At 40.4% G+C, this 72,089-nt stretch overlaps 3 protein-coding genes across 7 annotated transcripts in view; 2 read left to right on the forward strand and 1 right to left on the reverse strand.

The window, feature by feature from the left end:
* The first annotated feature begins 446 nt into the window (after positions 1–446).
* LOC115141223 (thyroid hormone receptor-associated protein 3-like) lies at positions 447–28,714 on the forward strand. Of its 4 annotated transcripts, none has more exons than XM_029679969.2 (11): positions 447–947; positions 7,477–7,598; positions 18,600–19,535; positions 20,262–20,990; positions 21,364–21,536; positions 22,094–22,205; positions 22,614–22,698; positions 24,828–25,006; positions 25,375–25,567; positions 25,858–26,011; positions 26,221–26,308. In XM_029679969.2, the coding sequence occupies exons 2-11, from the start codon at positions 7,507–7,509 to the stop codon at positions 26,223–26,225; spliced, it is 2,658 nt and encodes an 885-aa protein (XP_029535829.1). In that variant the 5' UTR covers positions 447–947; positions 7,477–7,506; the 3' UTR covers positions 26,226–26,308. The 4 variants fall into 4 exon arrangements, with proteins under 4 accessions (XP_029535829.1, XP_029535826.1, XP_029535827.1 ...); XM_029679966.2 differs by having other exon boundaries at positions 462–947; positions 25,858–26,007; positions 26,221–28,714; XM_029679967.2 differs by having other exon boundaries at positions 465–947; positions 25,387–25,567; positions 25,858–26,007; positions 26,221–28,714.
* Positions 28,715–30,231: 1,517 nt separating this feature from the next.
* Positions 30,232–51,126, forward strand: sh3d21 (SH3 domain containing 21). 2 transcript variants are annotated; one of them, XM_029679971.2, is made up of 17 exons: positions 30,233–30,339; positions 31,504–31,661; positions 31,952–32,009; positions 32,560–32,669; positions 33,633–33,723; positions 33,838–33,899; positions 34,011–34,056; positions 35,146–35,240; positions 36,736–36,837; positions 37,374–37,425; positions 45,716–45,766; positions 45,975–46,098; positions 47,438–47,603; positions 48,491–48,544; positions 48,793–48,983; positions 49,386–49,449; positions 49,761–51,126. In XM_029679971.2, the coding sequence occupies exons 1-17, from the start codon at positions 30,336–30,338 to the stop codon at positions 49,791–49,793; spliced, it is 1,461 nt and encodes a 486-aa protein (XP_029535831.2). In that variant the 5' UTR covers positions 30,233–30,335; the 3' UTR covers positions 49,794–51,126. The 2 variants fall into 2 exon arrangements, with proteins under 2 accessions (XP_029535832.2, XP_029535831.2); XM_029679972.2 differs by lacking the exon at positions 48,491–48,544 and having other exon boundaries at positions 30,232–30,339.
* Positions 51,127–61,454: 10,328 nt separating this feature from the next.
* Positions 61,455–72,089, reverse strand: part of LOC115141225 (protein eva-1 homolog B-like) — an 18,827-nt gene continuing 8,192 nt past the window's right edge. Inside the window, exons 2-4 of the mRNA XM_029679973.2 lie at positions 64,410–64,561; positions 62,185–62,284; positions 61,455–61,986 (exon numbers count right to left, since the gene is read on the reverse strand). Of these exons, the coding sequence (XP_029535833.2) occupies positions 61,550–61,986; positions 62,185–62,251 (504 nt within the window). The 5' untranslated portion in view covers positions 62,252–62,284; positions 64,410–64,561 and the 3' untranslated portion in view covers positions 61,455–61,549. The remainder of the gene's footprint in view (positions 61,987–62,184; positions 62,285–64,409; positions 64,562–72,089) is intronic.

Genomic DNA, 72,089 nt, shown 5'->3' on the forward strand with positions numbered 1-72,089 from the left:
GTAGTCTGCGGTTGTGAGGCCGGTTGGACGTACTGCCAAATTCTCTAAAACAACGTTGGAGGCGTCTTATGGTAGAGAAATTAACATTCAATTATCTGGTAACAGCTCTAGTGGACATTCCTGCAGTCAGCGTGCCAATTGCACACTCCCTCAAAACTTGAGACATCTGTGGCATTGCGTTGTGTGCCAAAACTGCACATTTTAGTGGCCTTTTATTGTCCCCAGCAAGAGGTGCACCTGTTTAATGATCATGCTGTTTCATCGGCTTCTTGATATGCCACACCTGTCAAGTGGATGGATTATTTTGGCCAAGGAGAAATGCTGATTTACAGGGATGTCAACACATTTGTGCACAATATTTGAGAGAAAATAAGCTTTTTTTGCATATGGACATTTTCTGTAATATTTTATTTCAGCTCATGCAACATGGGTCCAACACTTTACATGTTTCGTATATATTTTTGTTCCGTGTATGTTTGACGAGGGAATACCAGGAAGGAAATTTGACCTGCGTGCACTGACAGCACTAACACCCCCTGCTGCGCTGCGAAGGAAGGTTCTACTGTAGCCAGTACCATAGCTTCGTATTGTATGCGTTCTCGGATAATTTCTCCACTTTGAATTCATTCCTCGTGAGCGCACAGCGCAGTGTCGCATTACAACTGCTGTAGTTATTTAATGTGACATGAATACAAAACGGACCTGATAAAAGGCTTGTTGAACGAGCTGATAAACGTCATTCCCGCACATTTTTCGGTCAATAAGATGCTTGACACACAGTAACCAAAGTTAGCTCAACTGGCCTGTTTGTTCGGACTGCAACCTATCATCGAAAATTACTTGGTTGACAGTGTGACAGCAACGGATCCTCCGCCGACTGTCAACCAAGAAGCTGTACGACCCGGACCCGCCAGAGGAGCGTGAAAACAAAAACAGAAATATCAGAGGTAAGCTATAGCCTGTCTATCCCTGCTTGTAGTATGTCCTTTTATCCCCACCAGCTACTATATATGCTATAATGTATTACTTGTGCGGTTATTCTCATGGCATGATACAGTGTAATGTTATGTTTGTATTTCTAATTTCTTCGACACCATTGTCAAGCTACTAGCGATGGGTCGTTCGCGAACGAGTCAGCTCTAAGAGCCGGCTCTTGTTGGTGAACGTTGGGAGCCGGCTCATATATCAGAAGAGCCGAATCTATTTATAAAAATGTTTTTAAAATAAGATATGAATGATCAAAAGATTTAAATGAATAAAATGAACTAATTCAAAGAACGAATAAATAAATAAAATAATGTAGTCCTAAATACTCAAGTGCACACATTCGTTCTGAAAGATCTGCAGATCTTCTGAACAAGGCCTCTGTCTACCCACGGCTTACTAAAGTCATGACAGGGAGACTCTGCATAGTTGCCACATCCGTTACCTCAGAGGGTCTTCTTGAAACAAATAATTACTGAGAGAAGCAACCGCATCAGCCCCCGAAAGTGAGGCAGCTTGAATTTCTGAATGCAAATCTCTCATAAAAGCAAATTATGGTCAGCATTGCTGTGTGCTGCTGGTTATAGCATGGCAATAAAGAAGAGAGAGAAAAGAGGGACCAGTTTAATGTTTTAAGTGGGATGCTACAGTTTTGCACATTGTTATTTATTTTTCTTTGATATGGTGCAGTATTATATTATGCTGTTCAGATTGTATTAGTTTTGAATGGTTAGATTTGTATCACTTTGTTTATATACATTAAAAAGTTATACTTTAAATGCAAATGTTTAATAGCATTTTTTTTCATAACAAACCAATGCATTTTTAAATACATTGTGGTTAAGGTAGAGATGGTTTCATTTAAAAATTTAATTAGAATTGTTTTAACACCAATCATAGTCAAACTATCGCAAACTATTTTGACTTGAAACAATACAAAACATATTTTTTTAAGAGCCGTTTGGGAGCCAAAAGAGCCTGCTCTTTTTGGTGAGCTGAGCCGAACGAGCCGGCTCACTGAAAAGAACCGGAATGACCATCACGTCAAGCCCCAGAAAGTCAACAGCTCGATGTCACTTTAAATGCATTTCATGTTGTCAATTGATTGATCAGCAATGATAGAGCTCAGTCAGCCAGTGAGGTATCCAGCTTTCTTCATAAATGCATCAGTTGCATAGAGCAAAACCCAGTCATAGTTCATAGTTCACCCCCCAATTATAATTTCTAATTATTTATGAGTAAAAAATGGGACATGTTTAATTGTGCCGCCCTTTGTGTAAATAATCGCTACATCATAGCATATCCTGTTGCAGTTTGCTCTAAGATCCTGGTTTATTGTTCTCTTAATGCAAATAATATCTGTTCAAATGTACACAGATTAGAAAGGTGTAACCACATTCCCGACCGGTATCCTGACACAGGTCCTTATAACAAAGAGGCTGTGCTGTACTTGCTGTACTTCTATTTGCTGTTAATGGGGATCATTGTAAAAGCAATAGGATTTACAGTAATCGGCCTTGTGGTCTTTTACAGTTTATATGCTCTGTTGTTGACTAGTCTACAGTTGATGCTGTGAATGCATGGGTGACGCCTTCTATTCTGTGTGGTGTACATTTGAGGACACCCCTGTAACGGGCACTCTCCAGTGTCAAGGTGTTGTATCTACAGGATGTTGTGTCAACACTTGTCTTTTCACAGGATTCACAACTTACGTGACATTTCTTTTCAGACAGTCGCAAAATGTGATGAGAAAAGGTGGAGTTCACAGGAGAAGTCGACAATTTGATATGGCGTTTTTGACTCTGTCAACTCTGGGGTAACATCACTTGTGTGTGAATGTAACGACTCTGGCCCTGGTAGAATGGCTGACACTGAAAGTTGACCAAATACATTAGATATCTACAGCTTTAGACTACATTTGAATGAAGATGTCTGTCAATGGGCAATACCTAACATATACATCATCTAATCACATTGCTGATATAAGGAACGATAGCTGGCCACTTGCCATGCTGTTCACAACGGACCAAAATAGAGAGGACCTTTAGCTGTTGAGTTCCATCTTGATAGCAGCAAGTTGAGAAGCATGTCCTCGCAATTTGAGGATGCCTCAGTAATGTTCTGCTATGTATTTTCAGGACAACAGTTGTGTAAATCAAAAGCTCACACAGATATGATCTTTCCACCTATTTACAGCAATAAATAAACATACTGATTATAGTGCTGACTGAGGAGGTTTTTAAGAAATCTCAAGTAGGAACAAAGAGTGATTATATGTACTGCACATGGATCCGACTCCATTGGTGGGAGTGGGTGTGAATTCGCTGTGGCGGTTTGCATCCAATAGAGGGACTGCCTCACGTAGACAGACACTGCACTTTCAGTGAGGACACTGCTATGGGGCCCTGTATTTTCTCAGTCTGAGAAAATAAACCACATAACTTTCTCAGGCTTTCAGTTATTACGTGATTTTATTTGTTTGTTTGGTATTAATGATTATTGTTGCATTGTCCAATTCAATGTTGGTTTGTCAGCTTCGGTCAGTGTTGAGTTTGCCTCAGAAAATCACAATGACGCAGTCGTTGGTTGAGTTAATTCTTATCTGAGAGTTCCATCATCAATAGGCCTAAATCAAGTTACAATGAGCCTATTTGGTAATAACGCAACTTTAAGAAACATAATAATTATCCTCTGATGTCAATGGAACTGTATGGAAGGAAGCTAACACAGTGTATCTTGACTCCAGCAGCAGAGTCCACTTGGCAATCCATGAACCGCCTCTACAAAGCCACGTCTTGAGGGAAAACTCTGACACTCTGACAATGATGCCCACATTTCAGTGACAGTTGCTGTTGAGAGAGTTGTCTCAGTGGTCCATATAGTTGCCAAATGTGATTCCAGCTGCTTCTGAGGCATTCAGGTCTTAATGATAGAGTAGTTGATTGAGCGGGGTGTGTCTGCTTATATTCTTGCTGCTGTATCGAGTTGCCCAACCATTGTTCGCCACAACTTCTGCCCTTAAATAAAACGAACAGGTGACCGGGCTTGAGCAGCTGTCACTCTTTGCACCAGGGTGGGTGTTTTTGTGTGTCTGCCAGTAGAGGGTACATAATTAGTGTAGATGCTTGTTACAGCCTTTTGGATGTTTAAATCCTAGTGATTAGGCTGGGAAGCACACTCTGTGAGGAGGAGACAGGCAGCTGCCTCTGGTTATCAGTTGGAAGTGGGTCACTGTGCTCTGACTGAAATGGACCCATGATTCATCCCACTTTACTGACACTTATTATTTATTAAGTTACAGTTAACTACACCTGGAATGGGCTACACATATCCTTGCCATTTTACCAGTAAGATAAACCAGTCACACACAATTCAGGGGAGCATCTATTTAAGTTAAAAATGATGATACATGATACAAGAGTTACCTAGTGAATGCCCAGTTTGCCCAGTTTTGGCCCTGGCAATGCGCTACATGGTTTTACCTGTAAGATAAACCAGTCACACAAAATTAAGTGAAGGAAGTGATTATACTGTAGTTACCTAGTGGATGAATGCACAGTTATGGCCCCTATCTTGTTTCGTTTCATTTGACAGGCATTTGAGAGCTTTCAGAAAGGTTTATTCTCAGCCATATGAAACCTGTCCCGAGAGAACCCTTAAAATATATGTTTTTCTTGATTGTTTAATGAGTTTTAAACAAATTCTTGGTATTACAGTAAATGCACTTACACAGCCATAGGCTACGTGTATTAAGTCAACTGTGTATGACTAGGAGAAAAAGGTCTTCTGCGGAGAGTACTTTGCAAAATGTCTCATTTCATAATATGCCATACCATCTGTTGACCAGGGTTTAGGTTCCCTTTATTTTCCAAATGTGGATGCGGGAGCACGCTCTGAATGCTGGTCATGAAATGTGCCCGGTAAGAATAAAAGTATATTCCAGTGCCTTCAGGAAATTAGCCCTGGAAGCCAAAAATAACAAGCGCAGTCTGCAATGAAGAAAAGCGAGGGAAGGAGCACCATAGAGGAGTAGCAGGAGGAGGGATCCATTTCAGTACTCACCAAAATAGTAGCAGGGATAACAGAGTATGTTACATTCCCTGATGTCTCTCTGGAAGGAGATCCTCGCCCTGAACTTGTTTACTTTATTGTCCAGGGATGGTATACACTGTAGAGGTCGACCGATTATGATTTTTCAACGCCGATACCGATACTGATTATTGGAGGGCCAAAAAAAGCCGATACCGATTAATCGGCCGATTTAAAAAAAAAAAATTAAAAAAAAAAAAAACATATTTGTAATAATGACAATTACAGCAATACTGAATGAACACTTATTTTAACTTAATATAATACATCAATAAAAATCAAATAAATAATGAAACATGTTCAATTTGGTTTAAATAATGCAAAAACAAAGTGTTGGAAAAGTAAAAGTGCAATATGTGCCATGTAAAAAAGCTGTTCCTTGCTCAGAACATGATAACATATGAAAGTTGGTGGTTCCTTTTCACATGAGACTTCAATATTCCAAGGTAGGAGTTTTTAGGTTGTAGTTAATATAGTATTTATAGGACTATTTCTCTCCATACCATTTGTATTTCATATACCTTTGACTATTCAATGTTCTTATAGGCACTATAGTATTGCCAGTGTAGCAGTATAGCTTCTGTCCCTCTCCTCTCCCCTACCTGGGCTCGAACAAGGAACACATCGACAACAGCCGCCCTTGAAGCAGCGTTACCCATGCAGAGCAAGGGGAATAACTACTCCAAGTCTCAGAGCGAGTGATGTTTGAAATGCTATTAGCGCACACCCCACTAACTAGCTAGCCATTTCACATCGGTTACACCAGCCATTAGGCTGATCGGCTTGAAGTCATAAACAGCGCTGTGCTTGCGAAGAGCTGCTGGAACTACGCACGAAAGTGCTGTTTGAATGAATGCTTACGAGTCTGCTGCTGCCTACCATCGCTCTGTCAGACTGCTCTATCAAATCATAGACTTAATTGTAACATAACACACAGAAATACGAGCCTTTAGTCATTAATATGGTCGAATCCGGAAACTATAATTTCGAAAGCAAAACGTTATTATTTCAGTGAAATACGGAACCGTTCAGTATTTTATCTAACGGGTGGCATCCCTAAGTCTAAATATTCTTGTTGCATTGCACAACCTTCAATGTTATGTCATAGTTACATAAAATTCTGGCAAATTAGTTTGCAATGAGCCAGGCTGCCCAAACTGTTGCATATACCCTGACTCTGCGTGCAATGAGCACAAGAAAAGTGACAATGTCACCTGGTTAATATTGCCTGCTAACCTGGATTTCTTTTAGCTAGATATGCAGGTTTAAAAATATATACTTTTGTGTATTGATAGTAATCATCAACCATGTGAAGTTATAACTAGTGATTATGATTGAGTGATTATTTTTTATAAGATAAGTATAATGCTAGCTAGCAACTTACCTTGGCTTCTACTGCATTCGCGTAACAGACAGGCTCCTCGTGGAGTGCAATGAGAGGCAGGTGGTTAGAGCGTTGGACTAGTTAACTGTAAGGGTGCAAGATGGGATCCCCCGAGCTGACAATGTTAAAATCTGTCGTTCTGCCCCTGAACAAGGCAGTTAACCCACCTTTCCTAGGCCGTCATTGAAAATAAGAATGTGTTCTTAACTGACTTGCCTAGTTAAATAAAGGTATAAAAAAATATTTTTTTTAAATCGGCAAAATCGGCTCCCCAAAATACCGATTGTTAACCGATTAATCGGTTGACTTCTAATATGCGCCGCTTGAGTCTGAGTCAAATGTTTAGTCTCATCACTGGAATGAAACAGATTCCTTAATGCAAATGGCTGACTACATGAAACTGGTTTGACTGACTACATGAAACTGGTTATGTTACTTGCTGCAGTATCCACACTGTTCTCCAACAGTTTTTTGGCAGTAATAGTTAGTAGCTTTTTTGCACTTCTTTTAAAGTTGCTTCACTGTACATTTTTGCGCAAAAGCTTTGTCTCTTGGAGGTATCGTTGTCATGGTTTTCTGGAGTCACAGCTCTTTATCTTAATCCCTCTGTTTCTGCAGTGACTGTAGATAATCATTCAGCGGCCTAGCCGTCTGGTTGTAGTTTGCCACCTGACACTTCGGTCACAGTAATTTACAGATTTGCCCACTTTTACTCGTTGACAGCCATTTTGCTCTAAATCTTCAAATATGTTGTGAAGAATCCTTGATCTTGTTAAGTTGTATTAAATCGTGGGTATCTCCTATGTAGTAGGCCTCATTGAAGAATATCAGTTTTTGTACGCAAAAATGAAATCATAGTCAATCATGTTTATTAATCCTATGCCCAGCACATTAGCTGATTAAATTTTTCCTTGTTCTACTTATTCAATGTTGCCTATGTGGGCCTATTAAAAGGTGGGTGAAATGTTGAAATTGTGTAGATGTTCATGATCACTGACTCCCCTCTGTTTGTCTGACAGGCTGTTGTCTCAAAGAGGAAGCTTGCAGTGATGTCCAAGGCAATGAAGTCAGCCTCTAAGTCTCGATCCCACTCCCGCTCCAGAAGCAGCTCACTATCCAGATCTCGGAAGCATCGCTACAGGTGGCTAACAACGTAACTTACTGTAACTGATCTAACTTGCTTACCTGCAAATTACGGACCACCTCAAACTAGGACCACCTCAAACTAGGGCATTGTTATGAATTCATATTATTTTGTCTATAAATTGTCAGGTTAAGAGGGACGAGGCAACATATTCCACCTTATAAGGACATATGAAGTATTTATTTTCTGTCAATAAATTTCACAAAAGGTTATCACATGCGTAGAGAGCTTGAAGAAGATTTTGAAACAGAAACAAGAGGGGAGGGAACACTTTTTCTGAGAAAGATTGTTTCCGTCTTGTTGTCTACCTGGAAAGCAACGAGTGATAAATCGAAACGAGATAAGAGTTGCTGACAGCGTCTTGACAGATATGCTACACATAGATTGTAAGAAATGCTTTTGACCCGACAACGGTTGTTGCTATGTTGATTAGTCAATGTTTTAAATGCTCCTGATTGGTTGCTGACCTCCAACAGTTATGTGTGGACTATGCATGCTATGTTTGGGCCTCAATGCATGACCTGTTTCATTTGTCATCACCAACATGTGAAGTTGATTTGAGCATGTCAAATTGTGTGCATGGCATGTTGAATTTGTCATCACCAACATGTGAAGTTCATAGGAGTATGTCTAATTGGGTGTCAAATGAAAGCTGAGTCATAAATGTGTTACAAAGTATCTATTACCTTATATCATGCTTTATAAAGGGTCCATAAATGTGGCATGACTGTGTGACATAATCACCAATGTCAAAAGTAACATAAATCACTATGTCGAATGTGATATAACCATGTGCTTTATGAAGGGTGTTGGGTTGAAGGATTTGATTACGATCTAAAATAAAGTCATGTTAGTCACAAGACCCCTAATCTCATTCGTAGACCCTTCCACCCAAATGTGCGGAAGTTCTGGAGGACCAACGCATCAAACGTGGCTTTTATTAGTTATGGTTAGATTTAAAATCTAATCAATTTTTTTTGTTTGTTAGCTAGTGACAATGACAAATAGTTTACTCAGTAAGGTCACTCCTTTAGAATGAAATGGTCAGTCTTATCCCACTTTGAATGGTTGATATCCCAGGCTTATATGTGCTGTGTGTGCAGTAGCCTGGAGACGATGTTACACCAAGAAACACTTATCTTGATGAAAGCTCCCAACCTAAAGAAATTGAAAGTGTCTTTCTTCTGGAGCCAAGTTACATGTTCCTCAGTGCACAAACACGCACACAATAAAAACGAGCCATACCGTGCGGTGTTGGGTCCATCAGGTCTTTGACACATTCACCCACTCCCCCTCTGAAAGATCAGCCACAAAAAGTTGGCACCATTGTAACAGGTTGTAATCAAGCCCTGGTCTCCAGCATGGGAACAGAAGAGGAATGCCTGTTGCGATGGTCTCAGGTTGGGCTACTCCAAATCATTTTGACTCTGACACACACAAAAGCTTTGCAGGTCCATTAACCCATTTAAATACCTTACAGTAACTTGTGGATCATGAGAGAACCTTCATAAATCAGCAGAACGTTAATAACTTATTGATTGACACTATGTAGTGTCCTGTAATACTTTGTTTGATGTGAGACATCTTCGGTCATTCATAGCACATCCATTAAGACTACATCACATGATGCTTTACTTAATTTAAAGTCAGAAACATTTTGTAACTGAAAGGTTGCTAGATCGAATCCCCGAGCTGTCAAGGCAGTTAACCCACTGTTCCTAGGCCATCATTATAAATAATAATTTGTTCTTAACTGACTTGCATAGTTAAATAAAAATAAAGTCATATGATGCTGTACTTACTATAAAGTCAGACACCTTTGGTCAGTCCTAACACATACATCAAGGCTTAATGATGTAAACACAAATGAATTATCACTAACAAATAAACATCAAAGACATGTTTAACACATACGTGTCCATTCATATGCATATTTTTTAAACAATACAAATTCTTTAAGTTTCAAGTCCAGCAATGCAATTACATTGAACATTACACAGAACTGTGAATAGTGCAGCTTGTCCCTGAGATGGCGGACAAATGGTTCTTGCCTCTCTGCCTCATGGAGGTACTGGATGTTGGTTCCAACCTTAAAAGTAACAACAAAGAAAGTTAGCATGTCTGTTAGGAAATGTCTTTGTCACACCATCTGGATAAGGGCATTTCTGTGCAGAGCCAGACACTAAATGGGGAGATGGGAAATTCCATTCGATTCATATTATTATATTCCTCTTTCATTTACACATTTCATGACGTAACTATGAGATGTGGATGTATCTAAGGGGATTTTTATTTAGCTGAGCCTGCTAGCTAGCTTCCTAAATTTAATCTAGCTAGCAATTGCCGTAAAGTACCCAAAATTATTTTAAATAACGACTGAGGTAGCTACAGTATATAATCTAATTCAACCCTTTAACTACTTTAAATTACAGTAAATAAAGGTTTATTTGCTTATTTTTTGCTGTCCGGTTGGCACCACAATTGGGCATTTGATTTGCAAACTCATCACATGACCAGCGTCTCATCAGCAACACTAAAAAAGTACTTCAGAGTAACTGAATTTCAAAAAGTTTAAAAATAAAAGTCCCCCGACATAACAGTATAAAAGTGTCAACAACATGCATTTTATTAATGATATTAATGATATATGAAAAATGATTGTCTAAACATTAACAATAGTTGTTCATATTTAAGTGAAATATGCATTAAATTTGGGTTTTAAAACATGTTCCAAGGTCAAATAAATGCCCCCAATGCAAATCACTGTTTATGGAATTCATATTGGCTTATAGAGCAAGAACTATTCTGGGTGCCGCAGTATTGTAGGGAGTACTCTGTAGGGTCTATAGAATGTACAGTACCAGTAAAACATTTGGACACAGCTACTCATTCAAGGGTATTTCTTCATTTTTACTATGTTCTATATTGTTGAATTGTAGTGCATACATCAAAACTATGAAATAGCACGTGTTAAACAGCTTTGCACACTCTTGGCGTTCTCTCAACCAGTTTCATGAGAAATGCTTTTCTAACAGTCTTGAAGGAGTTCCCACATATGCTGAGCACTTGTTGGCTGTTTTTCCTTCACTCCTTGGTCCCACTCATCCCAAACCATCTCAATTGGGTTGAGGTCGGGTGATTTTGGAGGCCAGGTCATCTGATGCAGCACTCCATCACTCTCCTTCTTGGTCAAATAGCCCTTACACAGCCTGGAGGTGTGTTTTGGTTCATTGTCCTGTTGAAATACAAATAAAAATCTAATTGTATTTGTCACATGCACTGAATACAACAGTGAAATGCTTACTTACAAGCTTTTAACTAACAATGCAGTTTTAAGAAAAATATGTGTCAAGTAAAAAATAGATAAGTAAAAAATAAGATATAAAAATTAACAAATAATTAAAGAGCAGCAGTAAAATAACAGTAGCGATGCTATATACAATGCAAATAGTCTGGGTAGCCATTTGATTAGTTGTTCAGGAATCTTATGGCTTGGGGGTAGAAGCTGTTGAGAAACCTTTTGGACCTAGACTTGGCACTCCGGTACCTCTTGCCGTGCGGTAGCAGAGAGAAGAGTATGACTAGGGTGTATGGAGTCTTTTACAATTTCTAGGGCCTTCCCACTAAGCGCAAACCAGATGGGATAGCATATCACTGCAAGATGCTGTGGTAGCCATGCTGGTTAAGTGTGCCTTGAATTGTCACCAGCAAAGCACCCCCACAGCATCACACCTCCTCTATGCTTTATGGTCGGAACAACACATGGAGGGATTATCAGTTCACCTACTCTGTCTCACAAAGAAACGGTGGTTGGAGCCAAAAATCTCAAATTTGTACTCATCAGGCCAAAAGACAGATTTCCACCGGTCTAATGTTCATTCATGTCTTAAAGTAATGAATGACTGTCGTTTTCCTTTGCTTATTTGAGCTAACATAATATGGACTTGGTCTTTTACCAAATAGGGCTATCTTCTGTATATCACCCATACCTTGTCACAACACAACTGATTGGCTCAGACGCATTAAAACCTGTTGGGGCAACCAGGGAACTCCATCCCCCCGTTCAGCTGAAAAGGTGGCGCAGGTAATTCAAAAATATTATTTAGAAATATTTAACTTTCACACATTAACAAGTCCAATACCTCAAATGAAAGATAAACACCTTGTTCATCTACCCATCATGTCAGATTTTTAAAATGTTTTACAGCGAAAACACAACATATATATATATGTTAGACCACCATCAAACCAAGGAAAAAACACTGCCATTTTTTCCAGCCAAAGATAAAATCACAAAAGCAGGATTAGAAATAAAATGAATCACTAACCTCTTGAAAATCTTCATCAGATGACAATCATATAACATGTTACACAATACATTTATGTTTTGTTCGATAATATGCATTTTTATATCCACAAATCTCGGTTTACATTGACGCCATGTTCAGAACTGTCTCCAAAATATCCGGAGGAATTATAGAAAGCTACGCCAGATAACAGAAATACTCATCATAAACTTTGACTAAAGATACATGTTCTACATATAATTAAAGATACACTGGTTCTTAATGCAACCGCTGTGTCAGATTTTTTTTAAACGTTACGGAAAAAGCCTAACGTTGCAATAATCTGAGACGCCGCTCAGACATAACCGCCATGTTGGAGTCAACAGAAATACGAAATTACAACATAAATATTCCCTTACCTTTGATGATCTTTCATCAGAATGTAGTGCAAGGAGTCCTAGTTCCACAATAAATCGTTGTTTTGTTCCATAATGTCCAATACTAGTGTCCAAGTAGCTGCATTTGCTATCACTTTCAGCTCACGTGCCCAAAAACTGACTGCTGGTCCAAGATAACTCACACGAAAACTTCCAAAATATATATTCCAGGTCGAATAAACTGCTCAAACTAAGTAGAGAATCAATCTTCAGGATGTTATTATCATATATATCCAATAACGTTCCAACCGGATCATACGTTTTCATCTGGGGCCGAATGGAACAGCCGTAGCACTCACAGAGAAATGCGCCACAGCAAAATGGCATTCTGTTGCGACTCTGACTACTTTCCCTACCATTAGGTCAAAGTTCCCAGCAAATGCTCCATTACACTTTCTACTGAATGAGGACATCTAGTGGAAGGCGTAGGAAGTGCTTCCAGATCCATATCTTGTTGTGAAAGGAGGGGACGATGACGTCAAAGTTGCTCCAACTTTCAGAATTTCACTCCTTGTTTGGAAGATTGCCTGCCCTATGAGTTCTGTTATACTCACAGACATAATTCAAATAGTTTTAGAAACTTCAGAGTGTTTTCTAACCAATAGTAACTATGGGCACGCAATAATCCAAAGTGAAAATACTGCCCCCTATCCTCATGAAGGAAAGAAATTCCACAAATGAACTTTTAACAAGGCACACCTGTTAACTGAAATGCATTCCATGTGACTACCTCATGAAGCTGGTTGAGAGAATGTCAAGAGTGTGCAAAGCTGTCATCAAGGCAAAAAGTGGCTACATTGAAGAATCTCAAATATAAAATGTATTTTGATTTGGTTACCACACTTTTTTGGTTACCACATGATGTTATTTTATAATTTTGATGTCTTCACTATTATTCTACAATTTAGAAAATAGTAAATATAAAGAAAAACCCTTGAATGAGTTGGTGACCGGTACTGTATATATGGTGTCATTTCTTGGGGTTCTGAATAAATTGAAGTGTTGCTGGCCATTTACTCCACCCATTCCATTGGCGGTCACAATACAAATCATTGTATATGGAATACATAATCATCACATGTGAGATTACTGCACTACGGAAAACCCTCTAACCAAACAACAGTGCAGGGCATGAGCACTGAATTAAAGGGCAACTACACAAAAAAAAATAAGTTTCTTAGATTTTTCACAGACCTCAAAACTCATCCCCTGATGTGGTTTGAGCATTGTTGTGGACACAGAAAATCTAAAGTTGTTGTTTTTCTATTAAAAAAGTGGGGAAAAACTGAGGAAAAACTTGAAAATATTGGGGAAATCTGAATCCTGGAAAAAACTAAACTGAGAAAATGGAATTAGGTGAAAATTCTAACTGATTTTAAAAGGCCACACCAATGTTTTTTGGCTGTGCGTGACTGCATTTTGTGGGAAGTTGAGGTCAGGTCCAATATAGGGAAATAAGTTGGGCCATCCTAGAAATGTTTTAGAATAATGTAATATATCAAGTTTTGCCGATGCTTTTAATCAAAGCGACTTACAGTCATGCTTGAATACATTTTTATGTATGGGTGGCCCCGGGAATCGAAACCAATGTCCTGGCATTGCAATGCTCTACCAAGATGCTTGACAGGGTTATAAATGCTTTGCGAAGCCTCAATTTAATATGATATATAAGGCGTTTATTAGGCTGTGCTTATGCCACCTTTTATAATGTACAGGTTTATGTCACATTTGACATAGTGGGTTATGTCACATTTGACATTGGGGGTTATGTCACACAGCTATGCCACATTTATGAACCCTTCATAAGGCATGACATATAGTTATTGGGGGTGGCAGGGTAGCCTAGTGGTTAGAGCGTTGGACCGGAAGGTTGCAAGTTCAAACCCCCGAGCTGACAAGGTACAAATCTGTCGTTCTGACCCTGAACAAGGCAGTTGACCCACTGTTCCTAGGCCGTCATTGAAAATAAGAATTTGTTCTTAACTGACTTGCCTAGTTAAATAAAGGTAAAAAAAAAAATATATATATATATATAGATTATTTGTAACACATTTATGTAGTGTTTATGAAGGCTTTATGAAGCCTTTATAAGCTGCACATTATTTAAAGCTGGAATAAGCAAAGGCTTTGATTTCTTGTCAAACATGGAAAAGGGGTCTTATAAAACGTCTACCAGAAAAAGTCATAAAAGGTATTAGAAATACATAAAAACACAATAATGTTGAAGTAAAGACCCCTGCCAACTAATATCAACACTTAACATGTTTTCTGCCTTCAGTAAGTTTAAGAAACATTGCCTTGTGCCTTTAAATTCTGTTACCAATATCCCACATACTCTATCTTTAAGATATTTTCTCATTTCTAATAAGAGGAGAGAGGATAATTCAAATTCACAGAAATAACAAGTAAAGGTAGACCTATCCATTAGTCATAGTGTTTTTACTAATATACACTTTGTTTCTGAATTATTAAGTGGATAAAACTTGTAATTCTGCGACCAAATCGGTAACAGAATTTCAGAAAGATCGGTAACAGAATTTCTGCTATTTTAATAGGCAAAAATGGGAAATCATAGTAGTCACAAACCACAGTTGGGTCACCTGCTACTGTCCTTCCTTCCACTGGAATATGGTTATGTTCAGCTGATAACGGTTTCCTTTCTATTTCTGTCGTCAGGTGGTGGCAAGAGTGTGAAGAGTCGGACAACCCCCCCCTCTCTCTCCTTCTCTACCTCCAATTAATGTCACCTCTCACAGCTCTTACTGACATCTACCCATAAGCCACCTCTCTTTCCATTTACTGTAACCAGCAGCATCCTCATCCTTCATTTGGCCCAGATCGGACCAAATCTGAACCAATCATAGATATCTATGTTACACAAAATTGGAAGGCATTACAGTACAGTAGAACACAGTAGAGTACAGTAAAGTAAAGAAAAGCAGTGTATTGTTAGGTACTCGAGAATAGAGTGGAGTAGAGTTCAGTACAGTAACACAGTAGACCACACTAGAGTGGAGTACACTATAATGTATTGTACTGAACTGTACAGTTCCGAATAATGTTCTGAACTGAATTATACTTTACTTTACTAAATTCTACTCTACTTTAATATACTCTACTCTACTGAACTCGACTGTACTGCACTGAATTCTACTCTGCTGTACTCTACTATACTCTACTGAGCACTACTGTGCTGTGCTGTACTTTACTATACTCTACTGAGCTCTACTGTGCTGTACTTTGATGTCCAAACGTGTGAAACATAGACGTCAATGACTGGTTCAGATTTGGTCCGGTCCGGACCGACCAAATAGGGTCTTGTTTGGTGGCGGTGCTCATTAAAAATAATATCCAAATATGCAAAGGAGGATACTGCATATTTCCACCTTTGTGTACCTATTCAGGATACATCACCATGAAGAGAATGACATTCATATCCATAGTTATGCATTTATGTGTAGGTCAGATCAGAGACCCATGATGAAATTCCTTTAAGGCAATTCGTTTAACGGGTGTAAATCCACTTCACTTAGTGTAGTTCAATAACCAAAATAGATTTTTTCAAAGTCAATGTCACGTATACTCCCTCTCCAGCCTCTAGGTCATCAGGCTGCTGATTATCCTGCACACCTGTCACCATCGCCAAGCGCACCAGTGCCTCATGACACTCACCTGGACTCCATCACCTCCTTGATTATCTTCCCGATATCTGTCACTCCCCTTGGTTCTTTCCTCAGGTGTTATTGACTCTGTTTCATGTCGGTGCGTTGTTTGTGTTTCGTGTTGGTTGGTTGGTTTATTAATGAATTAAAACACTCACTCACTCACTCACTCCCTGAACTTGCTTCCCGACTCTCAGCGGACTCGTTACAGTCAAGGTGTCATGTCATAGCTGACACCCCAGTCTTTCTGCAGCTGTCCATGGTGTTATATTTGAGTGTGCTTGGAAGGGGTTGCAGTGGTGCTGAAGCATACACTTTCTGATTTCCTGCCTCAACCCATGCATTTCCTGTGCTTTATGTTGAGTTGGCACTCATATTAACTGCAGAGCGACAACAGCTATCTGATGGACTTACCCAGGGTCCAGTGCACTTTATACAAAGGAAATGGATGTGTCTGGGAAAGAGCTCTGGTGCTGTGATGGCACACTTGCCTCAGTGAGACTTGGTTCTTGGCTATTGTAACGAGTTCTCCCACTACTACACAGGCCTTTGACTTGCACCAGAAACATTTCAGAATGATTTGCATTACCCGCACCTCTCTGATTCGGGAGGGGTTGGGTAAAATGCGGAAGACACATTTCAGTTGAATGCATTCAGTACAACTTGACTAGGTATCCCCTTTTCCCTTACTACGATATTGGCATTCCTTAATAGGCTACATGTTCAACATCTACCTAGTGCTTTTACTAATGATGTGTAGCCCTGAATGGAAATGAATCTGTCATTCGGCTACAATGTTAATTTGCAAGGGAAACTAGTTTGAGTGTGACACCACTCTTGCTGCTGGCAGAATTGTTTTGTGGAGTCTGAAATGCATATGGCAGCTCTTCTCCGTGGAGTGGCACTGCATGGCACTATTAAGCCATGGTCTTGAGTTCTATGAGTTCAGAAAAGAGATGGCTTGAACCTGCAAGTCAATGCTGGACCTGGATCGGCCTATCGCTGTTTACAGTGTATGAAATGTAACCCTCTCGCAGTACAAGACGGCACACGCACAAACATTACTTATTTTAGATGTAAGCATTCCCATGAAATGTTCCTTCATCAAAAGTACTGCATTTACCCAGAAATCTTTAGCATTTCAAGTGAAATTTAAATCCAATGTAAAGATAGCCTACATTGTTTGGTTTGAAAATGCTGTATTATGTAATATTAGGCCATTTCCATCACAAAACTGTGATTTTAGCTGTCCTAAATCCCTGTATATAGTAGCTGGCTGACTGAATTTCTCCTTTTAGCCTATGTTTCTGGGCAGACTGGCCAGCCAGAGTAATTGGCAAGCCGAGCCCCGTCTTTTTGCTTTGAAGGATTAGACTAGACATTTTTCCCATATGGCCCATGTGACTGCCTCTTTCCACTAGTGCTCAGCATAAGAGATGCAGAGTGTCTTGCTTTCAATGTGAGTGTGCAATGCTGCTCGGTGCACTACCTTCTCTACTCACTCTTTATTCCAATGAAAAAACACACTGGGTGAGTAGTACCGCAGGGCTTTGTTGTTTACTTCAAAGGTTTCCAGATGGCTCTTACTTAGGAGTACTAGATTGTTCTGTCAATGGTGGTTTTCTTTTTCAATTTTGTGTGCTTTTAGTCTAAGTGATGTAATTGTAGGTATTTTTCTGTAATGCTGACTGTAGTTTGAATTTCTCCTTGATATTTGTGCAAGTTATCCATCTTTGCCTGTGTAGGGATATTGACTGCAGTGCAAAGCTGCTGAGCAGTTTGAGATTTTTAATGACTTTTAACTCATGTTATCAAAGGATTCGGACTATTTACCAGGCTATGTATTGTTGGATCGTGCTGATATATGAGTAGTCTCCGATGTATCCTCTTTAAATGAGACTGTTTTCTTTACTGTAGCTAAGAGGACCATATGTGTCAACTTAATTTTTAATACTTAGAGGCGATAGATTGTTTAGAAACTGGAGAAACTTCTTCTGTTATGCTTTACTGTCCATGGTGCTATGGAGCCACCATGTGGACTGGGTAGACCTCACAGCCATATTCTCTAGACAAATCTTGAAGTCTGTTTTTCTCCATTGCTTCCATTGTGCACCCATGTATTCCCACTTCCCAGCAGTTACATTTTAAGATGTGTTTTGCTACCTCTGTTAATATATTTGTCAGATGCACACAGATGCGTCACAGTGTGCCATGTACATGGGATTATGATGTACTTTACAGAAACAAAACTGCTAAGTACATGAGTATCTGTCACTTTTTCTTTTTCCCCCCCCTGTAACCAACAGGCACTTGATTATTTGTTAAGTTGTAGACCCAATGTGAACTGGAAACAAAATGTGTTGGCCTAGTTGTTTTGGAAGGTCTTGGAAGGAGGACAGCATCACTTTCTTAAGAAACACAAACAAATGTATTGCTCAGGCTATAAGGTTGTTTATAGTCTTGAGAAAAACAGCATTGCACACCTATTCCTCAAAGTACTTTTTTCTAATGATATTTATACAATGGAAGGTGTAATCAGTCATCTTCTCTTCGTCTTCCCTCCCTTTCATCTCTGTATCCCTTCTGCCTGCTCTCTTTCTCCCACTTTCAAAGCTCTAGGTCCCGCACTCGCTCGCGCTCCAGATCTCATTCTCCATCCCACAATAACCGAGAGCGGAACTACCCAAGGGAGTACCAGAATAATAACCGCGAGTTCCGGGGCTACCACCGAGGCTTCCGGAGGCCTTACTACTTCAGAGGCCGAGGGCGTGGCTACTTCCCACGGGGACGCTTCCAGAGGGGTGGTGGAGGCGGCTATAACAACTACCGCCCCAATAACTGGCAAAACTACAGGCAGCACCCCCAACAGCAGCAACAGCAACAACAACAACAGCAGCAGCAACAACCCCACAGCCCGAGACGGGGACGATCCCGTACCCCTAAAAAGCGCTCTGGTAGCCCTCATTCCCACAGCCACTCCAAGTACTCGGACCGCTCTTCCTCGCCCCGATCCCGGCGCTCCCACCACTCCTCTTCCTCACATTCCTCCTCTCCCACACGCAGGTCGGGGTCTGGGTCGGCCACGCAGAACTCTAAGGATGTCAAGGAGGAGCGTTCTGCCTCCAAGGAGGTCCAGAAGAAAGGAGTAGGAGGAGGAGGACATGGTGAGCCTGTGGAGATCACAGCGGGGTCTGCAGGGCCTGATGGGGGCGCCAGTGGGGACAGGCCCAAGGCTAACTGGCAGGGCGTGACGGATCACAGCAACAGCACCAGCCCCAAGGGGTCAAGTCCTCAGGTGCGCTCAGCTGTTATCATTGGTCAGGGCGCTCCAGCTTCGACCCTGTCTAGTCCCTCTCCTAAAAGCACTAATGCTAATGGCCCCAATTCCAATGGTGCCCCCTCATGGCAGATTCAGACAGTGGGCAGTTCACCTTCCACCAAAAGCCCTTCTCAGAAAAGCCCCACACCTGTGTTCTCTGGCTTTGGCTTCTTCTCTAAAGACGACAACCTGGCAGGAGATAAAGCAGCTATCTCTTCAGTGTTCAAAAGGTAATACAATTATTTGTCTCCTTTTCTCTTTGCCACTTATGAAATATCTTTAGAAATTAAAGGTTAACACACACACTACCATGTTTTTCTCATTTTTGGTGCAAGAATTTACTGCCCCCAAGTTCACGTTGTAGCACATGATTATTGTCAACATTTTGGTCAAATACCCTTTTCATGGCTAGGAAATATCTGTCATATTTATTGACACCTTTCATTTAGTGAGGTTAGTAGATAGTTGTAATGTGCCAATTGTATTGAGTCTTTAAACATTTTTTTATTTAGAATTCATGGTTCTTTCCCAATGCGTCATGCACCACATAGAATAATTTGTCCCTGGTATTCGTTCTTGGCCCTAAGCCCTTGGGGAAGTGGTGGTCGTCGTCATAGCATGCTGAAACAGGAGTTTGTAAGTTGAGAAGGCATTACAGGCCCTTGGGAGTTTTGAGATGTGTGTGTTTTCTTGGCCAGTCAACGCTGCACTAACCATGACAAATCCCTCATGGCTTGGGCCTTTGAAGAAGGGAGATCTTTTGCTGGCCGTCATATTCTATGTTTATAACTTTATCCTCCATTACCCTAAGTCTTCCATTTTTACCTACACCATTGACAAGCATCCTTATTTATTTCGCATGGTTTTGTAATGAAGTTGCAGGGCACTCACCTGAACTGTTGTTCAAGATGCATTTAAACACAGTTGTTTCTCTTTCTCTCTTCGCCATTGTCTAGGTTCTTGGAAGAGCACAATCATAAGAAAACGCAGTCCAGTTGGGAGAATGGCAGAGAGATGAAAACCAATGGTGGGGATGTGGAGCGGGAGAAAGGGAATGGCATGAAGGCCTCTGGGGGCATCTTTGACAGAGAGCCCGACAAAGGGGAGAACGAGAAGTACAAGGAAGACTTTGACGATGAGGGGAATGTGTCGTTGAACCGCTTCTTGAAAGCCTCCCCTTTCTTTTCCTGCGATGGCGAGGAAGAGGAGTTGATACCCAAGCCCCATCCCAAGGTGCTCCGCAAAGAGCATGACCGGGAGGACGATGAGTCGCCCAAGCCAAAGAGCAAAGTCACCCTCTCGGCCCGCGAGCTATTTGAGGAGCGCTTCGGCAAGTGGGAGGACCTGGCCTACTTGCAGGTGGCTGCCAAAGATGATGATCTTGATGCCATGGCGGAGGAGATTTACCGCAGCCGGAGGCAGGAGAAGGCTGCGGCCATAGCTGCGGCCCTGGCCAAGAGAGAGGCCATAGCGGGCATGCTCAGAGGCTTCTCCCCGGAGAACGTCAGCAAAGACAGGAGGAAAGAGAAAGCTGCCTCCAGCCCGTCCCCCACACCCGCACCACGGAGGAACTCTGACCGAGAGATGTTCATGGTCAGGGGGGAGGACTCTCCCCCAAGGGCCTCTGAGAAAAGAGGAGCGGAGTTCAGTGTCAGAATGGATTCTCTCAGAGATGACGTGGCAAGGTAAGCAGTATGCACCATCACGACATAGATTCACGCAGAGGACTCTGACGCCTTGGATAGGTTTCAATCTCCATTAGCAGGAAGTCATGAATCATGAGACACACTCTTTGGCTCAGGCCTGGGCCATGTTTTATAGCCTCTTTGAGTCATAGTTCTATGAAACCATGAGCTTTATCAAAATGAATAAAGATGTGTGCTATGACAATTGAGATAATGAAAAGACCCCTCCAGATTAAATCTTTCAGGTGTCGTTTATAAAAGTCTCATGAGAAAGATCCCATTCTCTTTGTTCTCTGTTTATTTTCCGCCATAAAGGGCAAAGGTGAAACATCAAATGACATTTTTGTTGTTGTTGTTTTGTCTCTTTCCCCAGCTCCTCTGGTGTTATGGTTGGTCAGCGACGGTTATCACGGGATCTTGTGCATCCTACTAAAAAGGAGCAGGAGTTTCGCTCTTTCTTCCAGCACATTCAGGCCACACAGTTACACAGGAGTCCCTCAGAGCTGTTTGCACAGCACATTGTCACCATTGTCCACTACATAAAAGGTGACTGACCTCTCTCACCCCTGATCCTTTGCAACTGACCAGTCTCTCTGCTAGCTGGGCTTTAACACAGGTGCAAGTTAAGGTGCAATTGCGATATCAAAAGGTTTATATAGCCTATACAGTATATCATTAAATAGGTCAATCTGAAAAGGGTTGCCAAATGCTTGTGAAATAGCTTGGCCAGTATGCCTATCTAGCCCTGCAATCCTGTGTGGGAATGATTATGGAGAAATATTGCTGTACACCAAAAAAACATGGAGTCGTTTTTCAGGCACAAATGTTATCTAATGGAATTTGGTTTCGAGAAGTTTTCCAAAAATGTTCTTCATTGCTATGAAACATTTGCATGGGTATTGTTCCGTTTATGATCCTATGAGGCTAATAAACGCACATTAAAATATATATATAACCTTTGATACAGCTGAAAATATTGTTTCTATGGTCACAAGCTAACACTGTGCGTAACTTATGAATTTAAAGTAATAAAAAAGTGCATTTGGCACAGCATGTACTGTCATATCTGTTGTGTAACAAGTTCTGGTTCCTGTTGATTACAGCACAGCACTTTCCATCCAACGGAATTACTCTAAATGAGCGATTTGCCATGTACCAAAGAAGAGCTGCACAAAAGGAAATGATGAAGCCAAGAAAGAGCCCAGAGATACACAGGTAGAGTCTCCATTCTGAGTGACCATCTCACCTTCAGTGTGCTGTGGCATCACCTTTTGTTTATCAAAGCTGGCAAAGGTATTTGTCTTGCCTTTTGTCAATCAGTGCACGTTCACTGGTGGTCTTGTTTGCTATGTGATATCCTGGAGTCATCCGGGTCTATACATTGCTCGTAGACAATTCATTTTAGTCCTCATCTGATCATCACTGAAAATAAGAATAATTCCTTGCAGTCATTTCAGTACTCACCTGAGCAGCACAGACGTGAAACTAAGAGTAATTCTTGGCAGTCATTTCAGTCCTCATCTGAACAGCACTGACCTAAAAATGTTTTAGAGTAATCCCTTGCTTATGTTGTATTTGCCACCTGAACTGTGGCAAAGTTAGACATTGTGTTCTCTCTTGCAGGATAATTGATGTTTCTCCCGGTGCTTTTAAGAAACACTCTCACCTGTTTGAGGGGATGAAAAGCTCCGGGGATGGCAGTTACAAGGTGACTGAACATTTTGAAATATGAAGTATTTTGGGAAAACTGACAAAACAACAGCGAGCGAGCCATCCACCTTTAGACTGCGTTCTCCGTCTAAGCCTGTGCTTTTCTTTGAAGGGAGATGCATAACGTCTAAAAGCAAAGCAAATGCAAAACGAGGCACATTCAATTTGTTGTGTGTTATATACTCCCCCTCCACGTATGATGATTTGGTTATACTGTGGGTACAAGCCTGCCTGAGGCCATTGAGTCGAAAAACATGAGGGGTCAGAAATGGAAACGGCCAATTGCTCCTGTGTCCAAGCCATTCAAAGGACTCTAAAACAAATGTCATAGTAAGTATTATTCTTCAACAAATAAGGGGAAATATAGTCAAAAGCAAACAACCTGTTGTACTTGTAGAGTGCTTATACAGTCTCTAGGCCTACTTATAACTTCGGTCATTTGATGACATCTGACTGAGACCATTTTGCGGTATGGCTACATTGAACTCTCTTCAAAACGGAAACATTTTATGGGAATGAAACAGCGTGAAAGTCAATGAACTCAGCTCCTCCAGGAGTTTGAAACCGCATTATGTTCAGTTGTGTTGCAGAGGTTCAACATTGTGTTGTGCAGACCTGGGAAAGTACACCGAACAAAAATATAAACGCAACATGCAACAATTTTGTAGATTTGACTGAGTTATAGTTCATATAAGGAAATCAGTCAATTGAAATAAATGAATTAGGCCCTAATCTACCAATTTCACATGACAGGGAATACAGATATGCATCTGTTGGTCACAGATATACTATATATACAGAATAACTGATCGTCAGGAGCTTAATGAAATGGGTTTCCAGGGAAGAACTGGGACATTTTCAGCTTCCGGGAATTGTGTACGGATTATGCTGAAACGTGAGGTGATGGTGGCGGATGAATTGTACGACAATGGGCCTCAGGATCTCGTCACGGTATCTCTGTGCATTCAAATTGCCATCAATAAAATGCAGTCGTGTTTGTTGTCTGTAGCTTATTCCTGCCCATACCATAACCCCACCATCACCATGGGGCACTCTGTTCACAACATTGACATCAGCAAACAGCTCATACACATGACGCCTTACATGCCTTTTGCCATCTGCCCGGTACAGTTGAAACCGGGATTCATCTGTGAAGAGCACAATTCTCCAGCTTGTCAGTGGCAATATGAGTATATTCCCTCTGAAGTCGGTTACGACGCCGAATTGCAGTCAGGTCAAGACCCTGGTGAGGACGACAAGCATACAGATGAGCTTCCCTGAGATGTTTTCTGACAGTTTGTGCAGACATTCTTTGGTTGTGCAAACCCACAGTTTCATCAGCTGTCCGGATGGCAGGTCTCAAACGATCTCGCAGGTGAAGAAGCCGAATGTGGAAGTCCTCTGGGCTGCCGTGGTTACACGTGGTCTGCGGTTGTGAGGCCGGTTGGATGTACTCTAACACGACATTGGAGACGGCTTATGGTAGAGAAATGAACATTCATTTTCTGGCAATAGTGAACATTCACTTTCTGGCAATAGCTATGGTGGACATTCCTGCTGTCAGCATGCCAATTGCACACCCTCAAAACTTGAGACATCTGTGGCTTTGTGTTGTGTGACAAAACTGCACATTTTAGAGTGGCCTTTCATTGTCCCCCGCACAAGTGTACATGTGTAATGATCATGCTATTTAATCTACTTCTTGATATGCCACACCTGTCAGGTGGATGGATTATCTTGGAAAAGGAGAAATGCTCACTAACATGGATGTAAACACGTGTGCAAAACATTGGAAAGAAATATGTTTTTTGTACGTATACAAGATTTCTGGGATATTTTATTTCAGCACATGAAACATGGGATCAACACTTTACATGTTGCGTTTTGATTTGTGTTCAGTGTAGTTCCAGAATGGTCTGTTTTCACTTATGCCGGTCAAATGTTACACAGCAGCCGTTAAACGGGCCGTTCCCAGAGTTTGTTGGTTAGTTATGGTCTTGTAACAGTTCTCCCGGCCCCTCGCATGCAGTGTGCATACAAGACTGATTGCAGACTGACAGCACATCTCAATGCTAACCCATAGCATGTCCATGTCTTTGTGTTATTTTTATTATTTTTCCTGCACAGGACGAAGGTAAAAAAATGAAGGGTGACTCAATGGACCTTCGTCTGGATATTGAGCGCCGTAAAAAATATTCTACCCGGGAGAGAGATTATAAACAGGACGGGGGGAGAGATTCAGACTCCCCAGAAGCTAGCATGGAGAGGTCCGCTGAGACATCCTCCAAGCACCACAAGAAGTCCAAGTATGTTCAACCAACTCACACTCTATAGCAGTGGTTCTCAAACTTCTCATCGGGGCCCCCAACAGTTCCATGTATTTTATTTATTACATAGCTAGCACACCTGATTCAACTTGTCAACTAATTATCACACCTTTGACAATGTGAATCAGGTGAGTTAGTTCAGAGCTACAACAAAATTGTGAAAGGTCTGATGGTCCCTGAGAGTTTTTAGAACCACTTCTCTATCACAAGCATCACAATCACTTTACTTTACCACATTTACTTTACAAGTCATGTACATATCTGCAACTAGCCAGGGTCTTACAAGACAAGCAATGGAGCTAACAATGAACTGACTTTTAAAGTTATTTTGGTCCCTCAACCTTAAGCTCTTCCTCCAGGAAAAACAAGAAGAAGCAATCTCGCTCTCGCTCCTCCTCTTCATCTGCCGAAACTCACAGGGGAGGAGACTATCCCCACAAGGAGCCTGAGCTCAAAGACGAGGGCTTTAACAAGGCCAGGCTGGGGCCTCGGGGGGACTATGGCAGCCCCATGGAGAGGGGACGAGGACGCGGAGGCTTTGTAAGTTTGCTCATGGACGTGCACTCATATTAATTTTGGAAAGTAAAGGATCTGATAAAGAATAGAATCATCAAGAGAACAAGACAAAGTACCACCACAACTAAAATGAAAAGAAAACCCCATTTGAAATCGAAAAAATATGCCATGATAGCAGTTTATTTTCTTCTTTGGCTTTGCACTTGGAAAGATTTTTCTGGGAAATCAAACTCATGGATAGTTATTTTAATTTGTGCAATAATTGTCTTCTTGTTTTTGTGATCTGGGTTCTCTGTGTTTGACTCATGTTGCAGCAATTTAGAATAAGAGGAAGGTGTTGGAACAGGGGAAATTACCAGGAAAACAATGCCAACGGTAATCCCCCTAACATGGGCATACCAGTTCACCCCAAGAATGAGGACTGGGACCCGGAGTACACCCCCAAGAGCCGAAAATACTACTTGGTAGGTTTGTACCCATGCCATTATAAATATATCTTTGTTTCCTCTTGTCTATATATACAATTCCATACTCAAATTAATTCATTACTCAAATCAAATCGGTGAATTCACCAAATTCACAGCTCCTTTGAACTTGCTAATAATGGTACTACCTTCAAGCTCACTTCAAGATATTAACTCTTTCTCTCTTTTCCTGTCTTTCCATTTCTCCTTCAGCATGATGACAGGGAAGGCGAGAGGAAGTGGGTGGACAACCGAGGACGGGGGAACTTCCTGCGTGGCAGCAGGGGCCGTTTCATTAACCGGAAGGCCAGCGTTGGCACACCCAACAACCACACCAACAACAACAGCAGCCCCAAGTGGACACATGACAAGTTCCAGGTCAACAGGGGGGAGGAGGAGGGCGATCCCCAGGAGGAGGAAACGGAGCAGGACCACAAAGACCAGGAGAAGTCTGAAGACATGGAAAACACTGAGCAGTGAGGGAGCTCAGGGAGAGTGAAACATTGTACCAACACAGTGGCAATGTTCTATTGTCTCAAGTCATCTGGGTCGTGTTCAAATGGATGAAAACAGACTGAAACATGGGGAGGAAAGGACTACCTGGACTTGTCCAGTAACGAACACTGTCCAATAAGAAACTACCTGGACTTATCCAATAAGAAAAGACCCTGCTCTCAGCCTTCATCCATCAAATGGCCGGACTTTGGGGAGAGTTGCCCGTGCACAAATACACACATTAGGAATCAATCAGGACTCTCTTTGACACAATATCTTTACGCAACATTATGTTATACTTTTGTCAGGGTATAGCTAACTTGTGTTTTATCTGCTTATAGTAGAAACACTGTTAGACAGTGAACTGCTGTGTTGGAATAGGAAATATACATAACCAACCTCTGCGCTTGATAGGTTAGCACTATGAACAGTGCATTGTGGGGTGTTATGCCTCTTAGTACAGGGCTGATGCAACATTGCATAACACTTTTTTTTTTATATCTTGATGCGAGAATGTCACACCTTTTTGCAGAGCATGACAAGAGGATATTTTTGTGCCATAGATTTGTTCAAATATGTCAGACACATATTTATCTAATTAAATTACTTTTGAGGCCAAACCGATTAATACTAGAAGATAAACAGTTTATTTATTTATTATATAGTAGTGATAAATCATACACTATCATACAGTAGATATATTTTTAGACTAGTTTAGCTATCAACCTCAGAAAATGCAGTATGCTGTTTTAGGTTTCAACAATGTAACCTATGGATTCAAATACGTAACCTGCATGTTCAACTACGTGACATACGTAGTTGTTTTCAAATACGTAGCATTCAACTACGTAACATTCAACTTTGTAGCCTGGTAGAATCTAAAAACAGCTAGAGGCAATCGAATCCCCTTTTTACATGACAACTGGGCCAGTTTCTAATGGTCTATATGGTTTAGATCGTATGGTTTATAGTGGTCTTGCTAGTCCAGCATCTTGCAAATGACCCCTCTGACAATGGGACCAAATCGGGTCAAAGGTTATATTCTACAGACCTGCATTGTGGAGTGAAACAAGAGGCTCAGCAGTGGTGGAAAAAGTACCCAATTGTCATACTTGAGTAAAAGTAAAGATACCTTAATAGAAAATGACTCAAGTAAAAGTTGAGTCTCCCAGTAAAATTCTACTTGAGTAGAAGTCTAAAAGCATTTGATTTTAAATATACTTAACTATCAAAAGTTAATTTAAAATATATATATATACTTTAAAAGTATAAATCATTTAAAATTCCTTAATTATTAATCAAACTAGACAGCACTATTTTCTTGTTTTTTAAATGTATGGATAGCCAGGGGCACACTCCAACACTCAGACAAAATGTGTTCTATGAGTCCGCCAGATCAGCGGCAATAGGGTTGACCAAGGACGTTATTTTGATAAGTGCGTGAATTGGGCCATTTTCCTGTCCTGCTAAGCATTCAAATGTAAAGAGTACTTTTGGGTGTCAGGGAAAATGTGTGGAGTAAAAGGTACATTGTTTTCTTTAGGAATGTAGTGAAGTCAAAATTATAAATAGTAAAGTACAGATACCCCAAAAAACAAATACAAACACTTTAAAGTACTACCTAAATACTTTACACCACTGGCAAACAGAGACTGTTAAATAAAATTAATTGGCATACCCTGCATGCAAAGTCACAATAGGCTACCTGGATGTTTGTTATCATGTCTAGTTTGTTGAGAATCCTGTATTGGATTGTTATATCTTGTACATTTCAGAACTGTTAACTTGGTCTTGGCTTGGGTGTGTACTACTTATTAATGTCTCACCATTGGAAGTCTGTGCCTCAGAAATACCTGTGCAAAGTCATTCAACTTTTGATTAGATGACACAATTTGTAATCATTTGTAGTAATTAATGATTCTTCCTTTGTATATTAAGAAAAATTGGTGATTGGTTAGATCATGGCACACTCAATGCTTTGATGTGATAGGTTTTCTTCATTGAATGGGGACTTTCCCCCTTGTGTAACGTCTATGTTAAGTTTGGATTGCAGAGTAGACTGTGTGGGGTGCACTCTTTAATGTGCATGATACACTTTGTGGTTGACACATTCATGTTCAATTCTATGTGGTTGGGGGCAATAACTTTTTTAAATGGTTCCTGTAGCCAATGTTTTTCAGATGTAAATTAAAAATAACTTTGGTTAATTTAACATCTGTTAAATGTACTTCTGTGTTGCTTATTTTATGTATCTTTATTCAATAAGGAGTTGAAAATCTAACATTTACATTATTGACACCTGTCTATATTGTACTGGAAAGGTAAGGTTGTAAGAGCCACACAGTACATGCACTAGACACAAAAGACATAAAAGTGCAGAGATGTATAAGTCGTTATACTCACTTTCATTACTGCATTCTGTGTATAGGGAAGAGAAGTGGTGAAAGCTTTGATTTTACAGATGTAGGATCTTAATTCGATCCCTCTTTTTGTCGCTGAGAATTTTCCTGCGCTGCAGATAAGCTTCATCATTTCCATAAATTCACTGAAACTCCACTCTAAAACACAGTTGGCACTCCAGTTTCCTTTTCACCTCATTTAACACCTGATTTACATGACATAGCATGCGGTGGGCCTTTTCTCTTTTACTCTATTGTTCCTCAAGCGGCTGTTGACATCCACAGATTCCCATCAAACCAACTCCTTGAATGCCCTACTCCTTGAAGTTTGCAGTTACCCTTTAGTGTGTGTACTTTACTGTATTTATGCTTGGGATATCGCTCTCCACAGGAAAAGTTCAAAATCGCTGTAGGACGTCTTTACCAGTATTACACGTTCACGTAGCCTACTAGCCACCATTCAATCAACGTTATGGACTAAACATTTCAATCCTGTTGCTGTAGTATTCTTTCTGTGACGATATAGGTCAACATGAGTAAACATGAGCTAGATAATATTTAACGGGAAACCATTCGATGTGGTGAAACAGTATTAGCAATGGAGGGTGAACATTTTCACATATTGCCACCTGGAGCCTCCAAGACACATGTTCAATACCTTGAGAGAGTAATGCAATGTATTTATTCTTTGCTGCAGCAATGTCCTTTTCATGCACACCATTGCAGAGGTTGTTCAGTCAAGCATGCTCGTTATCTTTTATTTATTATTTATTTTAACTTTATTTAACTAGGCAAGTCCGTTAAGAACAAATTCTTATTTTCAATGACGGCCTAGGAACAGTGGTTTAACTGCCTGTTCAGCGGCAGAATGACAGATTTGTACCTTGTCAGCTGGGGGATTTGAACTTGCAACTTTTTTGGGCTACTAGTCCAACGCTCTAACCACTAGGCTACCCTGCCGCCCCGAAATCTGCCATCTCCAAGGTAAGCTTCTCTATGAATGGACACCTATTCTACCATAAGGCACACACACACACACACACACACACACACACTACACACATCATTACGTCACATTGACATATTGTGACTGTCTTGTTTCTTTCCGATACGATGTATGACAGTTACTTTTACAGCTGAAAATAGCTGTCTCTCTCCAAATAGAAACCTGTCCCACCTGCTCTCTCCTTCTCTTACTCTCTCGCTTGCTCTCTCTGACCCGTCGTCCTCCTGGCTGGTGGCTTGTCATGACTAGCCGAAGTAGATGTTAATGAATGACTAGAGGGAAGGAGTGCCCTGGCTAGCCATATATAGCTTTGCTTCTTGGGCAATACTTTCTTTCAGTTCTCCTTCTGTAGCATGAAGTGTCTGTCTGTCCTCTGAAGAGGATTTACATAAACGTCTAGAAGAGAGAGTAAAGCTTTCTAAGAAGTCATGGGTAAGTACATTGTAACTTTGTGGTCCATTCAGCAGGGTCTAGATGGGTTTTGGGGAATGTTTACAATGTCTGTCAATCAATCAGTTATGTTCAGGGCAATTGACAAGAACTATAGTTTAGAAAATGTATGGTCATTTTGTATTCCCAAATAATAGTTGCAGGTGGAGGTGATTTTAGTATACCAGAGCCTGTTCGTGTGTCTAGATTATACACCCTCTTTGTCATTAAACAGACAACAGAGATAATGATCTTTCTTCTTTATTATCCAGAAAACAAAGGGGTAGTAGGTCTCTGGGTATCCACTATACTTTTGCATTTGGTGTTGCAGGGTTGCTTCATAGCTAACATTGACATAAATGCCTAAAGCCAGGTAAACAGGTTAGCACTTAGTACTAGCAGTGGATAATGGGTGTGTAGGCAATGGGTGTGTGTGGTAATAAAAACTACTTGAACAGAAATCTTTTCACTATCCCAGGGCAAATTCCAAACTGTAATGTTTGATATCCATTTTGCTGCCCCAGTCCTGTACTGTAACCTTGGTTTACATACTTGTACATGTTGTTCAAACACAAATATGCTACAGGAGTCTGATTTGGTTTACAAAGGCCTTTAGTCAGAAAAAAACAAACGCTTTTCTTGCCTATGATTTGCTGTATGTTCCAAGCACAATAATCTTGATATCACATTGTTGTCCATTGCAACTCTACTACTCTCCTCCAGCCTTGCATGGGACATACCACATAGCCTGTTGAAACAAGCATTGCCGTTCTAGATGTTGGGGCACATTACCTGTCTAATGAGTCCAAATAATCTCGCAATACCATTACCCTTCTCACACTATGCAGCCAAGCTGAGTCAAACAAGCGGTTTATATAGTTTCCAAAACCATGCTAGAGAGGACAATGTGAAAAGCAATATCCAGCACAGTACGGGTTGGATCAGCACAATAGTGTGAAAAGGGTCCACGTAATCTCTCTCCCCCTCCCCATGTGTTTGAGTTACCAGACTATGGTGTTAACCTTCTAGATGTTGGGACACATTATTTGTTAAATGACTCTAATTAACTGCAGTTCCTCAAGCAATGTTGTTAGGTCTGTTTGAAAAGAGAATGAAACTTGCAACATCATATTCTATTCCCCCTCCTCCCCTATTTGTGTGTCTCAGAGGTGCTGGTGCTGATAGCCTTTGAGGGCACAATGGGAGATGAGATGACGGTGCAGGTGGGAGACGTGGTGACGAGTGTCTCCAATGCCAGCGAGGAGGGCTGGCTGGAGGGGGAACTGAGGGGCAAGAGGGGCATCTTCCCCTCTAACTTCGTCAAGGTACGGTATGTCAATCAAGAGTTTGCCTTCATGCCTTCAGTCCCAGGATTAGGATTAATACCATCTCAATTCAGTCAACAAAGGAAGTCAGATGAAATGATATTCTGTCAAGGAACTGAAATTCCATCATTTCAGTTTACTTCCTTCCTTGACTGATTTGAAATCGGTTCGACCACATCTCTGATCAGCCTACTCTTTGTGCATTTTCATGAACTACCCGTTGCATACTGTATTACTTGACTCGTTAGCTTTTTCATTGTATGTGTCTGTATCTTTTATTTCCCACACAGGAGGTGCCAGTGTATTTGATCGGTGACAGCAAGAGGGAACCAAGAAGCCTACGGAAATGTATGTGTCACTCTCCAATGGCTTTAAACCTCCACTACCATGTCACTCTGTTTATTGTGTTTCCCATAACTTGGATCTGTAGCTTAAACTGGATCCAGATATGTTTCCCAGTCTATCAAACACAAACCCTGTTTTGTGCTGAAATGTGGAAGTGTTTTGGTTTGTGCCCATCGAGATACACACACACTTTGTCAGCACGACAGGCTCAAACAAGTAATTAAAAGCCTTGTGCAGATATACAGCCTCGCCTGCTAGCACCAAGCTTAATTATAATGTACAAAGAAGGAACCGATTAAAAACCACACAGAGTCTACTGTTAAGGCACAGTCCCTTTGAGGGATTCAATTAGTTACAACACGACGAAGCTTCAATTCTTCTAGTCATGCTCTGAGTCTGGAGTCTATAAGTGATCATGTTGAGACTTCTGTATTTGTTGACTTCTACATTTCTCTACTGAATTTCTATTCATCATTAGTTTGAACTATTACTTTAGAAAAATAAGAACAGTTTTGACTAATCTTGTGGCTGGTACAATGCTTTGTTCAAGCAGCAAGGATGATTAAACAAACAAGGAAGTGTGAGGTGGCCTTTGCCTACAGTCCCTTGAATGAGGACGAGCTGGAGCTGGTTGTCGGGGAGACCATTGAGATCCTCAGAGAGGTAAAGTGCTGCTTTTATCATTACTGACGCTAGACTATCGATGGATGGGAAAACACTTGCAAACATACTAGAGGAGGAATCTCCAACAAATATCCCACAAGACAATTTAACGAGGCCCTAGACCCAAATTATTCTGAGACCCCTGCTCTATAGTGTCAGTGTAAATGAGTTGTAGGTTTGTTGGAGAGAACATTAGCTGCTCTCTTTAGAAGGATATGTTTATGTTTTTGCTTCATAATAGGAGTGGCATATCATATTTACTTTCTTTGTATCATATATCTAATGGCAAATTCATGAGCATGAGGAAACAACCACAAATCATTTATCTTGTTTGCCTAGCTAGATATGATACTAAAATGTCACCCCTCCAAAAGCTCAGAAAAACAAATAGTCGCACAGACACTTCCAGCAATGCATATTCATTGTGATATTTCCCCAAGATTATCCAGAAGAAATCACGTTTCTCGCATACATAACAACTTTACTCTGAGGTGTGTACAGATGTAGGCTCTTCATTTGAGCCAGTTTGCTACAGCAGGAAAATAATCCTGCAGCAGTAACAGGAAATTATAGTTATTATGTGGATCACAGGAGGTTGGTGGCACCTTAATTGGGGAGCATGGGCTCGTGGTAATGGTTTCACCGTTCCAGACATTATTATGAGCCGTCCTCCCCTCATATAGCCTCTCCACTGATGTGGATTATAATTCATGGATATTTCACAACAAATTACAAACTTCAGACACCTTTTTAACCTCAAACCTCAAACACACACCTGGAAATGTTCTCCTGCAACCGGGCGATCAAATTAAGATCCTACATCTGTAAACGCTATGCTGACCAAACCTGTTTTGAGAATTCCTATGCATGTGGATGATTGGTGAAACATTCTCTGTTACACGGTGCTATTCTTATATTTCTGTTTCTCTTCTTTTTTCTTCTCTCTCTTCTAACACCTGATAGATTGAAGATGGATGGTGGATGGGAATGAAAAGTGGTAAAGTGGGAGCGTTTCCATCAAACTTCACCAAAGAGATATTTGTCTCTCCAAAAGGTGGGATTTTCAAATGGCTTTTTTTTTTTTTGCACTGCGGAGTTACTGTACATGTTCTGAGAGTGGACTTGAATCAATATACCCTTATTGAACTTCCTTCTCAATCTTTTTCAGATGTCAAGCATAACGAGAGCAAAACCAGACCCAAACTCTCAGATACAATGTTTAGTAAAGAGGTATGGAATGCAAGATAAATCAAAATACAATACACATGGGATGTTTTTCTCCTGAAAACGTAGGTGTGAGATGCCATTGATGAATTTAATACATTTGTTTTTTTTGTTAAGACAAAGCTACCTCAGAGGACGAGTGTTAGGAACAAAACAAAAAATGGTACGTTTTTATAGTTCTTATTCCTACTTTATGTATGTCGTATAAATGAGTGGACTGCATTTTGAAATACATTTTAAATTGTAAAATAAAAGGTCCATCCTTGTACCCCTCATCAAATTCATCCTCCTTGTGGGAGAGACTTTTTGATACATTGAATGAAACTGCAAAGCAATGTCTCTGCTGAATATAGACATGTTCTGATGTACTACAACAACAGTGAGACCTCTGCTTGTGACAAGTGTTCTATTTTTGGACCAAACTACCACTTAGGCAGGTGTCCACAAATAATAGACAGCCACATCATTTGCGTGTGAATGCCAGTAATTCCCACAGTTTACCTAATAGGCTATGTGGGTGTTGGCCCACAGAAACTTTGACGTTCACCCTGGCCTGATGTCACAGTTTCATGTGGAAAAAAGTCAATGGTTCAAACAGGCTAAACAGGTTAATCTCATATTTCAGTCAAAATACTTTAAAGTACTACTTAAGTAGTTTTTGGGGGTATCTTTAATTTACTATTTATATTTTTGACAATTTTTACTTTTACTTTACTACATTCCTAAAGAAAAGAATGTACTTTTTACTCCATACATTTTCCCTGACACCCAAAAGTACTCATTACATGTTGAGTGCTTAGCAGGACAGGAAAATGGTCCAAATCACGCACTTATCAAGAGAACAAGTGGTCATCCCTACTGCCTCTGATCTGTCAGACTCACTAAACACAAATGCATTGTTTGTAAATTATGTATTTTGGAGTGTACCCCTTGCTATCTTCACATTTTAAAAACAAGACAACGGTGCCATCTAGTTTGCTTTAATTAAGGAATTTGAAATTATATATAATTGTACTTTTACTTTCGATACTTAAGTATATTTAGAACCAAATACTTTTAGACTTTTACTCAAGTAATATTTTACTAGGTGACTAACTTTTACTTGAGTATGACAATTGGGTACTTTTCCTACCCCTGGTCATGATGAGGTATTGTGATAAATGACTGTCAGCGTCTGTTCAACATGATCTTACAACCAATGCATTGCTTAGGTTGTCTATATAACACTCCCTTCTCTTTTATGTCTACTCAGTGAAGGAATGTTGTCAAGTCATGTTTGACTATCCAGCCTTGACCGAGGATGAGTTAAATCTAAAGAAGGGAGACATTGTTACAATCATCACCAAGGTTTGTACGAATGCTGTCATCCATGTTCACCAAATGCAATATACTGTACCTTCATGACTTTATGCCTTTTGGGACCAAAATCAAGGATATTCTGCTCCAGTTTTGGACTAGTATAAACATGGTTATACAATTTCATAAATATTTTTTCTCCTCTTCAACCAGACAAACCTGTTAAGTGACTTGTGAGCAATTCCGTGAAAATATGCACAATTACATAAGTGGGGAAAACATCCAAAAATCTGATGGTATAAATTATATTCCAAATTACAGTGGTGTAAAGTAACTACATTAAGTAAAAATACTTTAAAGTATTACTTAAGTCGTTTTTTGGGGTATCTGTACTTTACTTTATATATTTTTGACAACTTTACTCCAATACATTTTTAAAGAAAATATGTACTTTTTACTACCATACATTTTCCCCGACACCCAAAAGTACTTGTTACATTTCAAATGTTCATAGTAGGACAATAATGTCGCCCAATTCACGCATGTACAGTATCAAAATAATGTATTGTCACACCTACTCATTCAAGGGGTTTTCTTTATTTTTTTTACTATTTTCTACATTGTAGAATAATAGTGAGGACATTAAAACTATGAAATAACACATATTGAATCATGTAGTAACCAAAAAGGTGTTAAACAAATTAAAATATATTTTGTATTTGAGATTCTTCAAAGTAGCCACCCTCTGCCTTGATAACAGCTTAGCACACTCTTGGCATGCTCTCAACCAGCTTCATGAGGTAGTCACCTGGAATTAATTTCAATTAATGCCTTGTTAAAAGTTCATTTGTGGAATATCTTTCCTTCTTAATACGTTTGAGCCAATCAGTTGTGTTGTGACAAGGTAGGGGTGGTATACAGAAAAAAGCCCCCATATTATGAAAAGAACAGCTCAAATAAGCAAAGAGAAACGTCAGTCCATCATTACACTTTTTTTGGTTCCAAAATGATTCCATATGTGTTATTTCATAGTTTTGATGTCTTCACTATTATTCTACAATGAAGAAAACTGTAAATAAATAAAGAAAAACCCCTGAATGAGTAGGTGTGTCCAAACCTTTGACTTGTACTGTATATATCAAAGAGAGAATCGTGCCGTCTGGTTTGCAAAAAATAAGGACTTTGATGTTTAGCATTAACTTTTACTTTTTACCTTTGAATACTTTTTCCACCACTGTACTTAAGTATATTCAAAACCATATACTTTTAGACTTTTACTCAAGTAGTATTTTCCTGGGTGACCTTTACTTTTACTTGAGAAATTTTCTATTAAGGAATCTTTACTTTTACTCAAGTATGATAATTGAGTACTTTTTTTCCACACTGCCAAATTATAAGTGGAAGGTTTATAAGGTTTATGATAACTTTGAAGATCAAATATTAGTGTCCACTGTGGGCAATGACCATGGTCCTCATGGACATTGTCGTTTTTTTGAACTATGTGTACTTTTTTGAGTTGCTCTTTACACAATGTCTCCTTCTGAAGGAAACAGAGGACGAGGGCTGGTGGGAGGGAGAGATGAACGGACGCAGAGGTTTTTTCCCCGACAACTTTGTCATGGTGATACCGACGACAGATGGTCTCCAAGTGAGTGAGGGAAACGTTCTCAGCAATAGTCTTGCTGTAGCCCTGTGAATGGGAATTCCCCCCCACACATTCCAGGTGGTTTTAGCCATTACATTACACTGACCTAAGCAGCTATGACACCAACCAGTAATGAACATGAGCTATTTATTAGACCGCAACAGGTCAATAAAAACAAAGCCCTTCGTCTACAGTTGACTGACATAAAAATAAAAAAAACATTTCCAGTCAGGTCTTTCTTATATAACTAACTTATAAAGGTTTCTGACTCAAAGATCTCTTCAACATCCGCAGTTTAGGAGTCACTGACAAACATTTCTGCCTGTGGAAAGAGTGTGTTAGTTTAATTTTAATTGTATTCATTTTATATATATATAGATATATATATATATATAAAAAATATATATAAAACAATACAAGACAATACGAATGGCCGCTCGCATCACTGGGTGCTCTAATCAGTGGGTGTGTGTTACTGCAAATAGGCAGTAAAGAGAGACTGAGCCAACCTGTTGTGTTTTCCGTCCCTTTTCCTCCAGTCTGGGAGCATCAGCCAACCACCTGCGCGCCGTGGCACGGAAAGACGCTCAGGTAAAGACAGCAATTTCCTGTTTTAACAAAGAGTCCAGTGCAATAGGATATACGGTTACACCAGTTAATCCATGATACCAATATGACAGTACAGAATGTCTTGTGATTTAGATGCTGACGATGGAGCTTTTGAGGTTTAACAGAATAGCTGGTGCAACAAAACATACTGTGACACCCATAGAGCTCACAATAAATTACTATTATAATTAGTATTAGTGTATTAGTATTTGAATTCCTAATTCTATGGTGACACCAATCTGTGACACACCAATATGAACACCAATATGATTTAGAGATGCTAATGGGAGCTGAATTAGAGAATTCTCACACAATGAAATGGCTACGGTTGCTACTGTTGGTGTTCAGTCTGGCACGGTGTTCAGTCTGGCACGGTGTTCATGTTTTAGGGTGTGTGAGGTTGTTGTTTTAGCAGCCGAATATGAGATGATTTTGTGTGGTCCAAATGGCTTCCTGAATAATTCCAAATCAAGGTCTTTGTATTTTACAGATACTGTTCTTGTAGATGGAAAACAGACATTAACATAGGCATGTTACAAAACATGTAATACTGTACTCAGGTTAAGGGAGTATGGTGACCCTAACGGTCAACTTACAGTAGCTTTTAAAATTGAGTGACAATGGCACAGGGAGACACCTCACCTCCTCTCTACTCAACCAAAACATCCAGAACCTTAACACCCATGAAGACCTACAGGAAATCCTGCAAAGACTGAAACCACATCAGGATCTTGGCTACTTCACGGAGACCATCATATGATTCTCTCCAAAAACGTTATGACATCAACACTTGAATATAGGATGATGATTCATATTGGCCTTGTGCTAACATCCACTCTGCCCGTCTGTCGGCTGTCTGTAACTGAACCACACTGAGGTTTTTATTAGCAAACCAGACCACAGACACACTCACATTTCTTCAGTCCAGACTACATAGACAAATCTTATGTAAGTGAAACCTCCCCCCTAAAGATCAATATAACGCAGGAAAGCCCCAGAATACTCAGCTATTTTGGCGTCAAATTCACACAACCACACCTATATTAAATTCATGGATGTAACCGGTAACAGGTTAGATACTTTGACAATCTAAAATGTGGTTTGTGTGATATTAATGGAAGCTCCCAATCGTCCCTATTTCAGATACTAGTTTTTTATTGCCTCTCAATTATCTATAGCTATGCATCATACAACGAAGTTGGGTAGCATAAATGATTGTTCATTGTTGAAGTTTAAAAGCTGTTCAAATGTTTCAAGTTGACCTGGAGTTCTAGCATTTTAATATGTGGTATATTTAGTGTCAACATTTCGATGACTGCATGTTGTTCAACGAAGGAATAGACCCACTGGCCACACCACATCATTTCAATGTGGATAATACGTTTTCAATGGCGTTCAAGACTCTGAACAGATGATTATAGCGATTGTGAAGCTCTCCACAGACCTGCGACAACTTATGCATGCAATCTTGAACATATGATTACATAAGAAGAAATGTGTAGCCAAACGCAACCAAACATGAACATTTAAAAGAGATGCATCTACCTCTTGGATAGTTCCATCTGAGCCACTGGCTTAATCCCATTCTTTAACTTTTATTTTTGAATTGGAGATGTGAATCCAACATATAATTTGTTAACTTGTCGACAAGTTCATTTATTATATATTTCAAAAATGATATTGTGTTTGGTTGTCAACTCCTGGATAGTTCCATCTGTGCCACTGACTTCTGACTTTAATTCCAGTTTGTCTACAAATTAATAATTGATATGTTATATTCACGTCTCTATCTCAACCAAACATCTACATTTAAACATAGGACTAAATAAAATAGAATAAAAATTTTAACGCACTAAATGAAGATTGATTTGATTTAATCCTATTCTTTTTAACTTAGATTTTTGGTTGAGATGGAGTCGTGAATCCAACATATCAGACAAACTGGAATTAAGTCACAGATGGAAGCAAAGCAAAAACTCTCCTTCAAATGTTAATATTTGGTTGCGTTGACAACGAAACACAATTCAATTCTACATTACATTTGAAATCAACTAGAGCTTGAAACCATAAGCAACAAGAGCTGTTGATGACTTTGCAAATGCTATAGGCATAAATAGCATCATTGATGTTAAATGAGTGGTAAAGTATGGTCACATTTCATTTGCTCTGTTAAAACTTGTTAGGGCCGTGGTCCCGTGGTGGGAACATCAATCAGCGGAAATGTTCAAGAGCGCCACCTATAGTGGTTGATAAAACTCAAACTATCTATCCACCAAGTCAGATTTGTAAAATTCTTTTCGGCAAAAGCATGAGAAGCTATTATCTGATAGCATGTATCCCCCAGAATACAGCAACGTCACCTAACGACAGATTTTGCGATAGCCGGGGGCTACTCAAAACGCAGAAATAAAATATAAAACATTCATTACCTTTGACGAGCTTCTTTCTTGGCACTCCTAGATGTCCCATAAACATCATTTTGGGTATTTTTTTCGATTAAATCGGTCCATATATAGCCTAGATATCGATCTATGAATACTGTGTGAACAACGGACAAAAATAGCGTTTTATAACGTAACGTCATTTTTTTAAATTAAAAAAGTTGACGATAAACTTTCACAAAACACTTCGAAATACTTTTGTAATGCAACTTTAGGTATTAGTACACGTTAATAAGCGATAAAATTCATCAGGAGGCGATGTAAATTCTATAGGTGTCCGTCTGGAAATAATGTCAGGAGAAATCTCAACCAAAACATCCGGTCGGAGACCGGAGGGAATCGGTTCCCTTGTGTCGGTTTGACCAAGGAACAAAGCCGAAGCAAATGACAAGACTCTAGACATCGTGTGGAAGCTGTAGGTACTGCAACCTCGGCCTCATTTAATCCGGTTCACCTTTAATAATTCCGGGAAGTGGTGCATGGATATTTATTTCCATTTTCAGTGATCAGATTTTCCTGCACTTTTCGATGAAACGCACGTTCTGTTATAGTCACAGCCGTGATTTAACCAGTTTTAGAAACGTCTGAGTGTTTTCTATCCACACATACTAATCATATGCATATACTATATTCCTGGCATGAATAGCAGGGCGCTGAAATGTTGCGCGATTTTTAACAAAAAGCTGCGAAAATTCGCAGCTTCCCTAACAGGTTTTAAACCTACCCTTTGGAATGACTTTGATAGCAACAGCGAATCTATTTATTTTCTAAGTGGAGAACACTCGACCATCGTTCTCACGATAGCACATTGGTAATAGTCAGTGATGAATTACATAGCTACAGTACCAGTCAAAATGTTGGACACACCAACTCATTCCAGGGTTTTTCTTTATTTATTTTTTTTACTATTTTCTACATTGTAACAGTAGTGTACAGTACTTAAGTAAAAATACTTTAAAGTCCTACTTAAGTAGTTTGTTGGCTACTTTTACCACTACATTCCTAAAGAAAATGATGTACTTTTTACTCCATACATTTTCCCTGACACTGAAAAGTACTTGTTACATTTTGACAGGAAAGTGGTCCAATTCACACACTTATCAAGAGAACATCCCTGGTAATTCTTACTGCCTCTGATCTGGCGGACTCACTAAACACAAATGCTTCATTTGTAAATTAGGTCTGAGTGTTGGAGGAAAAAAGAAAGAAAACGATGCCGTCTGCTTTCCTTAGTATATGGAATTTGAAATGATTTATACTTTTACTTTTGATACATAAATATATTTCAGAAATTCAATTTATTTTTGATACTTACGTATATTTTAAACCAAATACTTTTAGACTTTTACTCAAGTAGTATTTTACTAGGTGACTTTCACTTTTACTTTTCTATTAAGGTACCTTTTACCGTAGTACTTTTTCCACCACTGCATTTTAGAATAATAGTGAAGACATCAAAACTATGAACACATATGGAATCATGTAGTAACGAAAAAAGCGTTAAACAAATCAAAATATATTTTATATTTGAGATTCTTCAAAGTAGCCACACTTTTCTTTGATGACAGCTTTGCACACTCTTGGCGTTGTCTCAACTAGCTTCATGAAGTAGTCACATGGAATGCATTTCAATGAACAGGTGTGTCTTGTTAAAAGTACATTTGTGGATTTTCTTTCCTTATTAATGCGTCAGTAGTGTTGTGACAAGGTAGGGGTGAAATACAGAAGATAGCCATAGGTAAAAGACCAAGTCCATATTATGGCAAGTACAGCACAAATAAGCAAAAAGAAATGACGGTCCATCATTACTTTAAGACATGAAGGTCAGTCAATATGGAAAACGTCAAGAAATTTGAACATTTCTACCATCAAGCGCTATGATGAAACTGGCTCTCATGAGGAACGCCACAGGAAAGAAAGACCCAGAGTCGCCTCTGCTACATAGGATAAGTTCATTAGAGATACCAGCCTCAGATTGCAGCCCAAATAAATGCTTCACAGAGTTCAAGTAACAAACACATCTCAACATCAACTGTTCAGAGGATAATGCGTGAATCAGGCCTTCATGGTCGAATTGCTGCAAAGAAACCACTACTAAAGGACACCAGTAAGAAGAAGAGACTTGTTTGGGCCAAGAAACACGAGCAATGGACATTAGACCGATGGAAATCTGTTCTTTGGTCTGATGAGTTCAAATTTGCGATTTTTGGTTCCAACCGCCGTGTCTTTGTGAGATGCAGAGTAAGTGAATGGATGATCTCCGCATGTGTGGTTCCCACCGTGAAGCATGGAGGAGGAGGTGTGATGGTGTGGGGGTGCTTTGCCGGTGACACTGTCTGTGATTTATTTAGAATTCAAGGCACTTTATCAGCATGGCTACCACAGCATTCTGCAGCAATAAGCCATCCCATCTGGTTTGCGCTTAGTGGGACATTAATTTGTTTTTCAACAGGACAATGACCCAAAACACACCTCCAGGCTGTGTAAGGGCTATTTGACCAAGAAGGATACTGATGGAGTGCTGTATCAGATGACCTGGCCTCCACAATCATCCGACCTCAACCCAATTGAGATGGTTTGGGATGAGTTGGACCGCAGAGTGAAGGAAAAGCAACCAACATATGTGGGAACTCCTTTAAGACGGTTGGAAAATCATTCCTCATGATTTTATTTTATTTTATTAGGATCTCTTTTAGTCCCCATTTGGACTAATCTTCCAAGAGTCCTTAACATTAAAATACAATTTATAATACAAACACACTTTCACATATAACACACTATTACAAACATACATAATACACTAGCATAATGACCCAATAAATACTCAATCTAATAATGTAAAAAAATATATTAAAAAATATTGATTCTTCCTCTACTATAGTCCCACAACATTTCTATATACTATATTTAAATTGTTTTTAAATAATGTTTAAACTTATATATTGAAACGTTTCTAGTTTGCTCAGTTAATTTATTCCATTTCTTTATTGCTCTAAATCGAAATGTTCTTTTGCCCATTTCTTTTTTCTGTCTGGATAACGCATAGATGGTGGACAATCTATTCCTAGTATTTACGGAATGTCTGTCTCTTACCAACTGAATACCACTGTGAATAGAACTTGGCCGTTTTAAATTATGTATATTATAAAATAAGATAAGCATGTTTTTTTCAATTATCTTGTCGATTGATGACCAACCAAGAACATTGCGCATGACTGCAACAGAAGAACCATATCTCCGCCTTAAAACAATCCTTGCTGCTTTATTCTGTGCATTCTGCAGCCTCCTAACTTCACTAGATGATGCATTTCCCCAGACCACTGAACAATAGTTCACTTGACTCTCAACCAATGCCTGTGTTATTTGCTGAAGAATTTTCCCTGGTAAATATTTAGCTATCCTTCTGATTATGCATGCTGTTTTAATAATTATTTGACATAGATTAGTTATTTGAGACGACCATGATAAGCAGTTGTCTAGCTGCACTCCCAATAGTTTGGTTTCTGCCACTTCTTCAATTTGTTCTCCTCCCATACTTAACTGTATCCCATGCTGGTTGAAAGAATGCCAAGAGTGTGCAAAGCTGTCATCAAGGCAAAAATCTAAAATATATATATTTTTGGTTACTACATGACTCCATATGTGTTATTTCATAGTTTTGATGTCTTCACTATTATTCTACAATGTGGAAAATAGTTGAACTAAAGAAAAACCTTTGAATGATTAGGAGTGTTCAAACCTTTGGCTGGTACTGTAAGCAGGGCTTGGTTGAAACCCTGGATGGGAGACCACAGGGAGGCTATAAATAAGTTATCCAACAGGAGGTGCTGCCTAGTCTAATGATCTGACATTGTTTTAAAGATACAAATGCGACATATTTGATGTTGAAATTTGGTGATGATATAATTCCTGTGGTTGTAAACCCTCAAAACTAGAGTTGACGTGGATTACTTCTTTCAAATCCAATGTCGTTTCCATGTAGATTCCATGTCACAATACGCTGACAAATTACATTCAAACAACGTTGATTCAACCAGTTTGTTCCCAGTGGGGAGGGATAGACAGCATGTAACACATGTTTTTACCTAGAACAGGAGGATGTGGGAGTCCAATCTTGAGACTGTCAGTAGCACACATAGCAGGATGTGGTTCACATGCAGGTTTTATCTAAGTGTACCAGATCTTGCTTCAAACACACACTTCTGCTGACGGTACAACTTGTGTTTAAGACGCCAACTGTTAGTTAGCTGTTAGGCTGCTGGATGTTTCGTCCCAGCTTTAAATAAATAACGCCTTTCTAATTGAATACAAAGAGTACACAACATTAAGATGCAATATTTCAATCACATAATGTATTTTTAATAATTAAATCTGTGCACAAATACTCAAAAAAGTTTGTTATTGCTACAAGACCCCTTTGATTGATGTTTTGAGGCACTGGCTCTTGCTGAACAATAACAAACGTGCATATCTTGCTGTTTGAGTTCAAACAGTAAAAGGCCTGACAGTCATTTGGAGATAATATCATCCCAACTCAAAACTGCACTTGAATCCCTCCACCCCACCCCATCGCTCCTACTACCCCATTGGCGTCTAGTGTCACTGGGGGGTTGCAGTTATGTCACAGGAAGTCATACACCATGATGGAGAGGGGAATGTAATACAGTTGGTCACATGACCTGGCTGAAATGCCTTGGAGGAAGCCAGGGGGTGGGGGACCGTAGAGAGCTCTGTCTGTCACAGTGGCTTTTCACAAGCGGCCCAAGCAGCCAACTCTGCAACAACTCTAGTGCTTCACATTGGTGGAAGGGCTTGGTCAGGGAGTTTTACATGTGCTTTGAACTGAGAAGGTAGGCTCTATTCCCATTCATTTACTATTGGTCAGTCTGTGGAATTCATCATCACCGGTCTCTTTTGGTGGTTTATTGTCTTTACATGTCAGCATGACACTCATCATGTTCTTCCTCTGTATCTTGAGAGATGTGCTAAAAGCTATCATGCAGATTCATGTTGTTATTGACTTGGCTGTATTGTGGTCAGTTACCTTAATTGCACTCTAGTTGATCTTTTTTAAATATTTTTTTTATTAAACACTATAATTGCTTGGTTAACTGTAAATGGTAATTGAAAGGCAGAATATTGTGCTTTGTCAAAAGACACTCCCATAAGTCCATGATACCTAGCTGTTTACACTTGAGGGATCTCCTTTGTGATAAGTTAGTTCCACCCTCCAAGCCAAGGCCTTCTCAAGGGAGATTGTTGGGAACAGTAACTACAGTATACAGTACAGTACAGTACCCACCTCTTTCAGGAATACCTAGGATAGGATAAAGTAATCCTTCTCATCCCACCCCCCCCCCCCTTAAAAGATTTAGATGCACTATTGTAAAGTGGCTGTTCCACTGGATGTCTTAAGGTGAACGCACCAATTTGTAAGTCGCTCTGGATAAGAGCGTCTGCTAAATGACTTAAATGTAATGTAAATGTATGTTGGATTCTGTAGGATTCTATTGGACACAGCTGTGAACTAGCCTGCTCCTATGACATACAGAATCTTGGCTTCGCATGCCACTATACTGGTTGTAATTGAATCAAACTCAAATGGAAGAAAATTAACAAAGTTTCTGCGCTACATGAATATTCATTTGCATTTTAATGAAATTATGCTAAGTACATTTTTTGCAGAGAATTATTAATCCTGGAGGTCTGCGTCTTGATGCTGATGTACACTCACCGTTGTCGTAGCGAAGAGAACAACACACCAGTAGCAAGATAGATAGCTGTGGCCGGGTATAATATGGTGTGCATTTTGTGCTTTTATGGTCTTCTAGTCAAGGCAGAGGGTTCAGCGATGGAGAAGAGCAGCCCTGCAAAAGCAAAAGGTAATATACAGTATGTTGATACCATTCAATTAAAGTACAGTTTTACTGTGTCTGTAGTCTCATTTAACCAGATGTTGTATTAAATTATACTTTAAAATACAGAGGAGATGAGGCTTTACAATTGTACCAAGGTGTGTGTGTTGTTAATAAGTACATAGGAGTACAGTTTGCTTACTAGCAATGCTTAAATGTGCACATGTGCGCACAGATGAGAAACCAGAGAGTAAAGACCTGAGAAGCAATCCCCCAACCAAAGTCAAGCTCCCTGCTCCAAGTAGACCTGCACAACCACCTCCAGTGAAGGACAAGCCTCTGAAGTTTGGTAGTAGCAAGTGAGTGATTCTAGAATATCCACTACTGTTTTTAAGTTTGGTGTCACTTATAAATGTCATTGTTTTTGAAAGAAAAACCTTTTTTTGTCCATTAAAATAACATAAAATTGATCAGTGAACAGGCTGGCCTTCTAGGCAGAGTTGCAAAGAGAAAGCCATATCTCAGACTGGCCAATAAAAAGAAAAGATTAAGATGGACGAAAGAACACAGACACTGGACAGGGGAACTCTGCCTAGAAGGCCAGCATCCCGGAGTCGTCTGTTCACTGTCGACATTTAGGTAGAGTATGGAGGTATAGTAGTGCCAACATGAATGCAAGCTTAATCCAATGTTGACACTAATATCACTCCATAGTATCAAGTATGAAGGTAAATAGTTCAGACTTGTAAATGAAGGATTGCTTTCATACTTTGTTACTGATCAGAATGTACAAATAGGGCACTCATATGGAAGACTTAGTAGTTATATAATTGCAAAAGCCACTAATAAGAAAAGCAAAAGCTCTCTGTCAAGACAGGAACGGTTGATTCTATTTAAACTGGCAGGGAAGGAGAGTGTGGAGGCGAGTTTTGGTTGGTGCCTAGGTTACTATAGCACATAGACTTCATGTCTTAATGCTGAATTGCCAGGATTCCCAAACCTTGAGCGGTTCACTGGAAACTCTCGGATGAGTCAGTGTGGGCCTAAACAGACGAGAGCAGCCCATTTCCTGTTTCCTGAACAAACACACACGCACGCACGCACGCACGCACGCACGCACACACGCACACACACACACACACACACACACACACGCACACGCACACGCACACGCACACATACACACACACAAACACGACTGGGAAAACAAAGAAGAAAAAGCCATTCGGACTGTTCTTTCCAAGTAACTGTCAAATGTTGGAGGCAATGCAATGATAGTGTGGCCTTGGCTAAAAGCATTTTGCTTATTTGTCAAATTCACTTTGGATTATATCAGGTCAAACAAGTTTGTATATTTTATTAAAAGCTATCTTTTTGTTCTAGTGAGGGTGTGGACGTTGAAAGGGGAAGTCTTAATGCTTGGCTAAACATTAACTCACTGAGGTTTCAATATGCAGTACATCACCACCTGCCTCTTAAAACATGCAACAGGAAACAGGATGCCACTTTTTCCACACTGAACCACAACAATTTTCATCAAAAGAAAATCTCAACTGTAGAAAATGAAGCATATGTTTCAGTTTTCTTTCGTTACATCATAGATTTTTGGGTCTAGTTATCCTTATGAATCAACCAGCGTAGGCCTGAAATAATGAAAGTTTAATTTCTCTGAAAGAAATGCCTATTTTCCCCCATTAGAGCCAATGGCGATCTCCTTCCTCTTTCACCAAAATGTTCAGAGGACAGCAACTCAGACCAGTTTGACGGAGTGGAGGTGTCCCCTGAGAAACTGAGTCACCCCACAGCCAACAGAGCCAAACCCCCACAGAGACGACCCCCATCAGCCCTCGTCACCAGTCCACAGGTATGGCGACAATATTCCATATTGTATTATTATTAACATTATTATGGTACAGAATGCACCTCTGTACAGTGTACATATTATGACATACTAGGAACAGAAGCATTTCGTTACACCCACAATGACATTTACTAAATATGTGTATGCAAACAAAAGAATGGTATTTGATTTGATTTAGGACAGATCGCATGTTAGAACAGTCACACATCCATGGAATCTGTCAGAGTTACTTTGAGTTAGTGCCATTGTGGTATGTGTGTCCTAACATGGACACCACACACAGTTATGTTTCCTCTGAAATCACAGGGAGACAATGTGGCTTAATCACATGACGCATGACAGTAGACCCCCCCAACCCTTAGGATATCATAGCAATGATGATACAATCCCTGATTTGTCTATTGTCATGACGCTACCAGTCCCTATCTGCCCAAAGGTGCACACTATACTCCACATCCACTCTGAAACCACAGGGGGGGCAGTGTGGCCCAATACTCATCATGTTGTGACATTATGAACCCACAACCCCAGGTTAGCATAGAGATGATGATACATTCCCTGGTTAGTCCGATGTCATTTTCTAATGTCACGCCACAAGTACATATCTGCCTAGAGGAATCATTGTCATCACAGTCATAGGGGCATATCAGTGGAGAATAGTGGCCCCTGTTAGATTACATTCCTCCAGAGTTTCCCTGAGGACTATTCGCTCGTATGACGTGGCCCATCTGGCCCACTAAGTCTGAACTCACCCGCCCAGAGAGAGAGATGGCCTGTTCATAAGTGGCTTGACAAGTTGCATGCCATGAAGGGTTAGTGAGGCCATGATGTGAGGAATGACTCTTAAAAAGAAATCGTCATTAAGGTCATTGTTGTTGTTCTAACCCTAGGCTCTGAGTGGCAGGGACCAGACAGAAGCAGAAAAATTGCCTAAACTGCTGGAGGTTTGCAAAATTGACTTTGATTCCATATACATGAATACTCTATCATCATGTTAGGCCTTGCTGGCAAGTACATAGAACACAAAATTAACATAACGGCAATGTATCTCTCTCAAAGTATCAATTAGCCACAAAGTAACAACTGACTTTAAATAGGCTTACTGAGATTGAATAGATTTTAAAGGGCTTGAATTCTGGACCTGTCAACCCTTGACAATCAAACTGAGAGATACCTTGCCTATACATTGCAGATTTCAGAAAGTCATTCACCACCATCCAAGCCTGAGCATTCTACTAAGAATCCAGTACCTTCCAGGCTAGCACTTCCCAAGGCTGTAGTGGAGGCCAGGGCAACCCAGGAGGAGAAGCCTTGTCTGGACAGCCTACACGCTGAGGTCAGGGAGCTGAAGATGGTTCTGGAGCTGCTGCAAAACAGACATGAGTAAGTAGTATTACCCATTTATTCAGACTTCTAGATAACCAGGGGGAAAATTTGAGGAATCTGGGACATTAACCCGTTTGTTCAATTGTTCCACCAAGCTATTTTCAACAATTTTGATAATAGGTAGAATCTACAGCACACCCAAAAAACGATTAGTGAAGGTGCTGAAGGCAAAATGCAAAACTGGAAACACAGGAAAAAGTCTCTGCACACTTCCAGTCAGACCTCTCCTAGCCTGGTTAAACCAGACTGAATGCTGGGCTCACCATTGTTGAAACAATTCAGTATGGGTTAGCCAGGCTACATCTCTCCTGCCAAAAATGTAAACCATTCCATCCTTTTCAAACTCTTCTTTGACCTCTTAGTGCATCGTTTGATATATTTTCTGTTCTCTCCTTGTAGACGAGACATACAGGAACTGAAAGAGGAACTGAGAGACGAGAGAAACAAACGTGTGGCGCTGCAGGTACGTGGAATATTTACAGTGAGCTCCAAAAGTATTGGGACAGTGACACATTTTTTGTTCTTTTGGCTCTGTACTCCAGCACTTTGAATTTGAAATGATACTATGACTATGAGGTTAAAGTGCAGACTGTTAAATAGCACATAAATATTGCACAAATATCGCACAAATAGCATACCCCCATGACATGCTAATCTCCCCTGTTATTGTAATAGGAAGAGGTTAGCATGACTTGTTTTGAACATACAATGTTTGGAGCATAAACACAAGCTTTTGACTTAACTGAATATTATCACAATGTTTCCCCTGTGCAGGAGGAGGTACATGGTCTTAGGACTAAACATTAATCCCAACTGACACCATGACCGGGCGGTACATCTAAGTCAGGCTCTGTAATGTCATTCCCTTGAACACAAACTTGAAGTGAAATTCAAATGTTCCTGGCGTTGGAGTGCAAGAGAAGAAAGAAAGGATGCATGTCTGCTTCCTCTGCAGACAAACCAGCTGAGGCCACATTAAGGGCTGGAATCAATCCGTATCTCTGAAGTATCACGGAAGATCCGCTTTATAGCTCGATTAAAAATGTAAAGGCAATGTTCCAACGTTTGCATTTAAGGTAAACGCTGCATCGGCAATTACCTTTAAAGGGATACTTTGGGATTTTGGCAATGAAGTCTTTTATCTACTTCCCCGGCGTCAGATGAACCCGTGGATACCATTTTTACATTTACATTTACATTTAAGTCATTTAGCAGACGCTCTTATTTTATGTCTCTATGTGCAGTTTGAAAGAATTTTCTAACTAGCATTAGTGCAATTACTAACTAGCGTTAGTGCAATGACTGGAAGTATCTACTAGCATGCTAGTAGATACCATAGACTTCCAGCCATTGGCCTAACTCTAGTTAGCACTGGCTCACAAAACTACCTCTAACATTGAGTACATCTGACTCTGGGGAAATAGATAAAGGGCTTCATTGCCAAAATCCCGAAATATACCTTTACATTTTAACACGGACCTTCCGCGATACTTTTGCGATAACGAGTGAATACAGACATAGATTGTAGTCTTCCATTTTGTTTGAGGGCATTCTGGACTTGATTGGCAAGGGACCAAAATTGGCAGGGGGCCAAAATGCTTTGTAGAGATCGACCAAAATATTTTGTAGCCGGGATTCAATTCAAGGTGGGTTACAACGCAGTGCACAATACAACTGATAATGTGTCTTTTAAAGGACTTTCACCCAATATTTACATGGTAAACACTGCACACGTTGGACCAAGCCTAAATCACTTTTAAAAGTATGTTATAGTGTTTTAACACGGCACACTCAATGCCTTGCATTGAATCCCGGCCTTTGGATAGAAAATATGTTTTATTTTATATTGATGATATTGTATATTTCATTGAAAGAACAACACCAACCGAAAATACAGAGGACTGGTTTTATACATTGAATGTGGGCCACGTTTCTCAGTGATTATTTTCCTGTAAAAGCATATCTCTTATTTTTATGAGCATGTTTTGAAGCACAAGTGTTTGCAATATTTTGAAGCACTGTGTTTGCGGAACATGAGTCGACTTAACAAACTACTTGTATCTTTTGTGTAAACATTGTATATAAGAGTAACTATTTTATGTCTCTTTTATAAAATATAAAATAATACCTGTCCAAAATACTCCAGTGACTCAGCAACTATTCTGCAATGCTGCATGCATCCATTGGGAGGCACCTTTGTACTACTGTTGTGAATTCAGTGCTGCATTGTAGTTGGCTTTCAGGCCACAAAAACAAAACTATATAAGTTAATTCTGTATAAATGAACCCTTTTCTCTTTTTTTGGATGTGTCTTTAAGAATAGGTGCCAGGAGGTCACACTTGTGATGTAAATGTTAAATGAGTCATATAAAGGGTCAAGTGAAACTAATTAAAACCTTGAAAATACAAACACACTGAAATGAAGTGATCCGCCAGTGAAGCATGTCGGTATTATACTTTTTCAGCTGGATAAAAGTGGTTGCGTCAGTCACACCAGAACATTAACTTAGCATACTGAAAGCAGCATACCAGCATACTGAAACCTGAAAACAAGTTGACTCATCACAAATGAACAAAAACAGAGGATGAAGGAAGACAAACAAGGAGAGATTTACTGTCGGATATTTGATGAGATATCAGTATTTGTTGTTACCATTTTAGGCCTTTGGCTTCTCTTGAGTGAGCCCTATAGATCTGTTTCCCCCGTCTCGGCATTGGCGACATGCTTCTGGCACTGCCCGGGAAGTCTGTGAGCTGGAAAGCACATCTGGAGAGCATCTGGAACACATTAGAGAGAGTGGGCTTCTGAAACTGCCATGGGAACAAACTATTTTTAAAAATGGCATTGAATACGTGTGATGGACTGCATATTCCCTCTCGGGCTAAAACTGCTAGTGTAACATGAAATAAACTAAAGTAAATAAATAGGATTTGTTGGTACGGCAGTATTTTCATAATTTCTTTCACATAAGGCCTTTTGAAAGTGATCCTTCATCCTTATGGACCTGCAAAGACAACTGAAAACTGGACTTCATGAAACATATATGATAGGACACTAATCATAACTGTTACAGCACAGGCATTTCCATTAAACACAACTTCTTGAAACCCCATAATCAACCAAAGAGACAATAGACAGCCTTTTCATTAGTCCAGAACAATATTTTTTTAAAGGGAAACAGTTACTGTTAAAAAGGAGGGATTTGGGAGGAGTGAAATGGTATCAGGCATGGAGGCATGGAGGCATGGAGGCATGGAGGCATGGAGCCAGATATAAGATTTGGAGGAGGGTCAAATGTAAACTAAAATTAGCCTTCATAAAAAAGGGTCTGATACGGACAGAAAGAGAACAGTTTTCCTCTTCTGTGGAGAGGAAATGAGGGATGAGGAGAGGGCACGAGCTACATAGATAAGCTGGTTAACCTCTAGGAAATGACAACAAAGCCATTTTTTTTTTAAAATGTGTCATTGCATTGATAAAGAGCCACAAGTCACAAACAGTACAGTTGTCACTGGTGACTGTCATTTCATTCAAAAGACATGGGCCCTTTTTGAATGCCTTTGTCAATCATTCCTTCCTATATAGTTTCAGAACTTTTGTGAAACAGAATAGTTAAAAATATATGTCAAATGTCAAACATTAGAAATAGATGGTTGAGGGTAGAGGAAGAATAGAACTAAAAACAAACAAAATATAACTATTGTAAAATAGATTGTTTCCTGTAAAATGTATATAGTATGTATAAGCTGGAAGTAGTAGCCTAAGGGTTGTCTTTCAATAGTTTACTCCAATTAGGGGAGGGTTGGGAGGGTTAGAGGAAAATAATACAGGAAAAAAGATGTGTATATCTATATATATATATATATATATATATATATATATATATATATATATATATATATATATACACTACCGTTCAAAAGTTTGGGGTCACTTAGAAATGTCCTTGATTTTGAAAGAAAAGCAAATGTTTTGTCCATTAAAATAACATAAAATTGATCAGAAATACAGTGTTGACATTGTTAATGTTGTAAATGACTATTGTAACTGGTAACGGTTGATTTTTAATGGAATATCTACATAGGTGTACAGAGGCCCATTATCAGCAACCATTAGAAAACCCTTTTGCAATTATGTTAGCATAGCTGAAAACTGTTGTTCTGATTAAAGAAGCGATACAACTGGCCTTCTTTAGACGAGTTGAATATCTGGAGAATTGGCATTTGTGGGTACGATTACAGCCTCAAAATGGCCAGAAACAAAGAACTTTCTTCTGAAACTCGTCAGTCTATTCTTGTTCTGAGAAATGAAGGCTATTCCATGCAAAAAATTGCAAAGAAACTGAAGATTTCGTACAACGTGTACTACTTCTTTCACAGAACAGCGCAAACTGGCTCTAACCAGAAAAGAAAGAGGAGTGGGAGGCCCCGGTGCACAACTGAGCAAGAGGACAAATACATTAGACTGTCTAGTTTGAGAAACAGATGCCTCACAAGTCCTCAACTGACAGCTTCATTAAATAATACCAGCAAAACACCAGTCTCAACGTCAAGAGTGAAGAGGAGACTCCTGGATGCTGGCCTTCTAGGCAGTGTTCCTCCAGTGTCTGTGTTCTTTTGCCATTATTTTATTTTTATTGGCCAGTCTGAGATATGGCTTTTTCTTTGCAACTCTGCCTAGAAGGCCAGCATCCTGGAGTCGCCTCTTTACGCTTGACTTTGAGACTGGTGTTTGGTGGGTACTATTTAATGAAGCTGCCAGTTGACGACTTGTGAGACGTTTGTTTCCAGCTACAATAGTAATTTACAACATTAACATAGTCTACACTGTATTTCTGATCTATTTGATGCTATTTTAATGGAAAAAACATTTGCTTTTCTTTAAAAAACAAGGACATTTCTAAGTGACCCCAAACTTTTTAACCGTAGTGTATGTACGTGTATTTATATGTATGTGCTGTATGTATGTATGTACAGTGCCAGTCAAAAATGTGGATACACCTACTCATTCAAGGATTTTTCTTTATTTCTGCTATATTCTACATTGTAGAACAATAATGAAGACATCAAAACTATGAAATAACACATATGGAATCATGAATTAACCAAAATAGTGTTAAACAAATCTAAATATATTTTATGTTTGAGATTCTTCAAAGCAGCCACCCTTTGCCTTGATGACCCTTGAATGAGTAGGTGTGTCCAAACGTTTGAGTGGTGGTGTATGTATATGTATGTATGTATTTTATTAGGTTACAGCCTTGTTCTAAAATGGATTAAATAATTACCCCCTCTCATCAAACTACACACAACTCCATGATGGCAAAGCAAAAACAGGTTTTTAAAAATGTTTGCTAATAACAAAATAGAAATATTACATTTACATAAGTATTCAGACCCTTTACATGCTCCACAGCTTTTTTCAGGTCTCTCCAGAGATGTTTGATCTGGTTCAAGTCCAGGCTCTGGCTGGTCCACTCAAGGACATTGAGACTTGTCCCGAAGCCACTCCTGCATTGTCTTAGGGTCATGTGCTTAGGGTCATTGTCCTGTTGGAAGGTGAACCTGAGCACTCTGGAGCGGGTTTTCATCAAGGAGCTCTCTGTAATTTTCTCTGTTCATCTTTGCCTCGATCCTGACTAGTCCCTCAGTCCCTGCCGCTGAAAAACATTCCCACAACATGATGCTGCCACCACCATTCTTCACCGTAGGGATGTTGCCAGGTTTCCTACAGACGTGATGCTTGGCATTCAGGCAAAATAATTCAATCAAAATCTAATCAAATCTGATCCATTTTGCTTCTTCCAATCTTGGTTTCATCAGACCAGAGAATCTTGTTTCTCATGATCTAAGAATCCGTTAGGTGCCTTTTGGCAAACTCCAAGCGAGCTGCCCCCCCCCCAAAAAAAAGACAAGAAAAGTACATTCCTTCCTATCTTCCTTGAAGTAAATCACAGATCTGACTTGGTTGCATTGGTGAAACTAATAGGGTGGTAACCTTGCTTCCACCTATCCAATCACTTATAGATCTGTGCTTACCTCCATGAAACGAGGAAGGGAGGATGTTTCCAAGGAAACAATGGAACTCCAGAGATGTATGGTTTGTGTCATTTTGATTTGATTCTCAATTGCAAAATTGCCCGATTATGCTAGTCTATAGAATCGTCTGTGGTTCGGTGAAGAACATGAAGGGGTTAACCCGTTACATTGGGGAGGAATAGAGCGCGTGTGCTGCTGTTGTTGTTTTACCCTTTCTACGATGTTCAGATCCTCTCCGTGTGCGAGTCAGAAACTTTCCCGCAGCGTTGTGGTTCTCTGTGTGGTCCATCCTGATTGGAGTTTCCTCATCTTAGCGTTTTGAAACTCCTCTTTGTCTCAGTCGTATAATCGGTATGAGTCAAACCCTGCAAACAGTTAACAACTACAACGTCAGAGACATTAATGGGGAAAACGTTATAGCTATGTCATGGGATCGTCCCCGGGAACCTCTGTCAAACGTTGTCATTTTAACATTCTCAAAACTGCTAATGTTCTGGGAATAAGAAGGTAACCAGAAATTGTCTGCTGGGAAGATTTGCTGTGAAGAACCTCTATTCTCAACTCAACTCAATTACTACTACTGAGATTGATAACATGTCAGATGGAAAGAAAATAGCAATTGACTCACATTTAGTCACACAATAACTTATTCAGCTTGATGAAGCCCTACGAGGATGCGTCACAAATCATTTACAAGCAAATGTCACTATATACAGTAAGGGTGATGATATAACAGGTCTGCACATTTGGCACTTTGCAAATTGTGGCATGACCATTCTGCCACCCTTTATATGGTGTGACACTCGATTATACATTAAGCATTTAAGGCCTTATTCAATGAAAATAAATACCTCAGTGTCTTCGACGATCAACATTGGACCGTGAAAATTGTACTGAATAACGTTAATATATTTCCAGTTTAATTGCCATACTATTTAATCTAATTTAATGTTCTGTAATGTACTGACATACCCTCTCATTTGATTTGATTTATATTATTCTTTCTAACAAAGATATCTACATATATTTCAGGATATTGCTCAACTTGCCATTGGCACAACCATTGGCTCAAGTTACCCCATTGCCATTGTCTCAACTTACCCCAAGGCAAAAACTTTGACCACATTAGCCCACACAGATACAAGGATGCACTTGTATGCTAGATTTAGGAGCTCATATTGGAGCTTATATAGGCCCCAACTGATGTATAGAACAATCTTACAATGATCTACTTTGGTTTAGATACAAGCATCATGAACCCTCTCCCTAAATGTTTGGTCAAATTATACATTTTGTGTATGGTTTCCTAGAAACCAAGGTGGCTCAACTGACCCCTTTGGCTCAGCTTACCCCACTCTCCATTACTGTTCTAAGGGAATGTCCGGTCTGAAAAGTAGAAAAGGCATTGTTAGTCGTGTTACTATCCGTCTTTTTCTAAGAAATGTGTGTTCAATGGCCGTGTAATATAGACTAACGGCTCTATTCATTACGCATCGTGGAATTTCAGCTTTACAGTGTGATTGAAATTTAAAGGCAATGTTCTCACTTCACTAGCTCTTTAGAAGAGGGTTTACACCAGGGTTGGGGTCAATTCAAATGAAACTCAGTGACTTCAGGAAGTAATTTGAATTTAATATCCACAAATTCTAAAACATTTGGCAAAAATAGTGTCTCATTTTCAGTTTATTGAGAACTCATTGACAATAGATGCCCCTTTTCAATTATTGAATTGGAATTTCAGTTTACTTGTATAAGCCACAGTAAGATATCAAGTCATTCTAAATAAGTACTCATTCAAATTATATTGCTATTCATTTATTCATAGCATTGTAACCGACAGGGATATTACATTTTAATCAACATGTCAGTTTTCACATCAGTACCATAGAGTCCGCTATAAAGCTAGCTTGCTCCATGGGCCTACAGCTTTTGGAAAATGGCTCACTAAGTGTGTCACTCTCCCCATACGGGTTACATGGCGGAGGGTAAGGCTCCGATAAAGCCTCTGACCGACAAGATCCAGGAGCATGCTGAGAAGATCCAGGAGCATGCTGAGAAGATCCAGGAGCAGAAGAAGCCCTTCATCAGTGAACTCGAGAAGCAGGTGCACTGCCACCCCATTACTGACAACATCCAGGCCTAGTTCAGTCCTCTGGCTGACAACCTGCAGGCCCAGTTAATGCCCTGGTCGACAAGATGCAGGCCCAGTTCAAGCCTCTGGCTGATGACTTCCAGGACCAGATGGAGCAGGTCTTCCAGACCGTGGTTGACCAGACCAAGGCTCTCCTCCCCCCCAGTAAAGCTAACGTAACATCCCCCTAGCTTGGGTTCAGACCATAGATGGAAAAAACTTTCCCCTCTGTCTGTTTCACCTGTGTAATGTCAAGAGGAGTTAGATGGTCATCATCTTGAAATTATGCCAACATTTCACCAATAAAGGGGTTTAAAGGTGGCAATTTTGTCTGTGATTGTTCCTTTTTTAGTTCACGTGGGCACATTGCAGATGAAAATAATGACCTGTGTCATTGTAAATTATTGAAGGTTAAAGGTCAAGTTATGAGGTTGAAATTAGATGAATTTCTGGGCGGAATTTGATGGAACGTGCTTATTGAAGTTCAAGCAGTATTTGTTTTTGATATACTGACCTTTGGGCCACTCCATCATATAGCTTAAGCCTATTTGTTAATATTCTGAAGTATTTGCTTATATTGGATGAAGTTTAGCTGAATTACTATATTAAGATATATTCATTTCATTGATTTTGACCTCTAGGCCTACTACACAGTAAGCGATCACAAAAAATAAAAATAAAATAAAATCATTGGAATAGAAAAGCCAGCAAAAGTAGTTGGTTTGGAAGGGGGTGCCCCTCAGTGGCTGTCCATGTGGGTGTTTGAGTGAGGAAGACACAGAGGTGCACCAATCAGTATAGAAGCACAGCCCCTTTCATTATCGATGCATCCTGCTGACAACAACAAAAGAGCCTTTCCAGACTCTGAAGTCAGGAGGAGTTCGAGTTAGGTGTCAGCCAGACTAATGACTTATGCCATGTTAAAGCAATGTTCCCGCAGTTACGGAGAGCTCAATCGGTCAGCTCTGTTGGATATTACCTTAACATTTGAACGCAGATTTTCTGCGATACTGATTGAATCCAGCCCTTAATATGATATCTGAGTGAGAGTGACTTACAAAAACAATGTGGGCCCTCTGGAGGTCAGGGCACCTGGGGACGTGCCCTTCGTGCCCCGTCGGTAATTTGAACATGATTGCTTCAAGTTTAGATAGCTGGCTAGACTAACTATACTAATTTACCAATCTACTTTTCTTTATTGATATGGGCTAATTGAGTGACTGTCAGTGAGTGACATATAACAACAGGAAAACTGCTGATGCACAACAAAGTTTTGAAATTACACCTTGTCTATTCTTCTATAACTCTCAACAGCAAGTTGAGACCCCAATTATTATTCATTCTAATTCGAAAAAAATCCAGAGGTCCAGACCCCGGTGTCATTATATGTAGCTACGGCCCGGACCACATAAGGGTTTAGCCCTGACCTCAAAAGAGAAAACCTCGCCAAGGCAAACCTGCTACCCTGTCTGCTTTTCCAGCACATTGTGTACTTCGAGGAGGTTTAAGACATGTTACAGAAGTTCTTGGCTGGTTTCCTCCACAAGCAATGCCTTCCCCCTTGCAACGTTAGCCTGGCCTCTTTATGCATGGGTGTCGAGCACAGTCAGACTCCAGTACTAAGGCTTCTGGCTGCTAGGTTGGTCAAAAAGTTGAATGGATAGAAGACATATCTACTGAACACACACTGGTTGAATCTATGTTGTTTCAAGTTTCAAGTTTTAATATCACCTGCACAAGTACAGTGAAATTACTTTCTTGCAAGCTGTAAACCCAACAATGCAGTAATCAATATAAATGACTGCATTAGTTAAATGTAATTTCAATCACATTACGTTGAACCAACGTGGAATATATGTCGAATTGATGTCTGTGCCCAGTTGGTACACTGATAATTATATTTAGTTGGAGGTCCAGGTATTTATTTGGGGCTAGGGTCCTTTTTTTCCCCCGAATTTCCGCCTGACTGACATGCCCAAAGTAAACTACCTGTTACTCAGGACCAGAAGCCAGGATATGCATATAATTGGTACCATTGGATATAAAACACTTTGAAGTTTGTAGAAATGTTAAAATAATGTATGAGACTATAACACAATTGATACGGTAGGAGAAAATCCAAAGAAAAACCAACTGGAATTTAGTTTTTGAGATCCCATGCTCTTCCAATTGAAAGCTATGGGTCCTATGCAATTCCAGCTCCCAGATTGCAATTCCTATGGCTTCCACTAGATGTCAACAGTCTTTGTTCAAGGTTTCAGGCTTGTTCAGAATTTTGAGTTTTGTTACAGGGAGTCAGAATTGGGAACCAGCATGTGGGCGTGTAACTAAGAGGACGCGCACTTGCTAATCTTTTATATTGAACATACTTCTTTCCGGTATGAAATATTATAGTTTAGTTACATTTTAGGGTACCCGATGATTAAATAGAAACGTAGTTTGACTTGGTTTAACAAAGTTTAGTGGTAGCTTTTTTGAATTCCTGCATGTTGAACTCAAATTGATGGCGCCAACTAAACAGACTTTTTTGGGATACAAAGAAGGATTTTATCTAACACAACGACCATGCATGTTGTAGCTGGGACCCTTTGGATTGCAAATCAGAGGAAGATTTTCAAAAAGTAAGTGATTATTTAATCGCTATTTGTGATTTTATAAAGCCTGTGCTGGTTGAAAAATACGTTGATGTGGGGCGCCGTCCTCAAACAATCGAATGGCATGCTTTCGCTGTAAAGCCTATTGTAAATCAGACAATGCAGTTAGATTAACAAGAATTTAAGCTTTTAACCTATATACGACACTTGTATCTACCTAGATGTTTAATATCCAGAATTTTAAGATGATTTATTTGAATTGCGCGCCCTCCAATTTCACCCGAAATTGTCAACGGGTGTCCCGCTGATGGGACGCATAGCACTAAGAAGTTTTTTAATAATTTGAATAACCTGTACAGCTAAAGCCCAAGAGAACCAAACTGGATAATGATCATACCCAAGATACATATGCAGCTTATGTTATTCATCAACATTCAACATGATTCTGTTGGCAATCAAATATCCTTTTGTCCGGTGTTTTATTTCCAACAATAAAATAAGACTTTATTTCGTTTAGATAGACCACTGGGTTTTGCCAAATCATTTAGTAAACAAGTTTTCAAGGTATTGTACTATAAAAAATCATATCTATTTAACATTTCAAGGCACACATGGGAGCAATTGGTTAAGAATAACAATTCACTATGAGTGACCTTACAATCCATTGTAATTAAATGGTTCAACTGAGGTTTTTCAGTTGTTCAATTAAAGCCCTAGACAATCTTTATATTGTACAGTATATTCAAAATACATAGTCTAGGAACATTTTAAGAAAGAGCATTGTTTGTCTAAAAGACATTAAGTGTAACAGAAACAACCACAAGGCCTTTTGAGTTTCACACTTTAATTACTTAATTTCCCCTAGTGTAATTGGTTCTGAAAACAGCCTAAAACTGTGTTCTTAAACTGAGCAAATTGAGCAGTCCAATTCCAAAATGACTTGACATCAGGTGAAAAATGGTCTCACCGAATCTATTTCTATTTTCTTACTTAGGCAAAGCTATTTTCTCACAGAAGGTTCCAAGACCACTCTAACGCATTGAGGATAATTTCCTAATATAATGACAAACAGCTCACGGCACTGTCCCACTGTAAACTCACCAGTGTTGAGGGAAACATGGCCCCATAGCAAACAAAAGAAAGTGACCTCTCATTGCAAAATACTTGGTCCCTACTCCCTACAGTATCTCTGGCTATTTGTCAATGGCTGTATTAGTCCTTCCTTACTCCCTTTGTGTTTTTCTAAGGGCAATACTTTATTCAGGCATCTCTCTACACTGTAGACTCCAATTATGATAAACGTTCCCATTCACATGCCTAAATCACAAAGCAGCAGAACTGGTCTCAAAGGTGCCTTGTGGTATAACTCCATTATGGTAGTGGTAGTAGGTGACAAATGTTGATGGGGGAAATACATTCACACAGCACACCACTATCACATAGTGTTAGAGTCAAGACTTACACTTCAAGGGCCTGTTCAGAGGGATGTCACGTTACAGAATGTTCAGATAGAAACTTATCGTGCAGAACAGATATGTTTGTCTTTCAGGTAGAATAGTGAATTTTGTCAGCTCTATTCATTATATTTCTATCTGCAACATTCATAAGATTTCACATCACTGAATACACCCCAGATCGAAGTAGCACGCCACTTGTGACCTGTCTGTATACAACAGCATGAGTGACACCCCTCATGGGAATCTGTCTTTGGCGGAGTGTGGACCACAGTGTACCCCCTGATTCCATAGCACCATAGTTCTATATAGTATGTCCATTCAGTGGCCCAGTAGTACTGGACGTTAGTAGTAGTGCACCCGACCTATAGTGCCTGTTCCTGAACCCAGGATATCAGGCTGCCCATTCCTCCAGATCTCCCGTATGATTCGCTCCCTCTCCTCCAATCGCTGTGCCCGCTCTAGCTCCTCGGCCGACGTGAACACGTTAACGCTCAGTGTCCCGTCCGATTGGCTGTGGTTGTGGTGGTTGCCAATGGGAATCTCTGTGGTGGGCATGGGGGCAGGTGCTTCAACGTCACCCTCCTCTTCCTCATCCTCATCCTCGCTATCTTCATCACATTCGTCCTCACTGAAGTCCTTCAGGTGTTTCTTCTCGGGCGTGGAGGCCGGGATGTTGGTGCGGGGCTTACAAGAGATCCGGATGACCAGGAGGCAGAGGGTGAGGACCAGGCCAAAACAAACCCCAATCACAAAGTACAGCCCAAAGCTCTCTGGGTTCTCTACAGGACAGAAAAAGATAACTGGTAATTTCACCTAGTATAACAAAACCCCACAATATGTCAAAAAGGCATTGTGCTAGTAGCCTAAATCAATATTGTTATGACTGGCACATTGGTGATTTTGTTTCTTTGATTCATTTTGTGGTACTTTAAAAGCAATGTGAGAACTGCTGATGTTAAAGTGATTGATTGATTGACCTTTGATGTGTGCATATGCAGCTATGCTGTTGCTCAGGAGGTCCATCTCTTTCCTCTTTGCGTCCATGCTGACGATATGTCCAGTAGCCTTTGCTTACACCTAGAACAAATAAACACAACCCACTGCATCAGAATTCCTTGCGATCTCAACTTCAATGCCATGCATGCAATGCCAAGTACTGTATGCAGTAATGTATGCATGAATTCAGTTATTCCCACTGTGTACCACAGAAAGTTCCACAACAAACAAACTGACACAACGAGACTTGGCCAAAAGACACATGCTACCCTCATGCTACCCTCATGCACCCCACCGAAACACTTCTGCTACCACAAACCCCTATAATTCCCCTCCCCTTTAAAATGTAGTGTTTTACGAGTGCCTCTAGTGCCACACTAGATGTTTTCTTATTAGCTATCGCGCCAAACCCACTGACCACAGAATATCTCCATAGGGACATTTTCTCAAAAGTGGTATTACAAGTTTATCAGCTTTCAAAGCAGAATTACTTTCACATTGTTCCTCAACTGTAGTGGATGATATACTACATTTTTCTACATAAGACCGAATTGAGCCGGTCGGTCACATATGTCTTTGGGTGGGTGAGGACCAGGCCTAACTGGTCCAACTGTGGCAAACAAAAGCTCCACTTATTCGTCCTCAAATACCAACCGCGCAAACTGGGATCATGACGCATTTGGAACATGGTCCTGCCTGTGAGCCGTGACAGGCCTCTACAGTGAGGGTCCAGGGGTCAACTCTCTCCTCAGAAACCAATGAACAGCACTTCCTCCAACGAGCCTCCCGGATCAATGGGGGCAAGGCCTAAGGTCCTCTGTGTTGTTTTTACAGTACCTGTTTAGTTCACCCTTTCAATTTCCCTGACTGACACAAATAGGTGAACACCTGGAAGACCTGTGTTGTTGCTATTGTTTAACTATGTATTTTAGTCACACTTTTACTGTCCCTGACTGAAACAGAGTCACTGGGTTTTCCTTGTTTAATCTTGTTCTTAAGGCAGCTCTGCCTGAAGAGCAGAACCAAATGTGAATGATTGAGTTTAGACAAGTAATTTAATTGGTTTAAGTTTTGGCCACTGGGCTTATCCCTGGTGGCGCTTTCTGGTCGTCTGAGTCTTTTCCTCAGCGTTTCCTGACGCTCTGTTTGGCTCCATTGTGTTCCTGCAGGCCCTCGATGGCCCGGTCATTACTCCCTCACCTCAGACTCCCCAGGAAGTCTCAAGTTTCCCTCACAGAGAACCTTGCGGCGCCACGCCTCGCCACACAACAAAAGTATGACGCCTGGTCCTGCTTCTTTTCCTATGTGGTCTGTTTTTATTTTCTGTCAATTACATAGGCTAGGCTATAAAGGCAAGCCCCTGTGCTTTTGAGAGAGTGAGCGAGAGAGAGAGAGAGAGAGAGAGAGAGAGAGAGACTGTTTCCAATCAGAGTGAGAGGCTGGGTGGATTCTCCCATATGGAACACTCTATCCACAAGGCCCTGCTGGGTCTCTCCTGCATTTCCTGTGCAACCCCCTCCCTTCACCCTCAACCCTTGTCATAGCCCTTTCCTGCTGACTCTGCCCTTTTCTCGTCCGCTCCACTATTGTTCTCCCCCCCGACCCGCCTTGATGACATCCTCACATGGAAGGCACATGACACAGGAAAACCAAGATGCTATAGATAGTGACACAGGGGCCCAGCCAATACGAGTCTCCCTGAACCCTTCAATGTGTTAGCATTAGCCTTCGATCCCTTTCATTCTACACGTGTTCTGTGTTATGGCACCCAGGGGAACAAACATGTTGTTCAAGTAGGACAAGATGGCTGACTCTAGCACAGTCACATAGAGCACTAAACCCGTGGAATTGCTCACAACAAGCTAAGTCATAGCACATGGCATGATATTCTCATAGCCTACAGATCATTGACATCAAAAATGGCACAGGCCACCTGTTTTTGTTCTGTCACCTCAACATTGTTGGCTGATCTCTTCAGTCTATGGATTTTACACTAATGTGAATCCCGATGATATTATACTGTTGTTATCACGCTCATTTGTTAATGCAGCAAGGATTGAAAAATGCAACAAAAACATTGGTCAACCATATGCATTGCACATGCCTGACTCTTTAAAAAAAGCACAATGCTCTTTCTCTAAGATATAAAGATATGCAATAAGAAGCACAGACATATGTACACCTTGTATTGTGTCATAAACCTTACCATAAAATGAAGCTGTAGTGGTAACTATTCAGTCCCAGCTCATGATGGAAGTGGAGAGGTTTGCTGAATGATTGAGCTACCCTCTCTCTCTGTCTCTCTGGATCTACGCCCGTGCCCTTCGCTCCTCAGGCCGAACAGTTCATTTGGCCGCCCTGAGACAAGAACAAACACACAGACACTCACACAGCCGTCAGCCTACATCAGATCCAAACTCACTGAGGCGTTGGCAATGCAAACAATGACAGGCCTTTTGCTGTTGCCGAGGGATACACAGTCCGGCAGCAGACAAAATACAGGCTTTGCTTTCAGTAGTACAAAAGTTCATATTTCGATACACAAACGCATACATATACAGTGCATACTGTATAAATACAATTTACATACGCATATGTTCAAAAGGCATGTAAGTAACTATGTTATAAACGTTAAACACTGAAACACTGCACTTGTTCATGTATGGAGGGTACACAACAATAAATGATGTGCAAGGAGGAAGAGGCATTTTTTGGTGGGGGATTTGTCCATGGTGTTTGTAACATGACAAAGATTGAATTCTCACTAGGTTTTTGTGTGTATTCCTAAGCACTGATATGTTTGAAGTAAAGTCAAAGCTGCTTACAATGAATGAAAGTATATAAAATATCTCTGATAAAGTCACAGGCTGATGTTTCCCTGGAAACAGTTTAACACATAAACTTAAGTCTCATCCCATCTCTGACACATCAAACCACTGCAATATCCTCAGAGCACTTTGTCTCCAAGAAGTAGAAATCCTAGTCTATAAACCTGACAGCCACCGTATATCTCACAGAATATGAGCAGCTCTTTAAATGCCAGGTGGGGAAAGAGGACCGTGAAAAACATTCAAACATTTTTCACAAACCCTTTATGTGTTGAGAGGAAAAAGCCCAGTGCCAGTTTGAGTTGGTTTAACAGGGCCTCTTTGCTTCCCAGTGCAGATTGTGATCTTGCTGACTCTTGCCAGACCCTATGTACACTAATGCTGGGCCGAGAGAGTGTTCGGGGCTAGCAGGGACCCAGGGAACAGTCGCCATGACAGCATCTCTCCACTCCAGGCCACAGAGTCATATGGTCAGTGAGCCTTTTGTTTTGGACCACAGAAGCGGGTTCCATCCGCACACTCTTCCTGTTTTTACTTCCTTCCTTTTCAATTACTACAACTTGTGTTTGAACAGACAAGGTCAACTTTCCCCCAGCACATCATTCCTGTAGCCTGGTCCCAGATCTGTTTGTGTTGTATGTATAGCCAACTACAGTAATTGTAATTGCCAAACAAAAACAGATTTTGGACCAGGCCACATTGGCCTGATCCTTGCTGAGCTATTTGAAACAATGCATCATCTAGGCAAAGCAGCCAGTACCCGCATAGGATACTGTCTAAAGAGCTTAGGTAATAAAGTGTAAGGTCCGAGTGATTTCACCAGTTTTCCAAGGTCATGGCTAATGATTGGACTGCTAACTGGGCCTAACTGCTCTTTTCTCACAGTGGAATGCACCAGAATGGAATTAGTCAGAACTCAGGCATCTGAGAAGGGTGGTTAAAGACAACCGGAGACTCGTTTAAAGCCAATCTCAACAATAATTAACCTGGGCCTGTTGTTTTGTTTTTGTTTTGCCCTGAGGAATAAATTATGAACAGACGTGCTCTCCACCTCCCTCAATCCCATGACTCAAATTTCAGTCATGTTCTCCAAGTGACTTAATTTTCTATTCAATAGCAGATGTTGCCATGCCCCTTCACTGCTGGAGAGAAAAACACTGTTCACATATATCAGTGTTTCTGCAGTTTTGGGGACATTGAATGCTGTGCTGAAAATGTTCTGGCATATTACTCCCTTCAAGAGCCTCTAAAGGGGTTCAAATGCTAACTGGATCACTATGCCACTACAAATAAATTGACATAAAACCAAACAGGGTTTTCCTACACCTACATGCCAAAGACCCTTTATGGTACTGGAAAATGAATGGAGGCACACTCTAAGCTAATGTTGTGTGAGAAGGCTTCAGCTTTGAAGGCCTCACTCATAGATTACGTCACCTCGCATGTTACCAAATAATGCCTGCCATTCAATCCTAACTGACCTCATATCCTCAGGTCAAACCATTTGAACACACAATCCACTTCCTGTGTCCTCAGTCACATGGTGGGCAGCATCAGTCAACCAATGACTTCACATTGAAGCCAATCAGTGTGTACTTAAGAGTGTATCTTGACACCATGTCAAGATACAAAAACAATGAAAAGTTCATCCAAGTCTCAAATAACTGTAAGGCAAATAGTGCTGAGACTGACGCTGAGGTAAACAACATGTGGTGTTGTGAGGCCTGGGAAGAGTTCATTCTCTATTTCTGACTGACTATTGTTTGCTTTGGTTGGGAGGAAAGAGGAACCAAATGAAGGAAAACCCTGTCCGTTAAAGTTGTGATATTTTTGTTCTTATCATCTTGCAGAAGAGCACAATAGCTTTTCCTTTCCTACCAAATTTCCCCCCTTACATCCGGTTGTACTGTCAGTCCGGAACCTTGTCCAGACAAATGCCCTTAACTCCCACTCCTTAAACGGCAGCCCCACCACTTGGTTTGCTATAAAGCTGGGTAAAAGAAATGTAAAAAAAAATGTGAATTCATAGATGGAGGTATGGAAACAATGACTGACTGTCCACAAAGTCAACATGATAGTTTTAAAGTGGGCCTTTAAAGTGAAGGATAACATTGTCTGATTGTCTGAGCTAATCATGCTGTTATTGTCTTGTGGGGAGAAGCTGATTATGCAGTCTCTCTAGATAAAGATAGTTCCTAAATGATTGACTAGCCACATAGTGACAGGGACCAACCTCAGAGGCAAGACTTTTCGCTCCTATTACCAAACAGAAGCCCTTTTCCCTAGATACATGTACACTATAAACCATTCATAAAGTATCTAACCATAGTACTCCTCTGCTGCGTCTGAGAAATCACATTAACAACCCATGAGTAGGAATTTATCCAGGGAGTGTAGCCATATTTGAATAACAATGAGAAACTGCATGAAAAAATACAAATCCCACAAGGGAGCGAGTACACCTGCTTCCTCATGATAATGACACACTTTGAACCACAGAGGGATAGGGATATTTTTGATACCTAGAATTTCTGTGCTGCTGTAATTTTTCCCTGGCACAATTGATGCTCTTTCTGTGGTTTGCCTGGCATAGGTCTTCAGTGAGTTGAAAAGCCCAGATTTGAATTTAATCTCATTCTGTTGTTTTTATGCACAGATATAGCCTATTATACAACAACTCTGGCATGGTAGATCAGAGAGAGAGCTGGTGTCACTTAGTTTGAGTGTAAAGTGAGGACAATTTTATAGCATTCATCAACTTTGCCCCTGACAATGTTAATTAAAATGATCCTTGTTTCTTATATTTTTATTTCTGCTACTGAGGGAGAAAATCTGTCTGTGATTAATGATCCATGGGATCAAATGGACCACTAAGGAGTAATTTATTCATTGTTTTTAGCACATGGAGGCAGTTCTAAGCTCAATAGACTCCACTTGACTTTTGCAACGTGAATAAATACTGTATGCTAGAATTGTGCAGCCTGTAGAGCTACTGCTTTGATTTACTTTTTTTTCAATTTTTCACCGAAAGCCATGATGTGAGATTCTGTAAGTAGCAGAAAAGCAGGTTAATGGCTTTCCCCTCGATGCTCATAAACTGAAGTTGTATCACAGCAATATCTACTGGATGTATTTTTCCCATACCTTTCCTATTTTAACAGATTTCTGTAAAATAGTTACCATGTGGCTTCAATCACGGCAGTGTATGGTCTCACAGGCTTTCTCTAGCCTAAACCCAGCCAACCAAGATCCCCTGACCACCAACCAAGGCAGGACAGCATCCAAGTCCAGAAAAGCCTGAACTTCAAGTTCAAGCTCCCTCTGGGATTTGACTAGATGGGATACAGCTTTTGTCATTTAGAATTTTTTTGTATCAGGTTAGGAGAACATATGCAGCAGGTTAGGAGAATATACGTAGCAGGTTAGGATATTTATGTTAAGGTTAAGAAAAGGGTTAGGGTTAGGAAAAATTCCCCACCCCAAAAAACTTTTGATGTTAATTTGACAGAAGCTGTATCCCTTCTAGCCATGACCCTCTCCCTGAGAAAGACAGGCAGAGGTGCAGGCGGTAATGTTCCACCCAATAAACGCGGACCCTTTTCCTAAGAGCTAGGGCTCTGTTCGCCGGGGCCTGCAAAAGCATTCAGAGGGTAGGCATCTGGTGAAGGCATTTTCTGTCCAGCGCGGCCGGTCTTTCTTGACGACAGTAAAGGGTTGTAAGGGCATTTCAGAGAAAAGAGAGTGTCTTCCTTTCTTGTTTTCTCTTGACATGGGATCTTGGGGATCAAGCTGTGCTAAGTGTTGGTGCTGTTTTCCATTGCACCGTGCCCTGGCCATGGGCTCGTACTGTGGGGGGAATTATTTCAGTTTGAGCCCAGTCAGACATGTGTTTGCCATCAGGCCCAGTGACACCGAGCACAAGGTAGAGCTGACCCCAAAGATGTCTGCCAGCTGAGAGTATGGGGAGCTCCACTGAGCTGAGACTCAAATGTAGAAAATCTGCTTTTCGTTTTCTCCTCCCGAACAGCGAGCAGGGTTGCCACCCAGTGAATGTGGTTTCCAAACATTAGCCTTGGATTAACTTTCTCTGGGTTATAAGTGAGCCATTTTAAACTGCCCACCAGGCACAAACTGGGAGAATCAACCATTTTTGTAGATAATTTTTTCCCAAATTTTAACCAAAATGCACTTACATGACTCAAAGATTGTTTTGATTTCACTTTCAATTCACGCTCATTGACAACGCAATCAAATATAAATCAAAACTTGACATTGTACCGACATTTGTGCACAGTGGGTGGACAGTTTTGATAAGTTGTTGAATTTGACTTTAGTCTCACTTAACAACAGCTTTTTAACACTGTAGCTTTCAAGGACCAGAACCTTCTTCTCATCCAAGGCATTACTAAACATTCTGATCTAATTCACAGGGCAGGTACTCAATAAGGAAGTTATTTTGGTTTCTTTATGTCATACTTCTCTACGTGAGGCCATGATTTAATTTAAATGGAGTGTCATCTTCAACTCCACTCCAACTTGGTTCAGCAGAGAAGCCTCTATGCTTTTCAGTGCGAATGTAACTGCAATCCGTGACAAACCGAAGCAGGTATTTTAGTGACATAAGAAATTATCTAGCGAGCAATCTCTTTACCCCATGAGGATTGGGCTGGTGGGGGTATGGGGAGTAATGGAGATATGGGCCCATGGGGGTGGAGGTTAATAGCGGCCAGATGTGCGGTTGATGGGTTTGATGTTAGACAGAGACAAAGTGCTGCTCTCCTATGGAAATTCAGAAGAGAAAACACATGCTCTATCACCATATCAACTTTATCATACGTGCTCCATCGCAATCTAGCTCATGCATGTTAACATTAGAAGCCTCCTCCCTAAGTTTGCTTTATTCACTGCTTTAGCACACTCTGCCAACCCGGATGTCCTAGTCGTGTCTGAATCCTGGATTAGGAAGGCCACCAAAAACCCTGAAATGTCCATCCCTAAAAATAACATTTTCCGACAAGATAGAACTGCCAAAGGGGGCGGAGTAGCAATCTACTGCAGAGATAGCCTGCAGAGTTCTGTCTTACTATTCAGGTCTGTGCCCAAACAATTTGAGCTTCTACTTTTAAAAATCCACCTTTCCAGAAACAAGTCTCTTACTGATGCCGCTTGCTGTAGACCACCTTCTGCCCCTAGCTGTGCCCTGGACACCATATGTGAATTGATTGCCCCGTATCTATCTCCATAGCTCGTGCTGTTAGGTGACCTAAACTGGGATATGCTTAACACCTCGGCCATCCAAGAATCTAAGCTTGATGCCCTCAATCTCACAAAAATGATCAATGCAACTACCACCGTACCACCCCAAATCTGTAAATACAGGCACCCTCATAGATATCATCCTAACCAACCTACCCTCCAAATACACCTCTGCTGTCATCAACCAGGATCTCAGCGATCACTGCCTCATTGCTTGTGTCGGTAATGGGTCTGCGGTCGAACAACCCACCCTGCATCACAGTCAAACACTCCCTAAAACACTTCAGCAAGCAGGCCTTTCTAATTGACCTGGCCAGGGTATCCTGGATGGATATTGACCTCATCCCATCAGTAGAAGAGGCCTGGTTATTCTTTAAAAGTGCTTTCCTCACAATCGCAAATAAGCAAGCCCCATTCAAGAAAATTTAACCAGGAACAGTTAGGCAGTTACGAAAGCAGCTTTTTCAAACAGAAATTTGCATCCTGCAACACAAACTCCAAAAAGTTCTGGGACACTGTAAAGTCCATGGAGAATAAGGGCACCTCCTCCCAGCTGCCCACTGCACTGAGGCTAGAAAACACTGTCACCACCGATAAATCCACGATAATTGAGAATTTCAATAAGCATTTTTCTACTGCTGGCCATGCATTCCACCTGGCCACCCCTACCCTGGTCAACAGCCCTGCACCCCCCACAGCAACTTGCCCAAACCTCCCCCATTTCTCCTTCTCCCAAATCCAGATAGCTGATGTTCTGAAAGAGCTGCAAAATCTGGACCCCTACAAATCAGCAGGAATTGACAATCTGGACCCTCTCTTTCTAAAATGATCAGCCAAAATTGTTGCAACCCCTATTACTACTTGTTCAACCTCTCTTCCGTATCGTCTGAGATCACCAAAGATTGGAAAGCTGCCGCGGTCATCCCCCTCTTCAAAGGGGGAGACACTCTAGACCCAAACTGCTACAGACCTAGATCTATCCTACCCTGCCTTTCTAAGGTCTTCGAAAGCCAAGTTATCATTTACATTTACATTTAAGTCATTTAGCAGACGCTCTTATCCAGAGCAGATCACCAACCATTTTGAATCCCACCATACCTTCTCTGCTATGCAATCTGGTTTCCCAGCTGGTCATGGGTGCACCTCAGCCACGCTCAAGGTCCTAAACGAAATCATAGCCTCCATCGATAAGAGACAATACTGTGCAGCTGTATTCATAGACCTGGCCAAGGCTTTCGACTCTGTCAATCACCACATTCTTATCGGCAGACTTATCGGCAGACTCAACAGCCTTGGTTTTTCAAATGACTGCCTCGCCTGGTTCACCAACTACTTCTCAGACAAAATTCAGTGTGTCAAATCTGAAGGCCTGTTGTCCGGACCTCTGGCAGTCTCTATGGGGGTGCCACAGGGTTCAATTCTCAATCCGACTCTCTTCTCTGTATACATCAATGATGTCGCTCTTGCTGCTGGTGATTCTCTGATAAACCTCTCCACAGACGATAGCATTCTGTATACTTCTGGCCCTTCTTTGGACACTGTGTTAACTAACCTCCAGACAAGCTTCAATGCCATACAACTCTCCTTCTGTGGCCTCCAACTGCTCTTAAATGCAAGTAAAACTAATTGCATGCTCTTCAACCGATCGCTACAGGCACCTGCCCGCCCGCCCGTCCAGCATCACTACTCGAATATGTGGACACTAGAATATGTGGACATCTACAAATACCTAGGTGTCTATCTAGACTGTAAACTCTCCTTCCAGACTCACATTAAGCATCTCCAATCCAAAATGCAATCTA

The sequence above is a fragment of the Oncorhynchus nerka genome, linkage group LG14 (genome assembly GCF_034236695.1).
Source record: "Oncorhynchus nerka isolate Pitt River linkage group LG14, Oner_Uvic_2.0, whole genome shotgun sequence".
NCBI lineage: Eukaryota > Metazoa > Chordata > Actinopteri > Salmoniformes > Salmonidae > Oncorhynchus > Oncorhynchus nerka.

Coding starts and splice junctions, on each gene's coding strand:
- LOC115141223 (XM_029679966.2), top strand. CDS start 7,507: ATGTCCAAGGCAATGAAGTCAGCCTCTAAGTCTCGATCCCACTCCCGC. Junction 22,206..22,613: donor AAGAGCCCAGAGATACACAG/GTAGAGTCTCCA, acceptor TCTCTCTTGCAG/GATAATTGATGTTTCTCCCG. Junction 22,699..24,827: donor CCGGGGATGGCAGTTACAAG/GTGACTGAACAT, acceptor TTTCCTGCACAG/GACGAAGGTAAAAAAATGAA.
- sh3d21 (XM_029679971.2), top strand. Junction 35,241..36,735: donor TTGTTACAATCATCACCAAG/GTTTGTACGAAT, acceptor CTCCTTCTGAAG/GAAACAGAGGACGAGGGCTG. Junction 36,838..37,373: donor CGACGACAGATGGTCTCCAA/GTGAGTGAGGGA, acceptor CTTTTCCTCCAG/TCTGGGAGCATCAGCCAACC.